This window comes from Beta vulgaris, chromosome 7, assembly GCF_026745355.1.
Source record: "Beta vulgaris subsp. vulgaris cultivar EL10 chromosome 7, EL10.2, whole genome shotgun sequence".
NCBI classification, from domain to species: Eukaryota; Viridiplantae; Streptophyta; class Magnoliopsida; order Caryophyllales; family Amaranthaceae; genus Beta; species Beta vulgaris.
In genome coordinates this window covers 14,231,492-14,303,580 of record NC_079208.1, presented here as the reverse complement: position 1 = coordinate 14,303,580, position 72,089 = coordinate 14,231,492, and the positions used below count along the sequence as shown (strand labels likewise).

Sequence of the window (72,089 nt, the reverse complement as noted above, 5' to 3'; positions counted from 1 at the left end):
AGGCAGAACACAGTATATTGCTGAAAATTCACCATAGTAGTGACAGTGGTGGAATCCAAAGAAGCCACAAAACAAACTATAAGTGAAGACAAACGCAAGTCAGCAACATCAAGAATAACTTCACACTGCAATTACGCCTTGTTAGTTGAAGTACTTCATCATGTGTTAGGAAATCGGGTGAACTTTCCCACAAAGTTATCGGTGACATGTGAACTCTTGTGGCATATCATTTTGTGGTTGTATATTTCTTGTCTCTCCTTGCTTTTTAGTGTTCTTGTACACAAGCTTCTCAAACCCCCATTTCCTAAAAATGTTGGAAATATGGAACAAAATCAAATAAAAAGGGTAATGCAATAATGTTAGGTACATCTATATACATAAAATACATTTCATAAATTACAAAGATTAATACTTTAAATAAAGCCAATGGATATTTAATTTTGTTAAATAGCTCACCTTTCCAAATCCCACCCCTTGTGCCGTTTGATGAATGTAATGTTTCTCAAATGACACAATCTCATCATAAATCTTATTATTTGTGTTATTTATAACTTGAAATCTTGTGAATGACATAAGGCTGACTTTGAATGCACATATCTCTCAATCTATAAATGGTTTTGATGTGATTCAAATTGGAGGTGAAAGCTGTTCAAAGAGCTTTCCAACGATAGGTTATATGCCCAATTCCGCTGAGAAACGAAAAAGTTATGACTGTTTTACGAAGAACTGACGAAACTGTTTCATCTCGGGACCGATCGGGCGGATTTTGCCCGACCCGGTCGGGCGGATTTTGCCCGACCCGGTCGGGCGGTGCTGGTTTGTGCGCTACACGCGTCTTTTGGTATTTTTTTTTTCTTTTTTGAGTTATCTTTTAGGGTTTGTACGAGGTTCCTTATGATTATAAAAGGGCTTCCTGGTGTTCATTATTATTAACACAACTTATGAAACACTTTTAGCCTCTAGAATTTAGGACTCCTTGTATTATTCTCTCTGATTTTCTCCATTATAGTGAAGAAGCTCTAATCCCCCACCTGTGGACGTAGGTCAAATTTGACTGAACCACGTAAATCCTTGTGTTCTTTGTTTGTTCATCTTTATTGTTTTCTCACCACGTAAATTTGGCTGAACCACGTAAATCCCTGTGGACGTAGGTCAAACTACAACACCTTGTTTCCTAACAATTTGTTTTTATTTTTATTTAGGACGTCTTATTCTTTCATAGCTAGTTCTTTTTGTTGAAAAGTCCTCAACCTTATGTTAAACTTTCATGATCATACCATTCGGTAAAGTAATTCCTTGTATTCCCTATATCAAGACATACCCATTGTTATTATTAGGATTTGATCTACTTACTAATCTTATTCAATTTGACCTATCTAACTTTGATGTAATATTCGGGATGGCTCGTCTTGCTATGTATAACGCTAAAATAAAGTATCATACCCAGAAAGCATACATCTATTATGGGCCAAAGAAAAATAGTATAACCTACCAAGGAATTGTTTCTAAACCTAGAGTCATCATTGTGCCAACCATGTCATTGTAAACCTATGTTAGGAAGGGCTACCTCATTTACCTGTGCCATGTTAAATATGTGAGTATAGAGGATGAAGAAATATCTCATATACTTGTGGTGAAAGAGTTCAAAGATGTTTTCCTGGAAGAAATTTCTTTTGGAACATTTATAGTCAAATGTGTCAGTTTATTATATGTGATAATGTTATATTGTGGAGTTGCGGAGTTTAACATAACATGGAAAACTGGACAAAGGGAAACGATTTGTTACATGGCGTTGGATGCTCCCGCACCTAGTAATATGGTGCGCCCACACAAATGCTTCTAGAAAATGAATTGGGTTGTAGGAAGCCTAGTGCGCCCGCAACTACTTATATGGTGAGCCCGCACCAAACTGTCCGGACGTGACTAGTACTAGAATCGGTGATTTGCGTCGGAATAGGGACCCTCATTTGCATTGGACCCAAGTTCGACGCTATAGGTCTCGACACAAATTGTCAAAAGTGATCTGCGTCGGTTTGATGTTCAACGCAAAATATGGGTCATTTGCGTCGGTTCACGACCATCCTCTGATGCAAAACGTATTTTTTTTACGTATCAAAATGATAATTTGCTTCATATGTTACCCAATATTCGACGCAAATGACATTTTTTTTATTACGTAAAAACAGTTATTTGCTTTGGTTGTTAGGCAACAACTGCAGCAAATGATTCTTTTTACATAATAAAAAAAGTCATTTTCGTCAAATGTTGGGTAACATCCGACGCAGAGCATTTTATTAATTTTTTTTTGCAGATGCCATGAACTGATCCTCACAACCATACTATAAAATTGACCCTTATGGATCCTGATACAATACTAAAAGTTAATCACATACATGACAATTAACACATAAATGAATGTAGAAAACCAATTTTTTTGACTTTATAACAATCATATTCTCCTAGACCTGAATAAGTGAGCTAGTTGAGAAAAAAAGAAAAGAAGCAAAAAGACTAAAGCTAAACACATTTGAAGTCATCCAAAATGTAGTTAGTGCTTATACATTTGCAAATTGCAAATACTAATTGCAGGACTTTAAGAGAATAGCCCACCAACTGGCCAAACAACTACGTACAAATTAGTATCACATCGTGTGTCAATTTTCAAAGTGACATTGAACTCATAAAGTGCACATTTCAAAAGAGTTTACACTAGGGCTGACAATGATGCGAGTCGAGCTCGAGTTTGACTAAATTCGACTTGAACTCGAAAACTCATACTCAAACTCGTCTCGACTCGAAAACTTGCGAGTTTCAAATTGTCAAGCTCGAACTCGAACTCGAAACCTAAACTCGAACACGAACTCGTTTCAGGCTCGAACTCGTTTCAAGATTTTTGGTCATTTGATATAGTTCTATTTTTTATAGAATAAATTCTTTACTTTGCTTTTTGGTCATTCTATACACTTTTTTTTTCATTTTTTAAAAAAAGAAAAGTACAAGTATTTCTATAGGAAAAATATAAAGTTCAAATTTCTTAAAAAATTAAAAGAATATATATGACATACAACTAATTAATGTCATGTTTGGAACAACTAATTAATGTCATAGTTCAAATCACAAGGAAAGTATTTTCCTGAAAAAATAAACATACAACTAATTAATGTCATGTTTGGAACAACTAGAGAACTTTTAACAACCTTCTTAGGAGAAAACTTTGTTTACCCACTGGGTTGCTTAACCAGCTGAGGTGGCAACATACATGGCAGCTTACTTGGCATTGACTAGCTACTAAGGATTATACAATTATTAACCTTAGATAACAGAGCAGGATAAGCTCAGATAACATAGCTTATTAATTCATGGGTAACGTGCTTTGAGATGTGGCTTGGGAAATGATTTCTTTCAATCTATTCTTATTTTCCTTTAAAAATAATTCTGATTTTTTTAAGATTATTATTATTATTATTATTATTATTATTATTATTATTATTATTATTTGGAAAGAATCAGTATTATTGAATAAATCTATGGTGATGTAAAGCAGATTAGTTGAGATGATTATTTGCTGTTTGTAAAAATGTAAAAAGAAGTTAATATTTGTGGACCGTGGTGAAGATTTTGATTGATTTGTTTACAAGGAAATTATAATATACTGGAAGATGTATGGAAAAAATTAATCACATTCAATCTAACCTGCAAAATTCAACCTACCTATTAGAATCAGAATTATTCATTGGAATATCAAGGTTGAAGAAACGATTGAAGACCTATAGATCACTAATTCATGATTTATTTAGAAACACTACATACCTCGCTCTAATGTCTTTGATATCACAACGATCAAGTCTAGACCTTGATTATTTGATTTTGGCCACTAAAATTTTAGATCTAAAACTTTAAGGAACAAAATCAACAAGATAAGGTCAAAATTGATGAAAAAGAGTTCATTTAGTTTAAGGAGAGAGAGAATTGAAGAGAATATACATGAGAGAAATATCTTCCACGAAGTATAAGAAAAACTCTAATGGAGTTCATTTAGTCTGAGAAAGAAGACTTTTTTTTGACAATTTTTTGAGGAAGAACGGTAGAACGGCTGTTTTTTGGGCAGTTGCAGAGAATGGGGTTGACAAATCCTATAAAATCTTTACACAAAAATAAAATAAAAATGAGAATTTTTTTTCATTTTTATATAATACACCATATTATTTGACAAATCCATATCTTCAAAGGCTTGGATTTTGGGTGGATAGTTTAGCAAATTACGGCTAACAATTGACATCATTGAGATTTATTTATTTATTTATTTATTATTATTATATTTTATTTTTATGCCACAAAAATAGGTTTCATTATACATGCTTAATAATTTATATTGTTAATATCTCTCGACAATGAGTCTAACTAAATATGTAATATATATATATATATATATATATATATATATAATATATATATATATATATATATATAATATATATGCACATAAAGCTTTCAAAGAGTACTTTTATATGAGTGTAATATTGAATATGTTTATTAAAATATATATATTTATTCATTTAATTAAGTTAAATAATTGGCATCATGTTATTTAAAAGTTCACATCTTATTTCATAATTTTTTATTATTTTACTTGTTGATAGAAGCCACAAGTAACATCAAGTTTTATGTTGTATTGATTTCTAAAAAATACAAACAAGAACAATAATCGGTTTTTTGTTCTTTAAAAACAAAAACTAGAAAACAATAATTTGGTTGATGAAACTTGTTGAACTCCTTTAGCGTGAATCATATGATCACTTGAAGTTGATGATCATGAGATCAAGTCTCGTTTTGAAACTAACTAATTGATCAAACTTCATATATCTACTCATGTTGAGGTTCATATTGTTATAAATTATTTTTTTACCATATATCACCTTAGTTATTTGATCATATATATGATCCTTTTTAACCATATGATCATGTCATTAACATTGTGATTTGAAACAATAATCGATCTAGTCGACGAGGCTTGTTGAACTTCCTTGTGATTTGTGAACCATATATGATCATTTGGAGTTTATGATCATAGGGTCAAGCCTGCACTTTGAAACTAACAGATTGATCAAACTTCATATCACAACAAGAATCCGCGCTTTTGCCGACGGATTTTACCGACGGCCAAAATTTTCGTCGTTAAAGACTGAATTCTTGTTGTGTATATCAATGTTATCAATCATATTGCTATAAACCATTTTTTAAGAGCTAGGAAATGTGTTATGTCGTATCGAGTTCGTATCGACATACACGGGCTCAAACCCAACCCTAACATAACCCGTCAAGTCTGCATTTTGAAACCAACTGATTGATCAAAGTTCATGTACCAATGTTATCATCTGTTTTGTTTAACCATATGATCATGTGATTAAGATTGTGATTTGAATCAACGATGAAGTTTGTTAAAATTTCTTGCGAACCATATGATCGTTTGAAGTTTATGATCATAGGATTAAGGGTGCGCTCTTTTCGTCTGGATTTTTTCTTATAGTAGTTGTTTTTATAGTTATTATTTTTCTGATCTGATCTGAAGTTGTCTTATCTTATATGATTTTTTTCTTATTTGATTTGAATTTTTTTGATCTTATCTTATCTAATCTGATCATATTTTTAATAAGCATTATAGTGCTTAAATAAGTTGAAAAGAACACACCCTAAGTATTATTATTATTATTATTATTATTATTATTATTATTATTATTATTATTAATATTATCATCATCATTATTATTATTATTATTATTATTATTATTATTATTATTATTATTATTATTATTATTATTATTATTATTATTATCCATACCACTTAAATGAAAATTCAACCAAGAAAGAGTAAGACTCTCTTTTAAAATAAAAAAGGCACTCAAAAAAAACTTTTAGATTAGAATCTGTGAACATTTTACGGGAAGAGACAGAGCATTTAATGCTCACTTTTCATTTTTATCGGCATGCTCTCCCATGAAAAACTCTTTGGAAACCACCATGTTCAATTACTACTGTATAATGAAAAAATTCAAATTTTTTGATTCTCTCTCTGATTTTTCATCTTCTGTTCCTCTATATAAATGATTGAAGCAAGTATGTCTAATTTCAATTATCAAACAAAAATTTAATTCTGGTGTGTAGAGTGAAAAATTTGAAAATGGATAAAAAGAATCGGCTTCTCCAAAAACTCCTAAGAGTGTTCCCATCTCACCAAATGGTCTCCAAACCTTGTATGAAGGAACAATGGCGGATTATACCAAACTGAATGTTGAAACTAAGCAATTGGTTAAGCGTTTGATGGAAATAGGAGAGGGTTCAAAGTTGAAGGCAACTATTGTAATGGACCCTCCACTTTCTATGCTGATGAGAATTTTTGAAGAAGAGGTTTATGTGGCTCCGATATGTGTTTCACCACCACCTACATCAAAAAATCAAAAGCTGAACAAGAAGTTGTTTGGGGGTACCCCTCCATCAGCAAGGAAGAAAGTCAAGGTTCAAGTTGAGAAGACTAATACTCTAGAGATTTTTGCTATTGATTCTAAGTCTGAGTAGTATGGCTATGATATTTATCTTATTATTATTGTTGAAGGAAGTACCAAGTATTGATTAGTATTGTATTATCATGTTTTTTTTTCTTATGTTTAAGCTATTAGCTACCCTAAGTTAGACATTTTATATTGTAATAGCTCTTTTAATTGCTCTCTTTTTCTGGACGTTTTATAGTCTAGATCTTGAGGGTAATGGAGTTCTCATTATTATAATATATGTTGTTTTCAAATTTCATTGGTTTGATATTTTAATTTTCTGGGTTCTATATGATTTTATTAATCAGCTTAATGAAAATTAATTTTGTTATTATTTTAATATGTTTACGTCAGATGTGTGGTTTGATATTAAGGGTATCTGTTTTTTGGGTGGGTCCAAAGATGGAAAAAGGTTGAGGTACTCCATATCATAAAATATTACTAAAGAAAATTTGGTAAAGTTGTCGGCAGAGGAAACACAAGTAAAATCTTTGAATTGGGGTTTCCTACTTTCTCTACTTCCCCACAATTTCAATCTTTTTTGCAGATAAGGGGAATGAATTGAGCTTAGTTTTCAACCATGTCATGCGTTTGGAACTGAGGATGCTCTTCAACAAGTATTTTTCATAGAAATTATGTGCAGCTTTCAATTTCTGAAATTGCGTTTCAGGTTAACGTTCTATATATAGATAGTTTTTATAAATTTCTTTGATAGTTATTCAAGATTTTGATTTTCCCTTTATTTGTTCTTTATTGGATGGGTAAATAGAAGGATGCTGGAATTGATTTTTGAATGAAAGATTGGTAGATTTGAATTCTTCTGTTTTTCATTGTTCTATTCTTTTTTAATAATGGTTGATGCTCTTTTATTTGTAAATGGACTGGGATAACATATGTATAAAAGTCAACCGAATGAATTCAGCAGGTTTGTTCAATTTGTTTTGATGATTTGTTTTCTTGTGAAGTGATCTTGTTTATGAATCATGTTCTACAATTCTACCTAATGAACAGATTGTTTAATCAATTTATTTTTATGGACAGAACTGTGACACTAGTGTTCTTGCGAGGTTACGACCTGCTTGGGAAGATTTGAGAAGTTATCTGAAAGCAAAGGGGTTGAAATAAGAGATTATGCTCTGGAGATCTGGAGGCTTCTTGCCCCGGAGGCGCACTTAATAAATCCAAAGCAGCTTTTAAATCGGGTTGTTTGCGTGAAGTCAGGTAAGATGAACTGACTTTGTTTTTTTTGGAATTTGCCCCTTGTCAAGTTCTATAAAATGTTAAGCCCCATTATGTGGAATTGGAGATTGTTAAGCTTAGCATTGCGAGCTTTGTGCATTTCTTTAGTTAGCTTTGGTTTTTCGCTACGACAACCCACCATTTCTCGTTGGAAAAGGGGATGAAATTCTCATCTCTCTTCGTGGTGTTCATTTTTTTCCTTTTCTCATACCCTAATAAATTCCCCTTCTTCTTTGTTTAATGTTTCCTAATTTTACAAAAAGTGGCTAAAAATATCATAAGTCTTAGTTTAATTTTCCATAGCATTCATTAATGTCTTGTAATTATGTAAAGGAAATACAAGGAGTTCCTCTACAATGTAAATGTCAATTACCCCCTTTACAATTTTGCTGAGGAAATACAAGGAGTTCCTCTACATGAGACTTAAAAGTTACCATTCGCCCTTTTAGTCACCACATTGTACACTACTAATCTGCCATCATCTTCAATCTTTTTTGCACTAGTATAAGTTACCATTCGCACTTGTTCTTAATTGAAATTTCTCAAACTTCTTTGAAGTATATAGTCTTTGAAATACACTCTCACTCACATACTCAGTGAGGCATAAAGTAGGCTTGTTATTTGACCGAAAAGTTACATTATCATCATCATTTGCTCGTTTACCCAAAGCAAGAGTATATTGTTGGAAAAATTCTTTTAAAGTGGTGTTGAGGTGCACAAAAGCTTTAAAAAAATTGTTCATACTCTCACTACGTTGTGTGCTAGACATTCCAGCCCAAAAGTGATCCTTGAAATATATCAGAACCCATCTATTCCTTAAGTTAAACATCTCATTAAACCAATTGTTATCCTTCAACCCATATTTTTCAGCAATGTCTTCCCATTTTCTCTCAAATTCTGCAACGCTTAGTGAATCATGTAGAGCACGTCACATTTTCTTTCTAATTCTATCACTCTCAGGATTGAAATTTAAGTGCTTCTTCGCATTTTTCATAATATGCCAAATGCACCACCTATGTTTTGTGTCGGGAAATACCTCCTTGATTGCATTTCCTACATAAAAAAAAACTCATAAATAGACTTATCTTTGCATGGTAATAAACTAAATTCTAAAGATATAAATACTAATCTATATTGCTAGTAGAGGAAAGATAAAACACACAAAATTTTATAGTTAGCAGCAAGGGATATAATATAATGTGTATAAAGGAGAAGATGTTTTACCTATGGCCATGCATTGATCCGTAAGAATACATTTTGGACCCTTTCCTAACATACATGCTAGCCACGTCTTGAACAACTACACATAGTTACTTGTATCCTCCCCCGAAATTAGAGCACATCCTAGCAAAATTGATTGGCCATGGTGATTCACTCCAATGAAAAGGCAAAAAGGTATTCGATACCTATTTTTCAAGTATGTGGTATCAAATGAAACTACATCCCTAAAATCCCGAAATGCTGCTCTACATCTTCCGTCAGCCCAGAAAACATTAATAAGTGAACCATCATTACTTGTGTCATACATATAAATGAAGTTTGGGTCTTTTATAAACATCTCCATGAAATGCTTCTCCATAGCTGCAAAATCTCCTTCTTGAAGATACAAGCGCCTATATTTTGTCACTAAATTTCTACAATCTTTTTCGGAGAATAGAACCTCACCATATCCTCCATATCTTACTGCAAATGTTGCAAAGTTTCGACCAATTGGTATCCCTGCCTTTTTCATTATTCATTATCAACTCCTTGTTATGTTCACTAATGAATCTATAATTAGACATGAGTTTTGAACTTGAGGGGTCTAAGGTGTGGTTATGCTCCAAAACCACAGTGGTAAGTTTCCATACCCCACTTTTCTAGTCAAATGTGGCAGTTACTTTAGCTTTACATCCAGTGACTTGAGAGCGTGAAGACTTTGTTGGATCCTTATCTTTTGAAACAAACTTTCCTTCTTTAGTATATGCTAGCCTTAGCCTTGTGCATCCACTGTTATTAACACTTTCTCGACTTCTAATTTTCATTTGAAATCCACTTTGTCGTCCAAAATTATGATAAAAATCAATTACCTCACTATAAGATGTAAATGTCATTCCCATTCTCGGAGAAACAACTAGTTGTGTCATTGGTTGCTGCACATCATCATCTTCTTTTTCAGTTGCATCATTATTGCCTTCTACATTGTTATCAACTTCTTCAATCTGTTGTGTACTAGAATCTGAATCGCTATTATTGATTGTATCCGAACTTCCAGTAATGTCGCCATCAACATGGTACTAAATATCTAAATCAATCATCGTTTATTCTGCTTTATGATTGTATTAATCCTTTGCTCATTATACCTACATTCAATATACATTTTGAATAAGATATTTCTAGTAGTAAAACTTTCTAAAGATACATTTGAAATAAGATATTGCTAGCAGTAAAACCATAGATACAGAGCATTTTAAATTTATAATATTAGAGGAATACTGTTGAATGTAATAAATAACAGAGTTTTATATATCGTCAGTAGATGGTAACCTTATATTGCAATGTCAATATACAGTAATATAATAATCGTTATGCTTGTTCAAGGGACTAATATGTTGAATTAAAAGAACAAAGGACTAAATACTATATCTGAAATGAAATAACATGGGACTTCCCAATCCCTTCAAACCCAGCTTCTTTTTTCTTTTATTTATTTGTAAACATGATTTTTAATTTCCTTTTATCTTACCCCTTAACTTCTAATGAAGAGAAGACCACTTTCGCCAATCTATATTTATATTTCTTATTGTTCTTTAAGAATTATCACTTAAACTGTATTGCATCCTTCCTCCCTTCTGGATAAACAGTTAGCTTTCTGAGAAATTAAGTTTTTTCATATATTACACACCACACCTGCAACATTTATACACTCATGTAGTAGGACCTGTATTGGGTAAATTCGTTCAAGGGTCTACTAACACGTACAAGGTATCAAATTTAGTCATAAGCTGATGTTATAATCAAGCACCTCAGGTGCAGACTTGAATTTAGTCATACCTTAAATGGAAATAACATGAGACTAATATGTTGTTCAATTGATTAAAGGATAGAATTTGACTTCGATCATTATTATATAAATGATATAATTTAACTTTAATCATTATTTTATAAAGGATAGAATTTAACTTTTAAAATTAACTTTTAGTTGTAGATTATAACCTTATAATGCAATATCAGTATACACTAAAATAACAATCGTAAAGCTTGAGAAAAGAAACAACGAAGAATTAGAATTCATGTGTTACCTTACTCATGGTGTTGATGATTTTTACCCACAGGTTGAATTCCAACTGCAATTTCCACTAGTGGAAAAAAGAAGAAGGGTTGCGCTGAAAATGGCATGTAGGGCTGCGCTTTTTGACAGCAGCGCTTTCCATAGCAGCCCTTCACTATTCAAGTAGGGCTGCGCTAGTCAAGCACAGCCCTTCACAAGGAAGGGCTGCGCTTTTTTGTAAAAAGCGCAACCCTTCTACCTTAGAAGGGCTGCGCTTTTAAGTCAAAAGCGCAGCCCTTCTAAGCTAGAAGGGCTGCACTTTTTTCACTAGCGCAACCCTTCTAAGCTTAGAAGGGCTGCGCTTGTTGAAAAGCGCAGCCCTTCTTAGTTTAGAAGGGTTGCGCTAGTTGGAACTAGCGCACCCCTTCACTTTTTTTTTTTTTTTTTTTTTTTGCGTGCACACAGCCTGCACACACACAGCAGCACAGCAGCCTGCCCCCTCCCCACTGCCCCCACCCACCACTGCCCCCCTCCCAGCCCTCACCCACCACTGCCCCCCTCCCACCCCCACACTGCCCCCTCCCAGCCCCACCCCACCCCACTGCCTCCTCCCCACTGCCACCCACTACCCCCCTCCCAGCCCCACCCCCACTGCCCCACCCCAGCAGCCCCCACCACTCCACCACCACCCCACCACCCCACCACACCCCACCCCCACCCCACCCAACCTCTCTTGGACAAAAAAAAATGCAAATTGCAATACGATAATATATGACAAGCGGAGAAAGGTAATAATTAACTTCAAATATATTTAATAATGTAAAAAGTGTACATAAGATTGATAGAATAGTACATTTGAGCTAAATCTCATCCTATGCAATCATCGGTAATGTGGGACGCCAACTTATCCCAAACTTCATCAATCTCTTCTTTGGTGAAGTTCCTCAAACGTGGTGTGGAATTCGCATAAACCTAGCAAAACAACCAAGGAATAAACACATATAAGAATTCATCATTTTACCGTAGTTAATACTTCTAAAAATGACATATACCTTCCCGAAATTCAATCAAAATCAAATGCAAGCCTAAAAGTCTACACACTAGTTATAAAATATCTCATATAATCATGTTCCAAGAAAATTTGGGGTTAAATGACTTAATAAGTACATTTTGGGAGCGAAAAGGCCAAAATAGGCCGGAAATGACCTTTTCGTTCCCGAAATGCAACCAACAACAAATGCAAGCCTAAGAATCTACATACTAGTTATATTATGCCTCATATAATCATATTCAAAGAGAATTTGGGGTTAAATCACTTCATAAGTACATTTTGGGAGCGAAAAGGCAGCAGGAAATGGCCTTTTCCTTCCCGAAATGCAACCAACAACAAATGCAAGCCTAAGAATCCACATACTAGTTATATAATGCCTCATATAATCATGTTCAAAGAGAATTTGGGGTTAAATCACTTCATAAGTACATTTTCGGAGCGAAAAGGCCAAAATAGGCCAAAATAGGCCGGAAAGTAACTTAAAAACAAAATTAATTCATACCTAATTAACCACTCAAATGGTGGAGAAGAAATGAGAAGAGAAGAGAAGGGTAGTGGTGATGGTGGAGAAGAGAAGAGAAGAGAAAGAAGAGAAGGGTTGCGTCGCGCAAAGTGGGTGGCGCACAAGGTAGTGGCGGACCCACAATGTGGTGGAGAAGAAATGAGAAGAGAAGGGTACTCGAAATTGTGGTGGGCGGCAGTGGTGCACTCCGATTTCGACGCAATGTTGTGGTGGTGGTGGTAGTGTCGCGCAAAGTGGTGGAGCAATGTGGGTGGTGGTGGTGTGTTGAATTAGGGCTCGCAAGGTGGTGGTGGTGCACTCGGTTTTTCGCACTAAAACTATTGGGTGAAAGAAAGAGGGAAAGTGGGAAGGAGTACTGTAGGGCGCGCATAAAACTCATCGAAAAAAAAAATCAGTTAGTAGTGCTGCGCTAGTAGTAAAAAGCGCAACCCTACCAAGCAAGAAGGGCTGTGCTTTTAAAAAAAAGCAGCCCTTCACTTAGTAGGGCTGCGCTTTTTAAAAAGCGCAGCCCTTTTCAAAGTGAAGGGCTGCGCTTTTTTAAAAGTGCAGCCCTTCCAATTGAAGGGCTGCGCTTTTTTTAAAAAGCGCAGCCCTTCTGTTTTGTAGGGCTGCGCCTTTTTATTACAAAAGCGCAACCCTTCAACAATAGGGCTGCGCTTTTATTAAAAGCGCAGCCCTTCTTGAGCAGAGCGCAGCCCTTCTTGCGCAGCCCTTCTGCTTTTTTCCCCTAGTGTTCCTTTTTTTTCTGCAATGAAGAGATTATATTCCACAAAGAGGAGCAACATGTGCTAAAGAGATTATGAGAAACTGATGCTTTGATTACAAATGTATTTTCTTTTCTAATTACTTGTGTGTTTAAGTTCTCTTGAAACTATAATGTACAGAAAGTTTTTTAGCTAAAGTGCAAACTTTTAACTTGAGTTTAGGTTGTATATTATTACTCCAAAGTAGCAAGCTTAAGGTCAGTGAATGGAAAGAAAATGTCAGTGAATGCAAAGAGTTTCACATAAATAGCGTTGTTGTAAATTATATTTTCAATGTTTTAATATTTTCTAAGCTAAAACCAACCACCCAATCCCCTAATGAAATAAAATTAAACATAAAGAAAATAGAGCTTACATAAACCCTTAGTTTTCTATAGGCTATTATTAGGTTGAGGAGTATAATTTGCTTTAAATTTTATGAAGTATGGAGATTATGGATGAGTCCCCAACCTAGTTAAAGAAGCTAGTTTTTTTTTTTTTTTGATAAATTACGAGCCTCATTTTATTAACCAAATCATAATGGAGAGAGCCTCTACTCAAAATCGGATATTCCCCCACTAGGTGGACGAAGTTTTAATAGCGCATTAGCACACCCAATAGAGAGGATTCTCCCTTCATATAACTATTACATCCACGTCTCAAATACAAGGGATTTTTCTCATAATGTGAACATACAAAAAAACCTACTGGATACAACAATGAAAGTGAAATAATGAAACTGAATTCAACGACCCATATAGGGCGATGGTTTAGAGCCACGCAATGAATTCCGATCGATGATGAAGACCTTGTTTAGCTAATGAGTCTGCCACAAAATACGCTTGTGAATAATTAAGATCTTCAAGCCCTTCTTTCTAGCGTTTCTTATGAAGTTAAGATGGAAGTTCATATTCCATGGACCTCCAATCTCACTATTACACCATAGTACCGCATTTGATGAGTCTGATTCAAGAATTATCTTCCGATTTTTCATGGCATTGGTGGCTAGGGAAATTGCAATTGCTCTATGAATGGCAAGGACCTCCGCACTATTTATTTCTATGAACGGTATTGGTGAGGAAAATAAACACATGAATCTCCCTTGATGATCCCGCAAAACGCCTCTAATGGCAGAACATGAGTTTGAAGTATTTACTAACGCGTCAACATTCCACTTGACTTGGTTAACTTATGGTGGCATCCATATTATTTCAGTGGGAGTGATGTTTGGAGTGTTCAACAAAGCTGCCTTCCCATTCCATACCAAGCACGAAGGATTTCTTTGTATGTCAAGAGGTGAATACGGGAACTCATCACTCCAGCCCGTGATCCACCATCCTAGTCTAAGGAGGATGAGTTCTTGGAGATTGCTTGCTAAGGTACTGGAATTTCCAAATATACGAAGATTTCTTTCCTTCCACACAGACCATAGAATAATGAAAAAAATTGCAACCAATACCTTTTTGAAGAAGGGCGTTTTTTGGGCTTTGCCATTGATCGAAAGCCTCGTGTAGGGTGCTTGGGAAGACCCATTTGACACGCCACAAATCGAGACACCAATTCCATAATGAATGGGCATATGAACAGTGAAGCAGAAGGTGAGCACTTGATTTTGGGCTTGAAGCACATAGAGGGCATATATCTTCTTCAATGGGAATGATGCTCAAAGCAGCCAATTTGCTTCGAGTGTTTATTTTTTCAAGGATGGTTGTCCATACAAAGACTTCAATTCAATGTGGGACTAGGCCTCGCCATAGGTCTTTGATGGCGTCATGCTGAGGGAGTGGCCCAAGTTTGTCAAGTTCTAACGTCACTGATTTCGTAGAGAAAGCGCCCGATTTATTGAAGGCCCATATCCACCCGTCTTTTGATTCTTGGGCTGGGCAGACTTGCTTTAAGAGAAGGTCCAGACTTGCTTTTTCCATTTTATCTTGTGGTTGTAACTTCCTTTGCCATTCAAAGCTCTATACCCAACTAAAACCTTCCCAGAAGCCTTGTGATTCCACCGTGGCCTTTTAGTTTACAGCAATGGAGTAGAGTCTTGGGAATTATTTTTTTAGAGGTGTGTCACTGAGCCATGGATCAAACCAGAAGAAAGTACTCGAACCTCTCCCTATGTTTTTCCGAATTCCATTTATCACGATGGATTTGGCATGAGGGTTATTGAAAATTGCAGCACATATATGTCTCCAAGGACCTCCTGTGGAAGGAACGGATAGGTCCGAGACCGGGTATGATGATGGATATTTATATTTGTCACGAATTACTTGGCTATAAAGAGAGGATGAATCGCAAAAAAATCTCCTGATCCACTTACACAGCAATGCAAGGTTTTTGTGTATTATATTACCAATGTTTAGGCCGCCAAGCGATTTTGGTAATTGAATGATTTTCCATGATACAAGAGGGAGACTCCTTTTTTCCATGCTTCCACTCCATAAGAAGAGACGAGTGATTTTGTTGATTTTTTTCCACAACTCCTTTCAGAATTCGAAAAAGAGACATGTAGTATAGCGGGAGGTTTGCTAGTGAAGACTTGATAAGTGTGATTCTTCCTCCAATTGACAACATCTTCCTTTTCCATGTTGCAAGTTTTTTTCGTCAATTTTTCTATAATGGGATCCCATGCTTGAATTCGAGCTAGATTACCACCAATTGGCATGCCAAGATACGTGAATGGTATGTTGCCAATCTTGCATAATAAGGAATTTGCCACACCTTGAAGCCATAATTGTGATGTATTGATTCCCATTAGAGAGCTCTTGTGGAAGTTTACTTGAAGCCCCGAGGCTAGATAGAATAAGATGAGGGCTAGTTTGACATTTTTGAGTGACTCAAAGTTTGCATCACAAAATATAAGAGTGTTATCCGCATATTGCAAATGAGTGATTGCTAAGCCATTTTTGCTAATTTCCACGCCCTTCCACAAGTTTAGACTAGTCGCTTTTTTGATCAATTGATTCAAAGCTTCCACTACTAGCAGAAAAGAAAGGGGGATAGAGGATCACCTTGATGAAGTTCTCTTTGGAGTTTAAAAGGTTCACTAGGGGAGCCATTGATTAGGATTGATGCCGACACCGTAGTCACACATGCCATGATCCATTCACACCATTGAGGAAGGAAGTTCATTTTTTCAAGTATCCACTGTAGAAAATTCCACGATACGCTATCATAGGCTTTGTGGAAATCTAGTTTTAAGAGAGTGGCATCCTTTCCTTTTCGCTTGCATGATTCAATTAACTCACTTGCAACTAGTGCTCCATCAAGGATTTGACGCCCTTTTATGTATGAAGATTGAAGGGGGCCAATGAGATCGCTCATTACCTTTTGAATTCTCCTTGCCATGAGTTTTGCAATTATTTTGTAAATGGATCCCACCATGCTAATTGGACGATAGTCCTTAAAGCTGGATGGGTTTGTAAGTTTTGGAATCAATGCAATATATGCTGTATTGCATCCTCGAGGAAGTTGTGCCGTAGCCCAAAAATCATGTACAATCTGATACATATCTGCTTTGATACATTCCACGCACTTTTGACAAATTTGAAGTTAAAACCATCAGGCTCCGGTGCTTTATCTGAGTCACACGAAGCCACCGCTTCGTCAATTTCTTGATTGGAAAATGGTATGATGAGAGAGTTTGCCTGTTCTTGTGAGAGTGTGTTGAATTGAAGGTCATCAAATACAGGCCTGCATGAAAATTCTTCTTGGAAAATTTTCTTGAAGAAATAAACTGCTTCTGTTTTTATCCGGCTGGGATTGTCAATTTTTTCTCCTTCAACTTCAATATTATCAATTGCATTTTTTCGCCTTTTGTTTGAAGCCAATGTGTGGAAAAACTTCGTATTGCGGTCTCCTTCTTTCAGCCAACGAATTCGTGAGTGTTGCGCCCAATACACTTCTCTTCTCTTCATCTACTCCCAAAGGTCAGTTTGTGCCTTTTTTCGAAGTTCTAATTCATGATTGTCAAGGTCTCTTAAGTTGCATAATTCATCAAAGGATTGAATCGATTTTCCAAGGCTTTATGTTCGAGTTTATATTGCCAAACTCGTTGTGGTTCCAGGTTTTGAGGCTTTCTTTCACCATCTTCAACTTGACTGATGCAGGCTGATTTGTAGTGCTTTTCACAATGTTCATGCACATAGGATCAGAGAGCCAACAATTGAGAAATCGAAACGGCTTCGGACCCCAATTTCTAGACTGAGAGTGGACATAAAGTGGACAGTGTTCTGAGAGACCCCTCTGCAAAAGAGACAATTTCAGTGATGGGAATGCAGAGATCCATTCCGGATTTACCATCAGTCTGTCAAGGATGCTTTTTGAATTGCCACGAAACCATGTGAAGCCTCAATTTGTGGATGGTATTTCAAGTAAGTGAAGTTCCTGCATAAAATTTTTTAGGTTAGCAATTCCAGTTTGTGAAGAAGAATGGCTACCTCTATCGGATGCGCGAAGAAATTCGTTATAGTCTCTAATTATGAGGCAAGGTCGTTGATTAGTTTTCTGGTACTCAGTTATCTCTTTCCATACTTCTTCCCTCTGTGATACATCGCATGAGTTGTATATGTTTATCAGTGTGCATTCAAAGTTGAGTGTAGAGAAGAAACCACGGATTGCAATCCAATGCCTAGTCACCATGTTTGATTCACTAGAGAATCTGGATTTGACCCATATTGATAATATACCACCCGAGTTCCCTATTGCTGGGCTAAACAACCATTCAATGTCATCTTCCTTCCAACATGTTCTAACAATTTTTTTTTTTGATTTCTTCCATTTTCGTCTCTTGAATAAAAACGAAGCATGGATCATGAGATGCGATTAGTTTTCAAAGTGAGCTTCTCTTCACACTGGCATTGAATCCACGCATATTCCATGAAATGATTGACATCATTTTAGATTTTGATATGAATGTGATTCGGATAGGCTTTAGGAATGGTTAGCTTCCCAGTTCTGCCTTTGGTTCCATAGAACATTCTCAATTCAGATTTCGGACCATCAAAGGAGAGACCCAATTTTTCTGCCATGTTGATGACGTCATCGACTCTAATGATGAATGAGTTGGTTTGGTGAGGATAGGTAAGTGGGTTGTTATGGTTTGCAAACTGGGAGTTTTGTTTCAGTCTTTTTCTTTTTCTCCATTTTCCTCCTTCTTTTTTGTTCCTTTTCTAGCTTGGTCTAGGTAGGGATGGTATCTTCAAATCCTGGTGGGAAGAGGGGCCCATAGCAGGATGATGACTCCAGGGATGAGGTGGACGAAGATTTGATCTTATTTGGCCTTAGTAATGGCCCAAACTTGTTGGAGGTTTGAATTAGCGAAGTTGGGGGTTTGGGGTTAACATTTTTGGGTTTTGGGCTTTTTGGCTTTGGGCTGGTTTCATTATGGGGTGGAAGATTTCTGGCATTTGGTTTTGATTGGTGGGTCAGAGGTCCTATGTTTTATCGGACTGTTGCATCAAAAACAGTTGCAATTGTTTTTTTATTTTTTTCTTTTACTGACTTGCAATGATTGCTTTGAGGAGTATTGCATTGGGACTCGGCACCATAAGTGGTTTTGGCTGTTGGTGATGTGATATTTGGACATTTTTCTATCGGGTTTGGCTCAATAAAATAATGAACACATTTTTTCATTGTCAATAATGTGAGAATGATTTGAAAGTAGACTTTTCGTCTTATCATTCTCTGATGACAGAGTAACATCATGATTTGACTTACCTGGAGACGATGATTTTTGTTGGCTAGATTTCTCTTTTTCCTTTTCGGGCTGGACTTCTTTGCTGCAATTTGATGATTGCTGCCAATACTGCCTTTTTTCATATATGTAAACAGGGTAGTTAATCCCTTCTATGCTCATGGATATTATTGTGTTAATGTCAAACAGGCAGTTAGTTATGATCATCACATTTGCACATTCAAGATCTTTGTATGTTACTGACATGACTTTGTCCAGAATACTGCCTATATTGTAGAAGTTTTCATGTCCCCATCCTACAAGAAGCACCCCATAAATAGTTATCCATGTCTCTCTCCATAGAGTTGCACTGTGACTATTGACGTCTTTTAGCACCATGTGCCACCTCTCCAGCCACTTACTTTCAATCATCGACTTCTTATCTTCTTGGGTATGGAAGGTGATGAGGTGTTGCATTCCTCCCATTGATTTAATGGTAAGGCAGTTTACGCCCTCTGAGAGTATGTGTTCGTGGATTATTTCGGCTGGTTGGGATGATAGTGCAATGCCAATGACGCTTCTTGACATTTCTTCTTTATCTTCACATTTTTTTACTTCTATCGCAGCAGCAAAGTCTCCTTTAATTTCGATTTCAGTGAGAGAATTTCTCACTCTCTCTGTGTCCTCTCCCAGGACCCTTGAACTCATGATTCTATGGGCTGTTGGGTTCGGCTTGGATAGGTTTTGGATTGGGATGGATTCATCAAAGGGGATTTTTGGTTGTTTGGATTTACTTGGGTCAAAGTGTTGGGATTTTCTTTGTGTTAGCTTTTTTTGGTTATTGGGTTCCGTGTTTGGTTTAGTGGCTTGGGTGGGATTCATCACTTCTTTGTATGATCTATTGTCTCTAATGCTGCCATGATATCCTTTGAGATGCATTTGGCTGGGTTTTTTGTATGTGGTTGGCTGGGTTTTTTTGGGTGCGTTTGTTTGATTGGGTAGTGCTTGTGATTTATCATATTTTGCAGGATGCAATGTTATTCTAGCATCTCCTACTTTTGTCCCATTTTCATCTCTAATTGCAGTGACAAGGGATGCGAAAAGTAATATTGAACAAAGGCAAAAAAATGATTTGGATGTTTCTGGGTTGTGGGTATTGTTATGGCTTCTATCGCTCCATGTTTTCTAAAAATCTAGGCCAGTTCAGGAACATTGATGGTTATGGATAGATGATTAACAAACCATGTTCTTATGGCTTGGGAAGGTGAGGGTTTTGATTTCTTTCTGGTGACTACGTTCCATTGGTTTCCATGGCTTCTTTCCTTGGTTTCTCTCTCTCTCTCATCCTTTCTCTCTCTTCTAGTTAGTTAAAGAAGCTAGCTGATTCTTTCCACGTGCTTTGATTAATTAGAAATTCATTTGGATCCTAATGCACGTTGGAGACAGTTCTAAATGCCCATCCTCTCGGGTATATCACTCAGAAATTCAACTTAAAAATAATATATTCATTTTTTTACTTCAGTTCCTAAAGTAGAAATATCCATCACTATAAGATTTTAATTTCATAAACTCTAAAGATTAAACAATAAGATGCAAATAATGTATTATAATAAAGAAGCATATGCATTGTTTCTTCTTATATGTACAACACCCAACATAAAAGTTCTCAAGGCACAATTTAGGAGCTTGATTACATGTATCAAATAGCAGTAGGAAAACACACCCCTGTATAGTGCTGACTAAATTCCATACCGGTCTGCCTAGACCGATAAGTATCGTCATGGTCAACATGCTTGCTACAGAACCGTTGACTTCGTCATACCGATTTCACTACGATGCCAAGACGGTATCCCTGGCTAGGCCATTCCCCAAGGGACTAGGTTTGATCCAACTTCTATATACATGTGCCTACGAGCCTAAAGATAGAAATTCAGCATAGGATAAAAGTATATCCTAAAGGGATATACCTGTGAATATTCCAATATGAGCAGAGTCCTACTTGAACATGGGCTTTGACGGCCTCCTTATAAATATCCCGTTGATCTGAGTCATAAGGTACGTTGACAAATCACAATCATACTCTACTTGAGAGTTATTGGTTTTACCCATTACTAACTTAGGCATCGGAGGGGAGTTCCTCGGATCAACCCCCGAGGTTAGCTTACGTCAAACGACCTCTAAGCAGATGCCACATCCCAGTGAGAAAACTTCGCTCACTAGGGACGGGGCGCCGGGGGGAAGGAGGCCGGAACGACCAGGATCAGGTGGCCAACTCCAAGACCCCCACGGAGCAGGTCGCGGAGGAGGAGAAAGAGGAAGCTCAGGAAATGGAGGTCCAGCTGTCTTCCCATCCCAGAAAGGGAAGTGAGTACAGACGAAGAGCGCCGGTATCCTTACGGAACTCCCCCGTTTCCACGGCCATTATCCTTCAAGAGCCCATGGAGAAGATCAAGATGCCGACATGTAAGTATGACGACAAGACTAACCTGGAGGATCACATATCGGCTTATGAGGGACATAAAATGTTGAATCTTAATTGAACATCATACAAGACAAAATGATACAAGATCCAAATAACAATCGGTTGCACGGGTCTCAAGACAGATTATTAGTTAAACTATATAGATTATTTTCTTTCCCGTCCATGTATTGGAAGCAAAATCTCGTGATAAGTTTTGCATTCAGGGGTCTCAATACATCTTACTATCATGCCCCGGCTTCAATTAAACATAAACAAATTTGATTAAACTTTTTAAGTCAAGTTCCGGGTCTATTCATACTCATCCGGACGAGATTTGAGTTGCGATCTCTAAAGATTTAAGGAAAGATTTATCAAAAATTCTAGTTGTGGCTTTGCAAGTAAGTTTTGCTTGAAAGTGTTATTTCCCCTCAGGATAACGAATATCTCATTGGGGATGTTTCTAGTGCTGAGATAAAAGAGGCGATTTCTGATCTGGCACCAGTTAATGTCCCAAACTCGGATGACTTTCTCCCTTTTTTCTTTCAAAAGTATTGGTCCTTAGTAGGAAACTCAGTTACTAAGGCAGCTAAAGCTTTTTTCCATTCTAGTCAATTGTTTTCTGAGATAAACCACACCTTTATCACGTTAATTCCAAAAATTGACAACCCAAAAAGTGGTAACCATTTTATTAGGCCTATCAATTTGTGCTCTACTATTTTAAAATTATTTCGAAAGTTCACAGTAATAGATTAAAATTTTGTTTAGATAATTCCCCCTCTTCAAGAAGCTTTTATCCTTGAAAGAGTTATCGAGGATAATATTCTTTTAGCTCATGAGGTTTTTCATTCATTTAAGAATATGGGTGGGAAGAAGGGTTCAATTGCTATCAAACTGGACATGGAAAAGGCGTATGAGAGACTAAAATGAGACTTTATCCTAATGACTTTGGAAAAAAAACTTGGTTTCCATTCAAAATGGATTGGTTAGGTGAGTAGGTGTATTTCCTCAGTTTCTTTCTCTGTATTAGTTAATGGTATTCCAGAGGAGAAATTTAGTCCGTCTAGAGGTATAAGACAAGGTGATCCTCTTTCGCCCTACTTGTTTATTTTATGTGCATAATTGCTTGCTCATCAACTTCATCATAAACATGGTTTTTCGGGGGATAAATATTGGGTGTTAAAGTTGGGAGGTCAGGGATTAAAATTCCCTTCTATACCTTTGTGGATGATACTATGATTTTTGCGAAATCAAATGAAGAGAGTTGTCACATTATTAAACATATACTGAATAAGTACTGTCAAATGTCAGGACAGTTGGTTAACTTTCATAAATCAGCTTCCCAATGCACCAAGAATGTCCTGGGCAATTTTTGTCTCCGATTTCAGGAAATTCTTCAGATGGAGAATGGCTTCTCCGTAGGTAAGTATCTTGGGTGTTCCAATACTAATGAAAGGGTCCCTAAAGGGACCTTGGTGATGTTGTTGGTAAGTCCCAGAAACAACTAACAAAGTAGAAGGCTAATTTTTTATCTCAGGCCAGTAGAGCCGTTTTCATACAATCAAATCTCTCTGCTAAGCCTAGCTTCCAAATGCAGAGCTTCTCGCCGCCTTCCTCTATTCTCCAAGAGTTAGATAAAACTAATAGGAACTTTTTTTCGGAATAAAAATCAGGAGAGTGGTAGTTCAAATTTGATTGGTTGGGATAAAATTTGTAAGCCTAAATGCTACTGGGGTCTTGCTTTCCGTAAAGCCCAGGTGGCAAACATGGCTCTCCAGATGAAGCTTTTGTGGAGGATTATTACCGATCCCACTAATCTATGGGTTACTATGATCCATTAAAAATATCTAAAAAATGAGTCCATTTGGTGGTATTCCCCAACTTCTAATTGTTTCTAGCAATTGAGAAAGCTTTGAGGCCTCAGAGACATTTTCAGGAAAGGTCTGAGATGGTAGGTGGGTAATGGCTTACTTGTCTCGTTTTGGAATGATAATTGGTTGTATCCTTTCCCAATTAGTAGTATAGCCTCAATTAATGTTTCTTTTCAAAACATTATACATAGTGAGTGAGGTGATCTTGCCTAGTAGAGAAACAGATTTTGTTAGATTAAAGGATTTAGTGCTTGATCATATTATTCATGATATTGCCTCAATGTTTCTTCCTAAGTATGATATGCCGGATAAACTAATTTGGTCTTACTTCCGACAGAATCTATTCGGTTAAATCTGGGGTGAATCTTATCCAAGGTTTTGGTATTAAGCTAGTGGATAAAGTTAGATTTTTCTGGATTTGGGGTCTTCAAATCCCCCCTAAGTTTAAGTTCTTTCTGTGGAAAATTTGTATGGATGGCCTTCCTACGAAGGCCCGTTTAGAAAAGATCCATGTGTTTGTCCCTCAATAGTGTGTCTTGTGCAATTATCACTCAGAAGATGCAAAACACCTCTTTTTTGACTGCCTGTTTACAAAGGATGTTACTTTTTCAATGAATCAATCATTTGGTTGTCCCCTTATTCCGACTATGGACCTTATCTAACCTTTATCTTCTATTGTTGCTAACCTAAGAACATCTTGTAGTTTAGATCATATTTGTAAGCTCTTCTTTATTTAGTGGCATGTGTGGTTTACTAGAAATAGGGTGTGTTTTCATGAGGAAGGTTGTTCCATTTTTAAGGTAGTGGCGCTTATTAAAAAACTTTATAATAGGTTGGGGCATGCTTTAGAGGTTGATTCCTGCTTAGATAATCTGCCTCCCGCTAAGTCAAATAAGACAACTTCTATTAGGGCCGGAAAAGAGGTGTGGTGGTGTCCTCGAGAAAATTGATTTAAACTGAACTTTGATGGGTCGAAACTAAATTCTAAGGGCATTTCCCTTGGTTATGTAATTCAAGACCATGTTGCGAGAGTCATTATGGTAGGTGCTAAAGCTTTATCTCCCTCTAGCTCTGTTTTGGTCGCTAAAGCTTGGGGTATGCGAGAGGGTATCAATGGCGCTCTATCTCTAGGAATTAAAAATCTTTGTATTGAGGGGGATAATCTGGTTGTTATTAACTCTCTCAAACAAACCTGGAAGGTCCCTTTGGAAATTACTAACTTTGTTCATGATGCAGGTACCGATTTAAGTCATTTCACGGAGTTTTCTTTTAACCACTGCTTTAGGGAGGCTAACCAAGCAACGAATTTTATGGCGTACAAAGGTCACTCGCACCATACTCTCCATTGATGGTTCGAGCTTGACGACCTTGTATTCCTTTCGGTCATCCGTAAGGACGAGTTAGGTTGTTTTATCTAGGGATATTCAATGTCGGATTTCGGATCCGAAAATCCGGATATTCGAACTTTTCGGATTGGAGGAACTGTAATCCGAACCCGATCCGAAATTTTCGGATATCCGAACTTTTTTCGGATACCCGAACTTTTTCGGATCGGGTCACGGGTTTTCGGATCTAATCACCAGATTTTCGGATCGGACCGTTGACTTTTTTGAAATTTGATCCGTATCCGATCCGAAAACCCGATTTTTTTCTGGATATCCGATCCGAATTATCCGAAATCTTAAAATCGGATCGGATATCTGAAAATTTCGGATCGGATCGACGGATTTTCGGATCGATATTTTTGAACAATCCTAATCTTATCATAGGAACTAACCTAGTTTTTTCTTTCCGAATAAAAAAAATTATATTTAATATTATCGTATTAAAGAAAAATATTAACAAATAAAAGAGAAATTTGTCAGAAACAACCTTTTAAAAGGAAGATTTTGTCAAAAACAACCTTTTAATTTTTTATTTTTTTTTGCCAAGAACAACCTTTAACTAATTTTTATTTTGTCAAAAGCAACCACATGATGTCATTCCGGTGTTAACTCATGATTTCCGGCGTTGACTTCTTACTTAACCCATTTTACTCCCATTTCCCTCCAATTTTATTGACTTGGAAACCCTTTTCCCTCCTTCATCTTTTATAAACTGATTCCATCTATTTCTCTCTCTCTCTCTCTCTCTCTCTCTCTCTCTCTCTCTCTCAGAAATTCTTGTAAATTCGAGAAATTTTGCAGAGAAATTCTTCAAGGTTTGGTTCCATCTATTTTATTTCTCTGTCAATTGTGCAATTCATATGTGTAAGTTAGGGTTTTTTGCAATTTTTTTACCTCTCCAATAATGGACTAATTTTGCAGCAACAATGGTGAATTGTGGGTGCGGAATACCGATTGCGAGAAGGACTTCATGGACACATGAAAATCCTAGAAGAAAGTTCATTGCTTGCAAGTTCTACAACCACGAAACTGGACAAAGGGGCTGCAATACCTTTGAATGGGTTGACAAGGAGATACTGGATTGGCAAAGAGATGTCACTAATATTCTTATAGCCGAAAAACACAGGCTTGCTACTAACAATCATATCCTGACAATGAAGCTGAATTATGTTGCACATGAGAAGTGCAGGCTAGCTGAGGAGGTGCAGATATTGAAGAAAAAATTAGTTAGGATCCCTAAGACTTCTACAGTGGTTGTGAAGGAACAAGCAAGATGTAGTGTGGGAGTGTGTGTTGTGTTCTGTTGTCGTGAGTTTCATTTTTGTGAAACTCTTTGGATAGGTAAATTGTAGGACTATGAATTAGGTGGTGGTAGATGTTTGTTGTTGTTATTTTGGATTGTTGGCATGTAAGTTGTAATGTTGAAGCCACCTTATATTATGAAGTATGTTTTATGGCCTACAATTGATTCTTCACTAGATAAATCAATTTGCAAGAAAGTTTGATATTATCATTATTGACAACCACAAAACATACATAAACTTAAGTTCCAAAAAATACAAAACTAATGTCCTTCCATAAGGACCATCAGTACTAGCATCCAAAATAGGCTGACAAAAGACACAAAAAAGGGAAACACACACCTTACACATTTTGGACACTCTAAGCCTGTCTCATTGGCTGGGGAGCAGAAGATGTTGTGGACACTTGTGAAGCTTGGACCTGTTGACTCAGTGTGTCACTGTTGGTTCTCTTGCTCTTTGTAGTTTTTTGTCTTCTTCTTAGTGGCAACCTGAGTCTTTCCTTTGCTCTTTGTTGCAGCTGCTTTTTTTTTGTTTCCATCAGTGGCAGCAGAAATACTAACACCATGGCCACCATTACCTCAAACAACACTCTTAGGTCTCCTACCTTATGAGCTTTCAGATGGTTGAAGTGGAGGGTTTGAACATTTAGTCTTGTAATGGCCAAGTCCACCACACCTGTTGCACCTATTCTGCTTTTTGGCTCTTTTACATGCTGCAGCTCCTCACGTTCCCCAAGTTCCTTCTTCCTCTTGTGCTTGCTAGGCCTACCAAGCATGTTTCTGTGAGGTGGTGGTAGTGGCCTATGGTGTGGTGTCACCTCCCATTGAGTCTGACCTGGCATAGCTATAAAAGAGGGGGTATATGCTTTGCTATATGTACCGACATGATATGCAGGGTGGATGAAGTCCCCATAGTCAAGTCTTCTCTTTTGAATACAAGCCAAAGCATGCCAACAAGGTATTCCCATAAGTGACCACCAGGGACGGGGCAAACATAGCGGGGGCCCTATACGCTCTTTTAAAATTGGACCCTTCATATTTAATTTATAAAAGATATTAGATTCTCAATTTTAAAAAATACTTTTATATTGAAAATAATATCTAATTACATCATATTAAAATAATCTAAACAAAATCAGCAACCACACATTGTACATCAATTTAAAACCGCCCATCTCTTGAACTTCTCTGGCAAAATTTGTTGAATTGAAATTTAAGAGTAAATTTATTGGAAAATTGCAAAAAAAATAAAAATATGGGAGTATGAGTAGAAATTAATGAGAGAGTTAGGAAGAGAGAGAAAAGAGTAGCTATTAATAGGGAATAAGCAGCCAAAGATTGATGGTTAGTATTAATGTGAATAAGTGATGAGTCAACAGTCATAATTGAAAGAGCAAAAACTAAAAAAAAAAATTGCTCCTACCAAGAATCGAACCCACGCCCCTGTTGCCAATCCCTTACCACTTTACCACTAATCCAAATGCTTTCCTTTTGTTTTAATTTCAAACATTTAATACATATAATATATTTCGGGGCCCCTTTATTTTTGGGGCCCTATTCCGTCGCCTATACAACATGGGCCAAGAACCGCCCCTGGTGACCACCTATTGCAACTGCATTCCCTTTTGTCTAAGTTCACTACATAAGTATCATCCTCATGATCAACCTCAAATTCATGTAAATTAGCTTGACTTAACCTCATATTGGTTACTTGTTCTAGCCCCTTATTAACCATTTTAACAACAGAGGGCATAATCAGACCAGTGAATTTCTTCAACCCCTCCCTCTTTGCACAACTCCTAGACATGACATACCTTCTAATCCACTCCATTGATTGAAGGATGGGTTTAGACCTAGCCTCTCTAAGTACATAGTTAAAACTTTCACAACAATTGTTTAAAAACATACCAGACTTAGATGAGGTGCTAAAGGCATGTTTAGACCAATGACACGTGGGGATTTTCTCCAGATAATTGAATGCTTCAACATTTATGGCTTTGATTTTTTCCATGTGCATATTGAAATGGTGCTGCAAAATAAAAAAAAATCCCATTAGTGTCAGAATAGTTAAAAGTATCATAGCAGTTTAATGAATGAGGTGAGTCTTATACCATTGTTGAAGATCTAACAGCCATCCAAAAATGCTCCCTGTAAACAATTCCTGGAAACTTATTTTTGAAATTGCTCCAAATGTGTCTACGGTAATACCTAGTATAAGCATTAGGCATTACTATACTGAATGCATCCAATAATCCCTAGTACATGTGAAGCAAACAAAATAAGAGATTCACCTGACATATTTAGAGTTTAATTTGAAGTGACAAAACCAAGCTAATAAAAATAATACTTTTGTCTATCAGACATGTATGTTAGTTCATCCTTCTCATGCACCCAGGTCACAGCATCAGCAACAGATGCAATATCTTGTCTCACCAGCTCCAAGAACCAACACCATGTCTCTGAGCTTTCAGTCTCCACAACAGCCCAAGCCACAGGGAAGATGTTATTGTTCCCATCTTCCCTACAGCTGTGAGTAAAATACCAGGGTATGCTCCTTTCAAGTGAGCCCCATCAACACCCAAGATTGGCCTACATCCTGCCATGAATCCCTCCTTGCAAGCTTGGAGGCATATGTATAACCTCTGGAACAAAGGAGGAGGAGTGTTAATACCTTCAACTTTCACAATTGCTTGCTCCCTGGATTGTATTTTCTAATGGCTGCAGCATAATCCCACACCTTCCCATACTCTAAATCTGAATCACCAAATATCATCTTCATTGCCCTTGACCTTGCATAATAAGCTTTGTAGTATTTAATCTCCACCTTCAACTCCCTTCTAGCTCTTTTCCTAAAAGCTTACAGCTTCCATGTTCGATCATCTATCCAATCTTCTAAGTATCGTTCTGCAAGATATTGAGATGTCACTTTGGTGTTCTCATGTTGGTGACTACAAATATGCTCTGGCATTATGCTTTTAATTTGCCAACTGTCCTCACTTTTCAATTTCTTGCAATGAACCTTAAATCTGCACTTCTTCTTTTGTTTGCATGTGCATTTCAATATTCTTGCTTTCTTCCATTGGCACCCACACCTTCTTGCACACTATACAGAAACCCTTGTCTTATTATTGTGGAGAAAGTAGTAGTCATAGCCATTCTCAATGGCATGATGCTGCAAGGCCTTCCTGAAAACTTTGTTGGAAGGGAATTTCAGGCCTTTGTTTAGTTGAATAGCCCCTTTGAAGTCAGTTTGGGGGTTGAACTCTGGGTAATGAGGCCCTTCATCATCTGACCTAATAGCACTCAAAACCTCATCATCATTATCATTTAAATATATATCATTTGGAACCTCAACCATATCATTTCCTCCATCCAATTCATCTTCTAATTAATTCCTCCTCGGTTGTTCTGTTTGGCTGAACAAGGGCACCTAAACTCTTGGTGACCTTTTCAGTGATACCTTGGTCAACATTGTCACCAAAAATATCATCAACACCCACATCTTCAATATCATCCTTACTCAAGCAAGCATCATCTTCACTAGCATCCTTTTCTTGCTCATCATTCTCACTAAGATCTGGTGGATCTACCACAGTTTCAGGGATCTGAACTAGCTTTTTTTTTTGGGCTGAGAAAGTGTGCGGCTTCTGTGGTTTACTCTGATTAGGTTTGGGTGGAATGTATGATGCATTCAAGTGTGAGGGTTCTTTGTTTTTAATATTTAAAGAAGGGAAAAGCATGGTGTTTTGGTTGCTATTATTAGATGTAGGGTTTCCTTTCTCAGTCAAAGTGTTGACTGTGCTCCCCCCTGTGGGTCCCCTTGTGATTGTGGTCCAATGTGACCCCCTAGTGGGTCCCTTAGTGAATTGATGTTTGATTCCCCACTCTCACTTGTGTTCTCATTGTCACTATAAAACCTCATAGATGGTCCATAAGCAAGCTTATTAAATTCCACCTCCTTATCTAGATGAACCACATATAGGTGGTACCATCCATCCTTTTCAGGTGGCTCCAAAAAACCTGGAATCTCCACATCACTCTTAATCTACAACCTACCAGTATGTAGTGTGCACCCCTTTCTCCTATACCAAATCTCACCAACATCAGCATACCCTAACTCCTTTGTTATCCAATACACGAACTCAAAATAGCAACTCATCAACATTAGGATGTAATGCAATCCCATAATTATTACCCCTTTCTCATAAATAGTTTTGTTGTTTTTGGTCAAAAAGTAACCACCATGGTACAACCTTATGTGTATAGGTTCCATGAAACTAAACCAAGGCTCCTACATTGTGTTGTCTACCAGTGAACCTGACAAATATCATTGCAAAATAAACAAACACTCATCTAATAGACATTTAAGTAGTATTTAACAAACATGAACAATGTATTGCAAATTTTTTACAGTTCCTTCACATACATCTAATTAATCAGACAACAACAATATTATCACCTTTAGCTTAAGCCAATTTCCTTTAACCATAAATTATTAATTCAAATAAACACCAATTGAATTGACATATTTTGTGAACATACCTTGATTTTTCAACAATCTCGTAATTCAACCTTGTTTTCTTCGAAGAAACCCTAGCCTTCCTTTTCACCATTGAAGACAGTTTAAAAAAAAGCAAAACAAGAAGCAGAATATCATTAGAGAAAGAGGAAGTTGGGCATTCAATGCTAATTCACGTACCTCATTTACTGAACCACCTTCATAAATTTTTCTGACAATTCCAAGAGAATTCAATGCAAAGGAGACTAATGAGAGCTCAAGAAGTAAATGACAGAGATGAGATGAGGGAGGGAAAAGGGTTTCCAAGTGAATAAAATTGGAGGGAAATGGGAGTAAATTGGGTTAAGTAAGAAGTCAACGCCGGAAATCATGAGTCAACACCGGAATGACATCATGTGGTTGCTTTTGACAAAAACATTTTGTTTAAGATTGTTTTTGGCAAAAAAAAAAATTAAAAGGTTATTTCGAACAAAATCTTCCTTTCAAAAGGTTGTTTCTGGCAAATTTCTCTAAATAAAAACTATAACTAGTTATTAGGCCCGGACTATGCCCCGGGTAAGAAAAATTTTATTTATTAATATTGTACTTTGATATGATATCACTAAATACAACTTGGTATAGTGGTTAAAACGCCTTTTAATATATTAGTATAGATTACATGCGATATAACTCAAAACATAAACTAGTTTATGTTAATAAGTTTGGGTGAACAAATTTTTTTTTTTTTTTTTTTTTTGAGGGGAGGGTGAATAAAACCTAAATTAGCTTAATGTTAAACCCCCGCGTTGTAGAAATCTAGAAGTATATCAGAGGAGGTCGTGGAGAGGGGTCTCATCATATTCATCCCTGTTAAACCCACCCACGTCTACTTGTGTAATCTCTGCTACCTTCTCTCAACTTTTCACACCCTCAAAAATGGCGGACGTTAAAGAAGAAGAGCAACAAATCCCAGCAGAGAACCTCCAATCTCTCTCCATCAACGACCCTTCTCACTCTTCTCCCTCCGCCGCCGCCGCCGTCAGGTAAAACGCCATCTTCTCTCTCTTCGCACCTTTTCTCTTTTCTTTTTTTCATTGCATTTAAATGGAGTTGATTTGTTGTTTCATGTATGATTAGGATGTCATTGGAGCAAAGATTTGAGATTATAAAAAGTGTGGGGGAGGAGTGCATACAAGAAGGGGAGTTGATGGAACTCCTCAAGAAAAAGGATGAACCTATTTGCTATGATGGGTTTGAACCATCTGGTCGTATGCATATTGCCCAGGTAATCTCTTTTTATTCCCAAACTTATTTCATTCCTTGTTTTTGTTGATAATTTTAGTTGCTCGTTTTGTTGATAAGTTTATGTTTCGTGGATGAAGTGAATGCAAGTTGTGTAAGTATCGCTTCTGATTGCATATTAATCATGGCTCAGCTTAGGATCTTGCAGAATTATGATATAGCCTGATAAGCTAATTGATCGGTGGTGATCTGTTGTTATACAATTTGGATCTTAGTGTCAATTACGCTTGTATGTTTGAGTGCTTTCTGAATGAGTTTAAGGATATGACGGCAGAAAGGCGAATTATTTTGGGATAGGCTTGTTGAGAGAGCTTTATCATTGTGCCTATATATTGTTTTGCGGTGCGGCCCTTGAGTCGTTGGTTGATTTAACCATCTTGTGGTAGTCTAGAATCAGCTGCATTTGTTGCGGTGTACTTAACTAATGTAAGTTGTTAGCTTGAACTGAAAGTGAAGAAGATATTTCACATTTGGGTGAGTAAGTGTTGATGATGAAAATTCAATTGTGATGGTTATGATATTCATTTTATATTACCTTCTTTTTAGAGAAACGCCTAATAGGGGTTCTATCTGGCCTTTTAAGTACATTATATACTGTTAGCTGTACTCAATGCTCTGTATGATGATTTCATTGTAGTTTATCATGGTGTTGATCATTCTATAGCTGGATTTCTGGCTTTTCTGAATCTTGGTATAAGGCGCTCACTGCAATAATTTCCTAGTGCAGTACTAGTATCACTAAAATAGCCAAAGAAAATATTTTACTCTTAATACAAATAAGAGCAGAAAAAGGATTCCTAATTTCACCAGTATGAATATTATCAATTAAAAATGATAAGTCGCTGCTATTCGAAAATCATGATCTCAGAAGAGAAAAGTTCAGATTAGTTCCATACTTCCATTAGGCTCTAGTAAGCTCACATCAGTTTTTAAGTGTTATTTTAAGTTCGACTTACAATTACTACTATATTAAGTCCAAATAAGTTAAATGAAGAGGACCCACCCTTAGACCTTGCAAGTATTGAAGGTATTTAGAAGGTATGTCTTGATAACAATTTGATGTGTGTAGTGCACAAATTGGATCAGTTACGAACCTTTGAGTTTTGACCATAGCAAAATTTTAATAAATATTGGATCCTTTTGTGCTCTTTGCGTAAGTTCCTCACCTCAATATGCATCCTAAGGTTAATTAGTCTACAGAGAATTTGATTGACAAGAACATTGCAAATTACTGTGACAATATTTAAATATTAACTCAGGAAGGGAAATAATTTGAGATGTAACCTCAAGGTTATTTACTAATCTAAAATTTTGACTGAGTACTAGAAATGCTTACATAGTCCTACTTCAGCTAGAATACTTAAAAAACTTCTCCTTTTCAAAATGAAAGAAGAGCTATCCTTGGCAAATAGTATGTTAAATTAGGGTAAAAGTTCTTGCATTAGTTGCATGTACCAATTCCATGTTTTGGATCGCGGCTTGTGGCCCAGGGAGGGGTGGGTGAATTAGGTAACAACCTGTTCTATCATATTCCTCTAAAAGCAATCAAATACCTTATCTTGGTTGATTAAAGTGTTACCTCACTCTTCATTACAATAACATAATTTGCTAATAGTATGTTAAATTAGTGTAAAAGTTCTTGCAAGTACCAATTCCATGTTTTGGATCGCAGCTTGTGGCCCAAGGAGGGGTGGGTGAATTAGGTAATCGATCTGTATACTGTGTAGTGGTAAAAGAAGATGATGAAGAAAACAAATGATAATAAAAACAAACAAAGCAACACATACTTTCCTTGTCGAATCACATGTTGTGCACCCACCCAAGCCCTCCATAAGGTTCACTTATTTTAGGCACAGCAAAGAAAAGGGAGAATCAGTGAAACACTGCTGGAGGTTAGTTATGCAGACTGATAATGTGGTGGAAAGTTTGTTAGAAGATCAGAGCAGAGAATCATGTCTAGGGAGGTCGTAAATAATAGAAAGGGGGAAGATTGAGGTGCTCAGAAACCTTGTGATTATTCCTATCATTGGGTGAGTGACCGAGCCACTCAGAAGCTGTTGAAATTGTTGCTTAGGGATCAATACAATATGATCACATTATCTCCCTCTCTCTTAATTTTCACTTTTTTCTCCTTGTTCTACTGTTCTTTCATTTTTTCGAGTTTCTTATTCTGCAACTCTCTCTATCAATCTGAGCAAGCTAATCCAGTTTCTTACACTACATATTCAAAACTAATTGTAATGCATATCAATGTCATGCTCATCATCAGCACATGCATCTCAAATTTGTTTGCCCACTTGATTGATTTGATCATCTGCTGACAATCTGTCCAAGTGTCAATGAAAAACCAACCCAGATCCTTCACTTAGAAAGTGTTAAGCCCCAACTTGCACCCAAATGCATCCTCTTCTTTTTCTTCTTATTATTATTGTATTGCATCATTTTGCCTTTTACACTGTTTATATACTAGCTTTAGCCGGATTATATTGACTAATATATAAAAATGAATATTAATAATTAAGGTGCTGGATTCATCTCAATATATATATTCAATTTATAAGCTTCTTATAGATTTTGCTAAGAGTTAAATTAAGATTTCAATTGTCAAAGTTGTACATTGGCGAGCATGATATCTCATATGATTCGATGGAATATAAAATGAGGCAAATTGAGTAGGCTCAACATTTCTTCATCAGCTTTGAAGGGTTAAAATGACAATGAATGTGAACATACTAATAGACATTGGTTATAGAGCAAGGATGTGATTGTAATGAGGTTCGTATGTTCAGCTTGTGTTCTGTAATGGTGTTGTTTAGTCTTTGAATGTAGAACAGGGGCCCAAATCATTTTTAGCTGCTCCCCTTGGTTGGTGATAGTCAAACAAGTAGGAGAAATATTTCTTTTTGTATAGCTTGTTTGTTTATGCTATAGGAAAGTCTTGGCCTCTGGCTCGTATGGAAGTAATAATGTAGCTTGTGTGCAGTTACAATTTCTGCTGGTTTTGTGTATAGTAACTGAAATGTTTGCTACTACTGCTTTCTGCTTTAGGTATTGCAGACTGATTTTTTTTTTTTTGTTTTTTTCGTAATGAGTAGGCTATTTTAACTAACCCCTTTGGGCTTGCAAACTATTAAGATCTTTATATTATGCTGATGTTGGATATATGGTACTACTACATTTTCAGGGGGCTATGAAGACAATCAATGTGAACAAGTTGGTATCTTCTGGTTGTAGAGTAAGGATGTGGATTGGAGATTGGTTCGCTTTCTTAAATAACAAAATGGGTGGTGATTTGAAGAAAATTGAAGTTGTTGGGAAGTATTTTATTGAAATCTGGAAGGCTGCTGGAATGGATATTGATTCAGGAAAAGTTGAGTTTTTATGGTCCTCCAAAGAAATCAATGCACGTTCAGATGAGTACTGGCCTCTTGTGATGGATATAGCTCGAAAAAACAAGCTGCCAAGGCTCCAGAGGTGAGTTTGGTTCCAGAAGTTTTCAGTCTTATTATGATCTCTTTGTCAACTAAGCTTACTGAACCGCCCATGCCTTTTTTGCTTGCAGGTGCTGTCAAATTATGGGCCGTGAAGACCCAGAAGATCTATCTGGTGCTCAGATCTTGTATCCCTGCATGCAATGTGCTGATATCTTTTTTCTGAAGGTGGATCATTAACTCACTGTCTTACCATTCTACAGAATTGACTAATTGATACTTCTCATTTCAGTGATTATACGATTTATAAGAGTTGAGTTAATGTATACTGCTTGTAATATGGACAAATTGACAACTGTGTACAGCTCTTGATATTGTACGTATTAATTTTACTGTATAGTCCTCAAAAGGGAGTGAGTAAAGAAAGTATTTGAGTTATTGCACATGTGCCCACAAACACACATACACATTAACAATATAAAAAATATTGTATGCTTTGACTTGTGAGAAGTTGTGAATTGTGATGGACAATGCTTGTGGGGTTTGTGTCATGCATATATGTGTTAAATGAAACAATATTTTTCTTAAATATTCCATTCAAATTCAGGAAGGTCAATAAGTTTATTTACTATTCTATTGGAGCTACCTTTCTCGTCAACTGTCATATGTTCAGCTCATGCAGTGATCATTTATATATGGGTCAGCTGCATCTTGGTTTATGCATTTTCTGCTATTGATTATATCCATTGCGTTTTATCCTCTTGAGTACTATGTGAGTAGAAGTTTTGTAGATCTATTATTTATAAGCCCGGGGTATTTTTTTAGAGTTGAATTTGGGTATTGAATTGTTCATTTTCCTGACAATCTAAGTGATGGTTGAATTATTTTTTCTATTTTCAAGTTGAGTTTTACATTGAATATCTTACCTCATTCGCACAGCACATTCTTTTGCTTTGATAAACATTGCATTAATGCATGTAGTTGAAATGAGTGGCTTTGTTCATTGCTTTAGATATTTATCTGTTGTGACACGTGAGTACCTTTTGTGAACAGGCAGACATTTGCCAGCTTGGTATGGATCAGCGCAAGGTCAACATGCTTGCTCGGGAGTATTGTGACGATATCAAAAGAAAGCATAAGCCCATTATATTATCACACCGTATGCATTCGTGCTTTCGTTTCTTACAGTTTGTATTAGTGTGTTATTGTAATTGATTGTTTTTGTTTGATGATTCATAAGCTTTAGCTTGTTTATTGGTGTCTCACAGATATGCTTCCAGGCTTGCTCCAAGGGCAAGAAAAGATGTCGAAGTCTGACACATCATCTTCGATCTTCATGGAGGATGAGGAGGTGAGATACGAAAGAGCTCTTTGATTCACTAATTAAGATTTCATTTTTCACTGGTAGATGCATGTCCTGCTACCTAGATCTGTCATAGGTAGAGTGTGTTCAGCTACCCAGATTGAATAATATATCTCACTAATTAAAATATCCTTTTTTCATATAGATGCATGTTTTGCTACCCTGAACTACAATAGTTCAATGACAAAAGACTAATCAGCTAACTGTGTAGCAATTGAATGTTGACATACTGAAGAAAAAAATATGAGTGTGAGAAGTCAATAGCATAAGGATAGAGAACAAAAGTGAAACTTGTTCTTCACAGTTCACTTTCCTTAGATCCTTTCTCCAAAGGAAAAAGCTACTCTATTCTACTGAAGAAGCTCGCAGACAACCTGTGAGTTTCATCTCACGGCTAGTTGTTTGCAGGCTTCACCACCAGTCAAGCCTATATTCAGGTGGCCGTCCCTCGATTTTAAGAGTTCCGTTTTGGGTGTGCTTCTTGATTTGGGAAACCTCTTGGAATCTTGCACCAAGTTTTCAATTTCCACTACTGGTGATCTTCAACCAACCATGGCATCACCATATCCCACTGAGCAATTCCTCCTCCGTTCACTTCTTCGGTCAGAGGAAATTAGAGCTACTAACAATGTTATAGCTTTTTGTTTCATGCCTTTGTTTCGTGTTTGTGTTTATTCTTTAGATCTGAAATCGTGCTGTGCTGTTAGATATCTTAGGCTGTTTGTCCAGGCCTAGGTTTACTAGTTTCCTGTTTGCTTAACCATTAGCTTAATTTTCATATTTGCCTCTGGCTCTATATACTAGCTTTTGCTTGCTCAAGAATTTTAAGGTTATGATGGTTTATGTGCTTGTATGGATTCTGGTTTGTTGGGCTTACATGAGGTATTGCATTGGTTGATGGTTTCGGTCATGGTAGTACAAGGGTATACAAGGATTGTCCTCCAATGATCCTTTCTTATCTGTCAGATGAGGGGAAGTGGAGGTCAGTTTTGCAGTATAGCCTGCTTACATTTTTAGTCTAGGGAAGTAGAGATATTGCTTGGGGTGTGCAGGGAACGTTCCACTCTTGGCAAGAAAATTGAGTATGCTGACCATCAAATACTTCAAGTTAGGACTTTCTACTGGTCATAGTTTTAAGTGTATGTGATTGGAGATTAGTATCTTTGTAAAGGAACCACAATAGAGTTGTATTGATGGAGGAGGTAGGTTAATGTTGACCGTGCTGATAGCCAATACAGTAATTGATCTTAGGAGTAGCTAGTCCTTTGTTTAATAAGGTCGACTGTAGAAGTATCTTCCCCAGTTGTCTGTGATGACCGTATGTGGCTTTGTACTTATGTTAGTTGGCTTCTTTACTTCAGGCCGAAGTTAATTTGAAGATCAAGAAAGCTTACTGCCCACCAAAGATAGTTGAAGGAAATCCATGTCTTGAATATGTGAAATACATTGTCTTGCCATGGTTCAAGGAATTTACCGTGGAACGCAAAGCTGAATATGGTGGTCCTAAGTAAGTCTTGGCCATTTGAGGATCTCTACTGCATATACTTGGTTTGATTTGCCTTCGTTAATCTACTTTCGTTGTTTCAGAACTTACCTGACCTTTGAAGATCTGATAGCTGATTATGAAGCAGAGGCGCTGCATCCTGGAGATGTCAAACCTGCCTTAGCTAAGGCACTGAATAAAATCCTTCAGGTAACTTTTGGATGGCCATATTTACATTCTTTCATGTCTATTGATTTTTCTGTTTTTTAGATGATTTATATTCATTTTGGCAGCCTGTCCGAGATCATTTTGCCAACAATGCCGATGCCAAAGATTTACTTAAGAGGGTCAAGGTTTGTACTATTTTGGCTGGTCTAATTTGGCTTTTCTGTTGGGGGTCAATAAAATTTGTTATTTGGGTTCTTGACTTTTTTTTTTCTTCTTCTTCTTCAGTCCTACAGGGTCACCAGGTGAAGGGAAACAAATGTTTATAGAACTTGATCATGTTCACTCCCCACGTAAGACGCTAATTAAAACAAGTGGGAAGTTGGCTAGATCATGCCAAGTTTTGCATTATTGCAACGTGCAAGGAAATTGAGTTATTGAATTTGAATATAGCTATGTTGGATTTGATTATAACGTGGTACTAAGGTACAAGATTTTATTCCAAAATTTTGGGTAGACATCGTGGAGTTTCTAATTATGTAACTTCTTTATCCTATGCAACGCTCACATGTTTGATGTATCAATGATATAGGGAAAATTTGGACTCGGTAAGAAAAAAGTACTTTTTGGATAAAAAAATTTACGTCTTTACAGTGATAGTTAGGGTAGAAAGGAAATGAGAATAGTTATTGTGGCAGTAATTTTCTGATCTGAAATTGGATATACTTGACTCAAACAGCTTTCCCTGAAAGAGAGAAGTCTTTCACTGAGTCCACTCATGGTACACCCGGGTGTATCATGCTCATGGTACACCCGGGTGTACCATGCTCATGGTATATCTAGGGACATTTCTGTAATTAATTGCAAGTTAAGGGGCACGCTGGTAATTTCGGGGTAATAAATGACAAAAAGCAAAAAGCAAAAATCTGAATCTAATTCTTGTTTCTTGCTCATTTCTCTCAATTCTTGCTCACCAAAAAAATTTGATTTTCAATTCTTCTCTTTCTCTCCTCCTTTCAAACCTTCCAAACACAACAATGGGGATCTGAAATTTGCGAAAAAAAAATTCCAAATCTAAAATTCGCGAGATGAACGATGAGATGATGATGACGTGGACTCGAGATAATGATGATGAGGCAACTGAAGAGACCCACAACCCATCCACGACGATGATGAAGACCCACGACCCATATCTGATTATGTTTTTGCTCATTGGTTTTGTTGTTGTTTTTCTCATTTCCCCTCAGTTGTTCGTATTGCATAAACCAGATGTTTTTAGTTGTTTTACATGGTTAGGACATGAACAAAATTATGGGTGCTGATTTTGAATTATCATTGTAGGAATGAGCAAATGTATTCTGCAATACTTTTGAATTCTAATGTTCAAATGAGTCAAGCATCTATGCTTATTTAGAATGATTGAAGATTATGTGCTCATTTGCATAATTTGTGTTGGATGATTATTGCTGCTTAGTCAACTCTTATACTTGCTCTAGTCTTTTTTTTTTCTATTCATTTCATCTCTTTTTTCATTTTTTTTTTTTGCTCACCTGTAATTAGTTCGTTTTCGTAACTGCTCATTTGCACCAATTTTGCTCATTTTCTTAAATGAGTAGAAATACTTGCTCATATGCTCATTTTACTCATTTGCTCATTTGATCATTTGCTTAATTTGCTCATTTTGCTCATTTACCCATTTTGCTCATTTGGCGAAAATAACCCTCATGGTACACCCAGGTTTACTATAAAGATTCTCGTCTTTCACTTATATCATAATGGTGTAGAGCTTGTTTTGTAAGAGATCGTTTATTTTTAAATTAAAATTAGGCAGTGATAAGTCCAATATTAAAAAGAGAATTAGTCAAATAGTTACTAGTTTAATTGCTTTTGGTGATTAATTTAATTTATTTAGTAAATAGGTCTATTTTTATATTAAAATTAGATCATTTCTTTTAATAATTTTTGAATGGGGTATATATAACCTTACATCTTGGTCGGTTTTAATACGAATTGTCAATTTCAATCTAAAGGCCTAAATAATGGGAGTATGAGATTCGAGTTTATAGCAACTCCTGCAGATTGTAAGGAAAAGTTTGATTTATCAATATGTTTAAATTCTAATACTTCCTCCGTTTTAAAGTGAAACACTTCCCTTATTTGGAACTAGTTGCATATGCACGCGATGCGTGCGACGACAATCTTATGTAGTTACATACAAATTGACATTTTTTTTATCTAAAATTATTTTGATAGTGATCTAAATTATTGAGGTTCTTTTGTAGATGTTATTATCTTTTTAAATTAAAGATGAATGATTTTTAACCTAGTTCAATATCGTCACTGTAAAATTTGGTCGATGATTTAATAATTTTCTTTTCAGCGACTTTAGTATAGTTCTTTAACAATTATAGATGTTAATAAAACATATTGTTTGAACTTTATAAATATGAAATATTATGTTACCACGATATGTTGCTAACTTTTTTTGGTTGAAGATTCAAATTGATTTCGTGAATTGATTGTGTCAATCTAGTTTGTCAAGTTATTAATGGTATTGCATATTCCATTTTTTACCTACTCATATGACAAGTTTCATTGATTCTCATTTTTTAATTTTTTATAAAAAGAAAAATATTATTTTAAATTATTAAAGGGTATTTTAGTCACTTCAAAAGAGGACATCACACTTCCTCCATTGGCTTATATAATATAGATAATCACAATAAGTAAAATCAAGCTAAAAATAGTATTAAAAAAAAAGTTCACTTTTATTACAAATATATGACTAAAAAGTAAGAGGGGACTACAACTTTAATACTTCTTCACTCTATTTTATTGTGGTCCTAACTTTCTCTCTTTAAATTTCTTGGTAACTCCCCACTTTCTTTATGTTTCACTTATTGTGTAACAGAGGAAGTATATTGTATGTAGGCTTATATTGAATGGTTACGTTTCATAAGAAAAAAATGTTTGTGTTAAAAGTTGAGATTTTGTAGGATAAGTAAATTTAAGATTATGATATTTTTTTGCGATATCATGGAGTCGAAATTTATATATGGTTAATGAAATAGGTTATTCACTCTAGTAATAAAATCTTGAGTTTTTTTTTTTTTTTTTTTTTTTTAGAAATAACCTTTTAAATACAACTTTTTGTGAAAGACAACCTTTTAAAATTTTTTGGGCAACTTCAGACCTTAATGAATTTTTTTTTTTGTCAAAAACAACCTTGACCAGAAATCCTGCATTGACTCACCGGAATCCGGCATTGACTCACCGGACATACCTTTTTCATCCCAAATTCTCCCATTTTTCTCCTTTTACCCCCCTTTAATCATCTCACCACCACTCACCTCACAACTCTCCATTTTCAATTCTTCCTTCCTCAATAGATCGTCGGCTATTAGCCCTTGAATCCACCGGAATTTTGATCGGGGTGCAATGACAAAGACAAAGAGGGATGGTGTTTTTCAGCACTCACTTCGAGGAGAGAGAGATTGCAGTGTTTGAGAGTGCGTGAGTGCCAACGAAAGAGAAGATATGAGTTGCGGGAGAGAGGGAGGACAGGCGAGGCTTGCGGAAGGGTGGCGGATAGGTGGGTTAGTGGCTGGGGAACGACGTTAGAAGTGGGGCATGGTGTTGCAGGTGGTTCGCATTACTTTGCAAGGTGGCAGGCGGTGGTGGTGTTGTGGGCAGTAGCACAAAACAGATGAGAGAGAGAAAGGATCATTGAGGCTTGTTTGGGCTATGTTTTTTCGGTGGATTCAAGGGCTAATTCCGGCGATCTATTAAGGAAGGAAGAACTGAAAATGGAGAGTAGTGAGGTGAGTGGTGGTGAGATGACTAAAGGGGGGGGGGGGTAAAAGGAGGAAAATGGGGGAAATTTGGGATGAACAAGGTTTGTCCGGTGAGTCAATGCCGGATTTCTGGTCAAGGTTGTTTTGGACAAAAAAAAAATTCATTAAGGTCTGAAGTTGCCCAAAAAATTTTAAAAGATTGTCTTTCGCAAAAAGTTGTATTTAAAAGGTTGTCTTTGACAAAAAAACTCTAAAATCTTTTAGCTAAGTAAATAGACCATATGTTTCATTTATATCTTACGTTCAACAACTCCTTAAAAAATTTAGATCGAGATTTTGAAAGCCAAATCAGATGCTTAAAAATTTTAGATCGAGATTTTGAAAGCCAAATCAGATGCTTTTAGAGCAACTCCAATGGTTCTCTTGGAGGACTTGCTAGCAAATAAAAATAAATATGGAGCAAGTAGCTGAACCATTGGAGTGGTTGGCTTAACTTCTCCTTGCTGAACAACTTGGCTTAACTCAGCTACTTTGCCCAAAAAATTGATGTGGGACCATGCTGAATTTCTGGTGAGAAAATAAAGAGGTGGAGTACTATGCGTGAAGTTCACTGCAATGGAAATGCTCAACTCCTTGAGTCCTTGTAGTACACGCACAAAAAAAATGGGTGAAATGCTTTGGCCAACCAAAAAGTGGGATGGCCCACATGTTTGGAATTGAATTTCCATTGCATGTATGCTTCCAACGGCTACCAAGTACCAACAGTATTGCTATGGTTTTATTTTCCAAAATTTCAATGTTATTCCAAATTGCAATAGTTTAACGGATAGTTTTGTAATTTTTTTTAAAAATAAATTTAAAAAGTAAATATTTTGTGTATATATAGTAGGAAAACTGAGTATAAATTTATCTCCAATTCTAAATTCTTCTTTATTTTCTACAAAAAAAAATCTTTTACTTCATTTCATTAGTAAAGTTCCATATTCTATAATATGGACAATTCACAAGATTATTATGCTCAATACTACTACTTGGAAAATTCTCCCAATTTAGATAATCAAAACACTCAAAATCCAACCCAAAATGTTTCACCAAATCTCCAAACTTCTCCAATTCGTCCAACTCCTCTACATTATAATAATCAACATCACTCTTTTCTCTTGACTCGCAAATTTATTACCACCCGGATACTATCAGCCACAAAATATTATGTCGGTTAATCCTCCAATGAGGCCAAACTACTACTCCCGTGCTCCGTATCCCCATGAACCATATACAGTTCATGATAATTCAAGAAGGGAAAACTTTGGAGGTAGTAGCGTACACCAAGATTTCGAAACTCCAGGTTCGGGTAGTGAGCCTCAAACTCCTCAACATGAAATTAGTGAAGAGGACAACATCGAAGTGGTCGAAAAAAATAATATGAAAGGGATGGGCAAAGGTGAAAAAAGACTTAAGTGGAGTCCAATACAAGATACAGATTTGTGCTTTGCTTGGTTAACAACTTCGAATTATGGTGTAAAGGGAACTGATCAATCGTTCAATAATTACTGGGAAAATATTGTGGCTTACTACAACCAATATAAGAAGGAGGGTCCAGTAATGACCCTAAATCAAGCCTCCAATCATTGGTACAAAATGAGTGCCGATGTTTCCAAATTTAATGGTTGTTACATACAAGTGGCAGATAGCCACCCAAGTGGCCATGATGATGATCAAATCATGGCTATGGCTTGGATCTTTGGAGAAGTCGTTACGACAGGAAATTTGGTTATTTACATTCTTGGAAAATTCTTAAAGAGCAACCGAAATGGCAACAATTTGCAAAAAAGGAAGATCGTTCTTCAAAGAGGACAAAGAATTCTGTCTCTGGTACGTACACTTCATCATCCTCAAACCCGGATGCTAGCGAAAATGATAATGTTGTTGAGGTTATGGATGTTAGACCACCAGGTCAAAAGGCAGCTAAAGCAGCAGCAAGAGGTAAGGGAAATGCAAAGAACAAAAAGACTAATCCAGAAGCTATGGAAACCTGGAGCAAGTTTGAAGAGCTACAAGCTAAAAAAATGTCATTGTATGAAGAACGCATTCGTGTGCAAGATTTTGAGCTTCTGTGTAAGGACACTTCAAACTTGGACGAAAACGCTCGAAAAAATCATGAATCAGTGTGCCAGTACATTAGAACTAAGTACGGAATTTAGTTTAAACTAATCTTTAAGTAATTGACTTTATGCTATGCTTGATTAATATATAAGTATTTGTATGGATATTTATGTAATAGGCCTATTAGTTATGTTTACTTAGTATCTAATTGAAAGTCTTTATGTAATGGAAATTAGTAGTTTGGATGTAGTGGCTGGAATCTAGCCGTTTGGATTTAGTGATTGGAAACTAGTCGTTTGGATGTAATGGTTGGAAACTAGCCGTTTGAATTTAGTTGTTGGCAACTAGCTCTTTGGATTTAGTGGTTGGAAACTAGCCGTTTGAATTTAGTTGTTGGCAACTAGCCGTTTGGAATCAATTTTCTCTCTCTATATATATGTCATATCTATTGTAAAGATTCACAACTCATAGTTCATCTTCTCAATTTTCTCTCTTTATACCTACATTATTAATCTCCTCAAAATGTCTGATAATCCAAGCTCATCAAATAATACTGATTGGATGAAGGAGATGGATGATGAATTTTGGGACGACACTGACGAGCTCAAATGGGGCTTTACTTATATCAACAAATTTCAAATCCGCCTAGATCAATCGTTCCCCGGGATCGTGAAGGTGGTGCAGCACGCCTTTATCGAGACTACTTTTCTCCTGAACCTTGTATATCCTGCGTCAACGTTTCGAAGACGGTTTAGGAAGAGGAGGGAACTGTTCATGCGTATAGTAGATGCACTTGAAAGTAAGTCAGCATTTTTCACGCAAAGGAGTGATGCAGCTAATAAAGTAGGTTTGTCTCCACTTCAAAAATGCACCGCAACTATTCGCATACTTGCTTATGCAACCCCTGCTGATGCTCTTGATGAGTATATTAAAATTAGTGAGAGCACTGCTATTGAATGTTTATTTAAATTTTGTCGTAATATTATTGAAGTTTTTGGAGGGGTTTACATGAGAAAACCACTTATATGATGTTCAGCGACTGCTAAAGTTGCATGAAGAGTGTCATGGTTTTCCTAGCATGCTTGGTAGTCTTGATTGCATGCATTGGGCTTGGAAAAATTGTCCGGTCGCATGGAAAGGTTAGTACACACGAGGTGACCACGGACATCCTACAATAATGCTTGAAGCAGTCGCCTCGGTGGACCTTTGGATATTGCATGCATTTTTTGGTGTGGCTGGTTCGAACAACGACCTTAATGTCTTGAGTAGATCAAACTTGTTTCAGGAGAGTTTACAAGGAGTTTCTCCTGAAGTTCATTTCACTATTAATGGTAGTGACTACAATATGGGGTACTATCTTACAGATGGTATATATCCTGAATGGGCTGCATTCGTTAAAAGCTTCCCACACCCTCAAGATCCCAAGAGAATATGCTTCAAACGTAAACATGAAAGTGCAAGAAAAGATGTGGAGAGAGCATTTGGAGTACTTCAAGCCCAGCACGGTGTTGGCATAAAAGTAAGCTCCACGATATTATGGAAGCGTGTATTATATTGCATAATATGATTGTTGAAGATGAGAGACACACATACTCGCGAAACTTTCCGGACTATGATTTTTCACCACATGCTGTTGAGGACGTTCAACATGGACATGCTCAAGATTTTCAAGCATATCTCGCAAGGGATGTAGCCATCCGGGATAGACAAATGCATCATCAACTCAAAGCGGATCTTGTCGAACACATTTGGACACGTTTTGGAAGCCAAGATGATAATTAATGTGTTGTTTATTTAAATTCCTAATTATTGTTGTTTAAATTCCTAAATATGCCATGTTGTTCTTTTCCTTCAAAAAAGTTTATGGGTTTGTAATTCAAGCATATTTTCAGATTTTATATTTATCTTTAATCGACTTTTTTTTTTTCACAAGACGTATAATTTTTTTTTTTCCAATTTGTGCTTTTATTTACTCTTTTATAAATTTTATATGTACAAAAATTTATCTACAATTTGTTCCAATTAATAATAAGTGAGTATTGTGTCAAAAATAAAATACAAAAGATGAATGACAAGTGGGACCTACTCAAGCTAAATGGAGTTTGGCTAAACCATTGGAGGTGTTTTGGCTTAAAGTATACTTTAGCTAGATAAATCTAGGTGGCATTTTAAGCCAAACTCCATTTTGCTTACCATTGGAGTTGCTCTTACATTGCTGTAAATTGTAGTCTATATAAGGTAATACTAGTATGACTTAATATTTTATCATCATGTTGCGTTTTATTCATGAAATTTTTGTTTTCTAAGTTTTACTGTCAAACTATATATTTTGGTTTTAATAAATAAAATTCCATTTCTAAGTTTTGCTAAAGTCCAAAAGAAGTCGTAAAAAATCTCTCTTTGTGGTTGTTCAAGAGCCAAGTTCGCTTATTTCCTTCCCACTTTTCTTTACTCCATGATTCTAGATTATCAATTACATTTGATATATCAATTTCCTTGATTTTAATATGGAGAAGTGATAAACTATCCATCCCCCCTCCTGTAACCAATTGTGCAGACCCCCAAATTTTATTTGAAAAAAATTTCCGCCACGAATCGGATCTCATACTTAGTATATGTATATAGAAACTTATTTTAACAAAAAAAATACTCCGAAAATGAATGCAATACTAGTGGTGGGTAAATTTATAATAAAAACTTTGGGTTCACAAAATGTAAGAGTTTGTTGTCCTCAAGTTACTAAAATAATATTATGTAAAATAAGTTAAATTCAACAATAATAAGTTAAGTTCAGCAAAATAAGTTAAGTTCAGAAGAAAAAAAATTAAATTTGGCAAAAATAAGTCAAGTAAATGTGAAAAATGAAATTCAAATTGATCCTTTGTTTCTTGTGGCCTGTCTTTCTTTGGAATCAGGGTGATGAAAGTCCTGTTTTGTTCTTTGAGCAAGAACCCTGAAGAAAGGAAAGAGTTGACGCTATTAATAACATCCGTACCCACTATGTTCCAGTTTTGATGGAAGAAAGCTGGGGGCGTGCCATCAGGCCCCGGGGACTTCAGAATCTTAGAGCTAAAGCATGCTTCTTTGATTTCCTTACTAGAGAACGACATACTTAGAAGATCAATATGGTGCTGTGAAAGGGTTGAAACCGGAGCGAAAAAGAGGTCCTTATGTTGAATTCCTATTCCATTGCCCCTTCCACATTGATAGATTTCTTTGAAGCTCTCCAAAAATAATCTTTTAATCTGCAACTGGCCTGTTGTCCAAATCCCCTCCGCATTTTTGATTGCTTTGATCTCGTTTCTGGAAGATCTTCCCATTAGCTTGTGCAACACCTCATACAAGATCATTGCGAAAACTCTAGCCAACAGGTTAAAATTGGTGATGGGTGATATTGTGGATAAGTATCAAAATGCCTTTGTCCTGGGAAGACAAATGTTTGACAACTGTTTTATCTCTCATGAAATAATCAATTGGGTGAGAAGAAGGAAGAAAGGAAATAACTTTGCAGGGATTATCAAGGTGGATCCAAGCAAAGCATACGATAGGATTAGATGGGATTTTGTCGAAGCTATGCTTAGGAGGATGAAATTCCCAGATCGTTGGGTGATTTGGATCATGCAGTGTATTTCAAAAGTTTCTTATTCAGTTCTGGTTAATGGTGAACCTTCCAAAGTATTCTCTCTCTCTGTGGGCCTTCGCCAGGGAGATCCCCTCTCCTCCTACATCTTCATTCTCTGCATGGAAGTCCTTTCGAAGAATCTCTCGAAGCTTCAAGCTTCAAAGGATTTGGAAGGCCTAAAGATTGCCAGAAGCGCTCCTTAAATCTCTCATCTCTTCTTTGCAGATGACGCTTTATTTTTCTTCAAAGCTAACCACAAAAATTGTTGGGCAATCAAGAATGTTCTCTCTACTTTTTGTGAAAAATCGGGGGAAATGATCAATTTCGACAAATCTCATGTTATTTTCAGCCCTAATACGCCTCAAAAATTCAGAAAGATCATGAGGAAACCTCTGGGGGTTTCGGATAAGGTCAAAATCGGGACCTACTTAGGCTGCCCAATGGAGGTAGATGGTAGATCTTCGGCAGTCTTCAATAGCATAATCTCTAAAACAGCAGATAAGATTCTATCGTGGAAATTCACCAATCTCTCTCAAACTGGCAAGCTTATTTTCATCAACACCATCTTATCTTCCTTGGCTTCAAACATCATTTATGTTTACTTGCTTCCCCATAAATCACAAGGAAGATAACTTCAATGCTGCTGAAGTTCTGGTGGTCGTTGTCAATGGACAAAACTCCAATCTACTAGCGAAAAAGAGAACTTCTGGAAAAACATAAGTCTCATGGAGGTCTAAGCTTTAGAAATATCTCTCATACGAACAAGTATATGCTCTTTAATCAAGCTTGGAGGAATTCACAAGAGTAAGGATTCCCTCATCCATGAATTGTATGTTGCTAAATACAAAAAGGACCCAATTCAAATGGTAATGGATAACGAGACTCCGAAAAATAGCTCTTTCGCTTTCCGCATCCTTTTTGGTGCTTGTCGAGCTTTTAAGGAGGGTCTTTTCAAGAGGTTCGGAAACGGGAGGTCAATTAACATTGATTCGGATAGGTGGCACCCTAATATTCATCTTAAACCAAACTTCCCGGAAAATCATGCTTCGAGAGCTCAAGTTGCAAGGGTTTCAGATCTGATTGATCATAATAAAAGGTGGAGGCCTTCCATCATCTGGAACTTATTCCCAGCAGCTGAAGCAAGAGAGATTTTCGCCACCCATATTCCTCAACATGAGACTGAGGATGAGATTGGGTGGAGTCATACTAAGTCTGGAAACTTCATAGTTAAATCTGGTTATTGGTTTCTAAATGGAGAAGCCACAAACCTTGTTTCAAACTCATCTTTCTGGAACCAGTTCTGGAAATCAAACATTTTCCCGAAGTGGAAACACTTCCTATGGAAAATTTTCAACAATGCCCTGCCAACAACTGATAATCTCACTAGAAGGAAAATTAAGGGGATCAATGTCACTTGTCGCTTGTGCAACAAGAAAAGCGAGTCACTAGAACATCTGTTTCGAGATTGTCACATTGTTCAAAGAATTTGGAGTTGCTCCTTAGGAATTGTGGCTTCGAATGGCATAAACCTTCCGATTCAGGAATGGATTAAGAACTTTTTTGAACTTGTTCAAAAAAAAAAAAAGAAAGAAGAGGGAATGTCGATGGAAATAGACTTTGTTTCTACCTTGTGGGGAATCTGGATCCACAGAAATGAAGTAACCTTCAAGGGGATGTCTACTAACCCGGAGAGAATAATGAGTATAATCAAAGAGCATTCTTTAAGAGCCGGAAAAGAGAGAAGAAACCGGAAAGAGATAACAGGTCTGCGGGATCAGTGCTTGGAAGTTGAAGATCCGCGCCACCTCGAATGGTCTATAGGGAAGGAGGCTGTAGACAACGTGAAAACAATTGTTGTAGATGGTGCGTGGAAGAAGAATGTACGCACTAACCAGTGCCAAGCGGCAATAGCATGGAAGAACCTAAACAATGATCCTAGAGAAGAATCAGCGACGAAGATTTTTGCGAATTCTGCCGTTCAAACGGAAGCTTATGCGGTCTTGAAAGCAATCTCGGATATGGAATGGAGAAGCGCGGGTCTCATAATAAAATCAGATAATAGTGAAGTTATCATGGCACTAAAAAACAAGCTCGGTACAAATCAAAACATTGACAACATCATACGGGACATTAGGAGAAAAGCTAATAGTTTCTTGTATATTTCTTGCATTAAGGTAAGTAGGGAGGAGGTGAAATTAGCCCATAATCTTGCTATTTCGGCAAGAATGAGCTAGCCTCCTTTTCTATCCTTTCTTTACCCTTTGTCAAAAAAAAAAAGAAATTCAAATTGATGTGACAAGTTAAGATCTTGAAAAGGTCACTAGTGAGATGCTACATTTAGAAGCTCATTTACTCCGTAATTTAGGCAAATATGGAATTGTGGGGCTAGGATCAAAATAAGTTAAGTTAATCAAAAATAAGTTAAATTCAACAAGATAGATTCAGCAAAAATAACTTCAGTTAGGCAAAATTAAGTTAAGTTTACAAATATAAATTAAGTTTAAACAAGAATAAGTTGAAGAGCACCTACCATAAAATTTCAAAAAACATATAGAAATACTTCATCCTTTTTTAACAAGTGATACGTTGTTCTTTTAGGGAAATTTAACAATAGTAAGTGACACATAGTTTAAAGTAGTAAAAAATATCTCATTTATTACATATTTGCCATAATTGATTTTTCACCTTTTTACTTAATCTAATACTCAAATTTGATTGGTTAATCGACTGGTTTCAATTTTCTCTCTCTAGGCTCCTTGTACAACCAATATTAATGGAGCTGAGTAATAACTCTAGATTTTCTCGAAAATGATTGGATGACCCTGAGGGTTGGCAACCCTCGTGAAAGAGATAGAGGTAAAATAATGTTGAATTCAATATTTTTGAAGAGAGAAAATATCTCTATCGCTATTGCATTTATTATACTTTCTTTCTATCTCTCTCATAAGGGTTTTCAGTTTGATTTGATTCCCCAATTTCCCGTAGATGTGAGAATTGAAGATGCTCAGATATCACATCTAGGAGCACTTAATGTGAAAAAGAATGACAATACAAATTGGGTGGTTACGTTTACTAATTGTCCGAGGTGTAATAAAATTGTGGAAACTCCCGGAAGTGTTTTCCTAGGAGTTATTTTTTAATACTTCCTCTGTTCTGTTTTAAATGAATTAAATATTGGGTGAAATGATACTATTCATTGATCAATTTTGACTCCAATTTATCGCTATTATATAAAGAAAAACATAGTCAAGTGGGATCTTGTTAGATTTGTCTCGATGCATATTATCAAATTATAACTTTTTTATATTTTTTATGTGCACAACTAATGATATTAATGATTAAAAAGTGTGTTTGGTTGCGTGAAAAAGCAAACGTTTCATTTAAAACAGAACGAAGAAAGTATTCACTTTTTTTATAAGGTAAAACGAAGTCCCTTGCAAGGAAAGGAGGAAATTGGGGATCTCTCCTTGCAAGGGGTGAGACTCGATCTCTTGACCTCTGGAATCGGAGGTGATGTGAATACCACTAAGCTATCACCTGCTGCTCGGAAGTATTCACTTAATCACTTGCTACTAAGTGAAAATATATTGTGCCATAAGATAATGGTAAAGTTTGAGGCTACTAGCTGAATATGCAACTTATTATTCTTTGACTCTTAAGCACCAGAAAAATATGGTTAATTGAGATAATAGTAAAGCCATTCATACTTTCCAAAGCTCCCTCCACCGGAGAAGGAGAAAGAAATAAACTGGAATCTGCAACAGAGCCCTTTAAGTAGCTAGAATACTATTTACATTTTACATTATAAATATTATTGGATATAAAAATCTGCAGAACATTATGGGCCCAGAGCAAAAAAAAAATATGGGCCTTAACTCATCAGAGTTTTAAAGAACTATGCATATAAAAATTCTAATAAAAATATTGCACTTATAGTGCTATAATCAAGTTTAAACCAACCACAATAATATACGAAATTCAGATTAGAAATTCGAATTTATATACTTCCTCCATTTTTTTTTACTTGCAACACTTTTCTTCATCAACTCCAATGCAAAATTTGGGTAGGAGAGAGGTAGAAGGGAAAAAAAGAGAGGGCCCCATGTGATTGGAGATAGATAAAGAGAAAAGAAAAGCAAAAGTAGAAAAAGAAATTAATTATTCCATTTTAGGAAAATGTTACACGTAGTTAAGTCCAATTTCAAATACCAATTATCAAGCTATCATTTTTCTCACAAGATTAGTGCTTGGCTAAATTCCATCATCAAGACTAATTGTTACAAATTTTTCCTCTCAGTTTGAGCATCCATAATATAGGTGAAAAATCTCATTTAAGCATCTATACATAATGACGTTATCAATCAAAATTTAAAAGCTTAATATTTTTATCACCTAACACCTAAAATAAAAGCTTAATATGTTTTATCACCTAACAACAAAAATGAATAAAAAAGTCAGGAATAAAATTACTGGTATCGATCCAAATTATAATATGATATAAAACTAAAATCGTTAATCAATGACTAAAAGTAGTAACCTATCTCATATTATTAGCAAACAAAAATTCAGTGATCGAGTATCGTTGGTCAAATAGTTATCAGGCTCAAGATCAAAGGAGGTACTAGAAGAAATTTTGATTTGGTTCTTCTTGAGAATAACAGAATTGAGGTTGGCATACTCAACCTCAGTATTGTGGGAAAGACATTAAGAAAGATGAGAGATCATTAAAGCAAGGAAGTTAATTTTTATATTCTTAGCAAGGCAAAACATCAAACAAAGATTCATGAGGCTTGCTTGAGTCCTCTTGGAGGTTCTTGGTAAAATAAAACATCAAACTATGTGAAAGAGAAATATGTGGAAAGGAGATAACTCTTTTTTAGGGACAACTTAGCATCCTTACCCCCCCAAAGTAGCCCAGAATGGTTGCATTAGAGGCACCATTAACATTCAATTTTGCCCTACCCTTAACATAGTCTTTGTACCCTTCAGTTGGTACCTCAAACCACTCACACAATAATTTTTCAGTAAGCTTGATTATCTTGCCATTCACAACACCATTGCACAAACCCTCATTGTTTTCGAAACTCGCAATAAACTCGCTCTCATAAAGACCCTCATCAAAACTTAACACTTTAACCCATTTTTGAAATTTGACAAGATCAAGAAATTGACTCCATGTAACTTTCTTGCACCACGAAAAGTCAACACAGAACCCTATATTGTATTTTGAAGACTTAGATTTCTTACCCCCATTGTGTGGGAACCAATTTCCTTCTTTGGAGAAATTTCTTCATGTTTTGTCGAATTTTCTTGAGAGCCCATAGAATTTGCATTTGAATTGGAAGATTCAGTCTCACTTCAATTATAATCCACCAGGGGTGAAGATTTTTCGGTCGGAAAATTCTGGGTGTCATCAGAGGTGTTTCTTTTGGGAGCCATTTGAGAGTTTTGGTGAAGAAGATGAGGTTGAGAGGTTTTGAGGATAGAGAAAGAAGTGGTTTTGCAGAGTTAATGGTTTTGGAGTAAAAGAGGTGAATTTGCCGTGTAAATATGGATTGACGTGATGGGGTTTTATACTTTTAATTGGGTAGATTTTTGAGAGATGGAAAAAGAAAATAAATACAACTTTTCCCTTTCCTTTTTTAAATCCGTTGAATTTTTTTTTAAGGTTTGTACATGAACGCCGGTGAAGCATTGTAAAAAAAATTCTGGGGGATGAATGAGTAAGGATAATGAATTTATTGACAAAGAGAATGGAATAAAAAAAAGTGAAAGTATTGGGTCAGACCGTCTGACCCAATATTCTCGTCAGACGGACTGAGCCCAGTAAATTCACCAACAATAATAACGCGTCCTTCTTCATCATTATCATTGAAGATTCACAGTGACCCCGACAACATCAAGAACCCTCCATTGCCCCCCATCACATACCTCCGGCAACGTAGTCGGCCAACCAAGGCCTCATCCTTGGTTTTATTCGAGTACTGCTATAAATTAAAACCTTGGCTATGCCAAAATCATCTCAACTTCTCATCCTTGGTTTTATTCGAGTAAGGAAGAAAAAGAATAAGATCATAAATACACAATGAGAACGTATTGACCAACAAATGAAGGAATCTAAGACTTTTTTTGGGACGACGTCGTTGTTGAAGACAATAACCTTCTACCCTCTAATGAAGGTTTGTTCATCTTATGTATCTCTATACATATAGAAGGAAAAACCAGCCATCTCGACATTGTTGACAAATTCAAGCTTGTTTCTGTACGTGAAAGTAACTTTTAACTGGCAGAAGAAGAAGGAGAAAGTGAGAGAAAGCAGAGGTTAGTGTTTTGTGTTTCAGTTGGACTTTGTTTTGTTTCAGTTGGACTTTGTTTTCTTTCAGTTGGACATTGTTTTCTTTCAGTTGGACTTTGTTTTCTTTCAGTTGGACTTTGTTTTCATTCAGTTGGACTTTGTTTTCTTTCAGTTGGACTTTGTGTTTCTTTCAGTTGGACTTTGTTTTGTTTCAGTTGGACTTTGTTTTCTTTCAGTTGGACTACCTGAAAAAAAAATGAAGACTACCTAAAAAAGAATGAAGACTACCTGAAAAAAAATGAAGACTACCTGAAAAAGAATAAAGACTAACTGAAACCCAAAGTAAGTCTAACTGAAGTACAAAAACCAACTGGAAAAAAAAGAAGACTAACTGAAAACAAAATGAAGACTACCTGAAAACAAATGAAGACTACCTGAAAAAGAATAAAGACCAACTGAAACCCAAAGTAAGTCTACCTGAAGTACAAAAACCAACTGAAAAAAAAAGAAGACTAACTGAAAACAAAATGAAGACTACCTGAAAACAAATGAAGACTACCTGAAAAAAAATTAAGACTACCTGAAAAAAAATTAAGACTAACTGAAAAAAAATTGGAACCACCTGAAAGTCGTCCGACCAAAGATTATGGTCGGACGAGTCCGACACAATACGTTCTCTAAAAAAAAAAAAAAAAAAAAATAGAAAGAATATGTATATAAAAAAAGGAGAAGGTGTGAATTCATGCATGTTACAAATTTAAGCTATATGTACATAGCTCTTACTATTTTTTGTTCAAGTATATGCGAGGAAAATAAAGGGAGTATTATGAAGACGAGATACGAGTCCTTTACCATGACTGTGTAATGTATGAATAAATTCACAACATCTTACTGGCCACTTATTGTAATTTTTGTAACTAAGGGTTTTATTTGAAGTAGCACACTTAATAAATTCTAATCATTCCTAGCTCTAAGCGAATTTTCTCAAACTTTTCTCTAGGAAGTGGTTTAGTCAATATGTCAGCTATTTGATTTTCAGTAGGACAAAATTCAACTTTTACTAGACCTTTTTCTACATTGTCCTTAAGAAAATGATGCCTAATGTGTATATACTTGACTCTTGAATGATGAACTGGATCCTTGGAAATGCAAATAGCAGTTGTATTAACACAGTAGATAGGAACACACTTAAACTTAATACCAAAGTCTCTTATCTGTTGCTTGATCCAGAGGACCTCAGAACAACATCACTAGTAGAAAAAGGACGATTTGCGTCCCCTCAATTGCGTCGCACAGAAACGGAAACGACGCACAATTGGGATTTGCGTCGCATGTGGGTGGAGTGCGACGCACAACATGGGCACATAAGCACCAGATATGTCCCATTTGCGTCGCACATGCTTTACATGCATTGCAAAAGCCAAATGTGCATCGGATACCCTGACTCATGCGACACAAATCGTCTCTACATTAAAAAAAAATTCAAACTATATGCGTCGCACGTCTTTTAGGTGCGTTGCAAAATACCCATTTGCATCGCACCTATTCAATGTGCGACGCATATTGAGGCCACTATACCCATTTTATTTCACGAGGCCCACTATACATTTTTCATTTCAGAAACCCTAGCCTCACACGCCTCTCCCTCCCTCTCAATTCTCAGTGCCTCTCTCTCTCTCTCTCTCTCTCTCTCTCTCTCTCTCTCTCTCTCTTCAAACACCAACTATGGCGTAGTAGTAGTAGCAGCTCAACGACGTCGTGAAGATGAATAAAAACAAGATTATCTCCCTCCCTCTTTCTCTCTCTTCGTTGTTTCCTGAGGAATCTCCGTCGAACACCGCCGCTTCAAACACCAACGACGACATCACATTCGTTATTTTTTAAACTCCGCCGCTTCAAACACCAACAACAACATCACATTCAAAGAAGAGCAGCGATGAAAATTGAAAAAACACCAAACCTTTCTCAGATCTAACGTTCGAAGAAGAGCAGCAAATTTCGTTCGTTCCATTTCGCGATTCTCAGGAATTTTTAGTTCAAATTTTATTCTGAATTTCTTTGTTTTGCCATATTTATGTTTATTTTTTAAATTTGAAGAACGAGTTTTGAGAAGAACGAGATTTCTTTCTATTAGATCTGGGTTTTGGCGATTTGAAGAAAGAGATTTGAAGAACGAGATTGAAAAACGAGATTGAAGAACAGGATCTGGTTTTTGGCGAATTTTGTTCGTTCCATTTCGCGATTTGTATTTAATATATTTAGTGAAATTTCTGTCTGTTACATCTGGTTATTTTTTTAGGTTTAGTTTTTTAATTTCGTTTTTTTGTTGTATGTTAGATCTGAATATTTTTTTTTGATATTTGTTAGATTTTTTTTGTTTCTTAATCGACGCAAGACAATTTGTATGTTATCTCATTTAATTTCGTTTCTGTTACATCTCGTTTTTTGTTACTGCGTTTAATTTATGATTTCGTTTCTTTTGTTACTGCGTTTTTGTTCTGATTTCGTTTAATTTATGTCTCGTTTTTTTTTTCCTCGAATGCAGTACTAAAGCATTCATGCTTTGGTACTACATTTTTTTTATTTTTTACACGAGGTCATTTGCGTTGCACATGGCGCAAGGTGCGACGTAGATGACAGATTTGCGTCACACCCCCTGCTATGTGCGACGCAAATTCCACTTATATCCCTTTATAACCCGCCTGTAGTATACAACGTGCGACGCCAATAGCTAAAACATCTGCGTCGTTTCCACATACGACGCAGATCAGTTCTAGGTCATCTGCATCGAGACCTGTGCCGTCGGACCCAAGTCCGACGCAAATAGGGTCCTAGGTCCGACACAAATCAACCTTTTTCTACTAGTGCATGCAGCAGCTGCCAGATGCTCTGCCTCTGCCTCTGCAGTGGACAAAGCAAATGTATTTTGCTTCTTTGAACTCCATGATACCAAGCTTGTTCCTAGATACTAAACAATGCCTGATGTGCTTTTTCAATTAACCAAGTCCCAACATAATTCACATCCGAATAACTTACAAGGTGAAAAATATCAATTTGAGGATAGACCAAACATAAGTCATTGCTTCCTTTCAAATAAATATTTGAGAATTCTCTTAATGGCAGTTAAGTGAGATTCTTTTGGATTTGACTGGAATCGTGCACATAAACCAACACTAAAAGCAATATCAGGTCTACTTGTATTTAAGTGGAGTAAAGAACCAATCATACCTCTGTTGTTTCTCATTCACACACTTACCATTTGTATCTTTATCTAACCTTGTTCCTGTTCCTATGGGAGTGTTGGTGTTTTTTATTATTCGAATCCATATTTATTCAGTAGTTCCTTAACATATTTTTGTTGATGGATCATGGTTCCTCTTTCAGTTTGCTTGATCTGTAATCCCAAAAAGAAGTTTAATTCTCCCATCAGACTCATTTCAAACTCACTACTCATAAGATCAGCAAACTCCTTACAAAGACGATCATTAGTAGCACCAAATATTATATCATCAACATAAATCTTAACTACTAATATGTCTGTTACTTTCGATTGAAGGAACAGGGTTCTATCAACTTTACCTCTTATGAAATCATGTAAAAGCAAGAATTTTGACAACCTTTCGTACCAAGATCTAGGAGCTTGTTTCAACCCATAAAGAGCTTTTTCAAGCTTATAGACCAGATTTGGAAGATCGGGATTCTCGAATCCAGGAGGTTGTTCCACATAGATGTCTTCAAGTAAAAATCCATTTAAAAACGCACATTTTACGTCCATTTGGTACAACTCGAATCCCATGAATGCAACAAATGCAATCGAGATTCTAATTATTTCTATCCTTGCAACAGGAGTAAAAGTTTCATCGAAATCAATACCTTCTTGTTGATTGGACCCTTTGGCTACAAGTCTAGTCTTGTTCCTCACCATTATTCCATGTTCATCCAGCTTGTTCCTAAAGACCCATTTAAGACCAATAACTTTCTAGTTCTTTGGCTTAGTCTCCAGGTGCCAGACCTTGTTCCTCTTGAATTCATTCAGTTCTTCTTGCATTGCATTTATCCAATCAGCCTCTTTGAGTGCTTCGAAATGATCCTTATAGATAAGAAGGCATGAAAAGCATAAAAATTCTTTATTTGGGATCTCGTTTGAGTTCCCTTTTCAATATCACTTATAATTAGTTCTAAGGGATGAGAATTTTGGTGTTTCCAAGGCTTTGGATCAAAAATATCTTGGTTGCTTCTTGAGTTTCTTGAGGTGGTTAATTCATTTTATCTTCTTCAGGTTTAGGAGTAACTATATCTTCCTGAGTTTCTCCTATTGCTTGTTCCTTAGGAGGATCAGGCACAAGGTTCTCTGGATCAGGAACTTGCTTCTTCTCTTTTCCTGCAGGGGTTAGTTCATCATCAGAATGATTAGACTCTTCAGAGCAAGTTAAACCAATTTCAAAGTTATCATCATGATTTTGTTCCTGCAAGGATTTAGTTTCATCAAATATTAAATGGACACTTTGCTCGACACACATTGTTCGGTTATTGTAAACACAATAAGCTTTATTACTTGAGGCATATCCTAGAAACATATCCTCATCACTTCTAGCACCAAACTTCCCTAAGTTGTCCTTTCCGTTATTATGGACAAAACATTTACATCCAAAGACTCGTGTAATCCCCCACAATTTTAAAGAATTTTCATAAATATATTAAAGTATTTATGTAGTTATATTTAAATCCAAATGAGTTTGGAAAACGATTTGACTTTTAAAAAGGGTTGACTATTTTAAAAGTCAACTAAAAATATTTTTCATAGCTTAATAAAAATTGTAATGTTTTAATTAAGCATGTTTTAATAAGACTTTTAATTACTAAAAGTATATTTGAAAAGGAAGCTTAATGGAATCGAAAGCCCAAAAGTGATAAAAAGGGAAAGGGTTATTTGATGACTAAAGTCCTAATTAGCCCATCTTATTAGTCATCAAAGTTTCATTTATTAAAATCTCTTTTCCTAAGCCCAAAAGGAAAAACCTCTATTTAAATATCCTAAAAACCCAAATTTTACCCTGCACACTTTATTTCTCTCTCCTCTTTCCACGTGATTCTCTCCTCTCTCTCACTCGGCGCTTCTTTCCTTCTCTCTCCTCCTTGTGCGCCATTCTTGATTTTCTCTCAAAAGTTGTTTCTTCTTCTTCAAGTAACGTTTCTTGTCGAACAAGAAACGTCACAAATCTTTGATTCAGCCGAAATTTCCTGCTGCTGCTGTGCTGTCTGGCCTTCCTTCCTCCATTGTTGTGGTTGTTTTTCTTTTCTTCCTCTTCAAGATTCCATTAAAGTACTAGTTTTTATATTATTTTATTATTAATTAGCATGTTTATGATTTAAATTACTGTTTTATATGCCTAAAAATATTTCGGCCATTATGTTTATTAGTATAATAAATTCCAGATTTTATATGTTAAGTTTATTTCAGTTTTTATCATGAAATTTATAGTTTTTAGGATTTTTAATCACTAGAAACTATATTTATAAAGTATAAATCATGAGATTTGGTTAGTATATAATTTTATATTTATTAAAATAATTTTCAGAAGATTTATTAAATTTTATAAATGCTGTAATTTCTAGAAAATAAGTATTTTAAGGTTTTAAATGATTTTTAATCACTAGAATAGTTGTACTATACTAGCGATTAAAAATAACGAAAGTTTGGTACGTAAAAACGATTTTAAAACACGTTTAAGGGGGTTTTGCTCGTTTTAAAGTTGCTGTAAATTTTTAGTACGAGATATTTATTTCATTACTTTATTTTTTAGGCGGAGATTTCGTAGTAGGAGACTTTTAGCGAGTAAAAGTGGCCTACAGATTTGTTTATACAAGGTACGTACATTGTCTACGTGCTATATGATTTAGAAGCATGCTCTAGTAATGTTTTATTTATTAGTATCATGTATAGGACTCTATTTGTTCATATATATGATTACTGGAATTGTTTTACATGTTATTTGCCTGTGTGCTACATGTAAACTAGAAGTATTTATGATTATAAATGTTTGTATGGAGGTTTGATGCAAGCAGAATAATTCAAGTTCATTTATTAATTCGTGAGTGAATTAATGTAAGTTAGATTGAATCATGTTTTACATGGATTCTTGAGTATTATTATTATTATCTTATAAGAACCGTGGATCTTATTTGGTAAGCACAAGTTATACCTATATAAAGGTAAAGTTTACTGTTGGCTGGGTTCAACAAGTAAGGTGGTAAAGTATAAAAAGAAGTTAAAGGACTCTTGATTGATAAGTTGTGAACACTTGTTAATCCAAAGATAAAAAGGAATTCTGTTATGATTGTGTGATTATTAGTTATGTGTTATTTGCTTGGTTGGTGTCAACACAAGTAATAAAATATATTCAACGTAAAGTGAAACTAGAATAGGTTATAGACTTTAGACTGGTGCACGTCTAGAGTTGGACACTAAGGGTTGGAGTACATGGTGGTAGCCCATGGCTTTTCTAGGATTGGATTGATCACCATTCCTCATTAGTTCAAAGGTTCCTCGATATCGCAGGTCATTTTGGAATATGTGGTAGCTCCCGTATTTCCTATTTTCAGGTTGAGACAACTCGTCCAATAACTATTCCATTTAAAGAAAGAAATAAAGTTTAGAGTCTAGTTCGGTAAGAGTTGTCTGCAGATTATTATATGTTTTATTTTTGTTTATTCCTGCATGTTATTTTGTAGTATCATGTTTAGGATTATGTATGTCCGATATGTAGTACTCAGCTTTGCTGATTACGTGCTTGTTGTGTTTGTGATCATGGCTTTGCCTATTGATCCTGTGGTGATCCTTCGAGGGAGCAGAGCTGAGACGACATTGACATTACATGTTCGAAGATGCATCTCATTGGGAACCTGGAATGGGGAGACTCTTGTATTATTAGTTTCATTTAAGTTGTTTTCATAGGAGCTTATGTTTCAGACATTAGTTCATTTAAATTGGTGTGTTTAGTTTCTGACAATTGTTATTGGTTTCATAAGTTTTAATAAAGTTGTTTTCCGCTGCAAAATTCTGAGTAAGCCGAAACGTTATCACACGGGCGATAATGTCTGGGTAATTCTCTAAGGTTTATTATAAAAGTATTTTCTAGAAAAGAGAATTATCGGGGTGTTACAACTCGAAAGTAAGAAATATTGGCTTTTCTTCCTCTAAGTAGCTCATATCGTGTCTTCAATGTAAGTGGCCTTAGCATGACTCTATTGATGATATAGCATGATGTATTTACTGCTTCCGCCCAAAAATTTCGGAAGACTTCTTGCTATTAACATCGTTCTTGCCATATCCTCCAGGGTCTGATTCTTCTTCTCTACCATAACATTTGTTGTGGTATTCTAGGAGATGAGAAATTATGATCTAACCCTTCATTGCTGCAAAATTCATCAAACTTGGAGTTCTCAAACTCCTTATGGTCAGATCTTAGTTGTTTTAATTTAAAACCACTAGTTCGTTGAATCTTTTTAGCAAATGTTAGAAATTCATTAGAAGTCTCATCTTTGCTATGAAGAAAGATAACTCATGTATATTATGAAAAATTATCCACAATAACTAACACATATATATCTCTTACCGGATCGACTAAATTTGGATGTGTACATGGCCTCATAGGTCCATATGAATGAGTTCTAATGGACTTTGTGTGCTTACCATTTTCTTCGATTTAAAAGAGGATCTCACTTGCTTCCCTTTTACACATGGATCACAAACACCATGTTTCAAGAACTCAATCGTTGGTAAACCAACTACTAAGTCTTTCCCATTTAGTTTATTTAGTAGGGACAAGCTAGCATGACCGCAACGCTTGTGCCATAATAAGATCTTCTTCGATTACGCTTAAGCATGTGAGACTGTTCCTAGGAACAAGGTTAAGATCGACCATGTAGGTGTTTCCTTTCCTTGTCCCTTCAAGAATATTGGTTCATGTACTTTCATTGCTAACTCATTAGTAAACTTCACTATATTGCCTTTATCACAAAACTAAGAAATACTGAGTAAAATATGCTTTGAGCCCTCGACCAAAAACACATTATCTATGGAGTGTGATAGATACTTATCAATTTTTCCTACAACTACTATATTACATGTTAGGTTGTCTCTGAAGGTCACTGTAATCCTCCGTAAATTTATGAATTTTATAAATATATTTTAGTATATATATATTTATATTTAAACATAATTTAGTTTAAAATGATTTATTTATTTAAAAAGGTTGACTATTTTGAAAGTCAAAGGAATTATTTTAAGGATTTAAGGAAGTTAAAATATTTTATTAAGGCACACTTTGAAAAAAAATTGAAATACTCTTTGGATTTGAAAAAAAAAAGAAGTTTAAATGGGCTTGAGGAATCCAAACACTAAGTGGACTAGGAAAAGGACTTCTAGTGATGTTATGAGCTAGTTTTAATCATTAATCCTATTCATCATTAAACTCTATTGAAACCCAATTGCCTTTTCCTAAGCCCAAAAGGAAAACATACATATAAATACCTTGAATCCAAATTTTACCCACAAAAAAACTTTATCTCTCCTCCCTCACACACAACCATGCGGGTTTTTCTCACTCCTCTTCCACATTACTTTTCTTTCTTCTTCTTTCTTTCTTCTCCTTCAAGAAACACCACAGCTCCACAATCACCACCACCACCGCTGATTTGTTGCTGCTGCCGCGCTGCTAGAATGTTATCGGCGCCTTTCTCCCTTTTTCTCTTTATTGTGTTGGTTTATTTCTTTCCTTCCTCCTCAAGTTTTGATTAAAGATTATGTTTTTATGTTCTGTTTTAGTACTAATTAAGATTAGAAGCTTTAATTTACTATTTTAATGATGAATCTATGATTATATAAATTGTGTATTGAAAGAATAAAAATTCAAGTTGATTATTATATTTAGAATGGATTTTTAATTATCAAAGCATGAATTTTTAGGGTGTTAAAGATTGAAAAATCATAGTAGCATGTTAAAAATTATGAATATGATTTAACTTATGAATTTAAACATGTTTAAGTATGTTTAAAGAGAATTTTAATAATTTATAAGTTGCTGGAATTTTAAAAAAGTTATTATTAATGGAGTTTTATGGATTTTAATGACTAGTATAGTAGTACTATGCTAGGTAATATAAGTAATTGAGGTTTTAAGGATAAAAACAACTTTTAAATATTTTTAAAGAGGATTTAAAGTATTTTAAAGTTGCTAGAATTTATTTGGAGTATTGATTTTAAATTCTATTGGATGTTTTAGGCCGAGATTACTATGTAGGCGATTTTTAAGGTGTTAAAGGTGGCCTACCAATTTGTCTACACAAGGTACGTACATACCTATGTGTTGTTTGATGTAGTATCATGATTTTAGGAAGAAAAAGTTATGTAGTATCATGTATAGGAACTTTATGAGTTCATGTATGATATTTATTATGATTGGATATTATATGTTTATGTCTGTGTGCGAACATGTTAAGTATGAGATTTAATTATGAGATGAATATCATGTTTGTGCGGAATATTGATACAAGCATGTTGGCTGGAAACTTTATTTATTAATTCACATGAAGGAATTAATATATTTATTGAGTTGGATCATGATTGAATCATGTGTTTCCTTATATTATCATTTTCACTACTTTATGAGGACTGTGGGCCTTATTTGGTAAGTTAATAATTATGCCTTTGAAAGCTAAGTTGGTTGTTGGCTAGGTTCAACAAATAAGAAGGAATTAATCTTGGGTTGTAAGTTGTATAATCACTTATCTAATCCTAAGATAAAAAGGAGTTAAGTTGAGAATTTTTTATTATATGTTATATGTATTGCTTGTGTATCATAACAAGTAATAATTGGTAAATCATATAAAGTATAACTTGGATAGTAATAAACTTTAGACTGGTGCACGTCTGAAGTTTGACAATGAAGAGTTGGAGTACATGATGAGCGAGCCATGGCTTTTTTTGGAAATTGGATTGATCATTGTTCCTATTATTATTCAAAGGTTCCTATATATCGCAGATCATTATGGTATACGGAGTCGCGCCCCATTTTGTCTTCCTAGGTGAAGGCTGGTTTTTAGTTGGACAACTCAGTCCAATAACTATTCCATTAAAGTAATAAAAAGATGGTTAAAGTTTAGTTCAGTAAAAGTTATCTGCAGATTATTCGATTGTTATCTTATTATTATCTCTGCTTATTATTTATTAGTATGATGTTAGAAATGTTTATCACTGGTGGAAAAAAACGGAAGGACTGCAGTCAAAACAGGCCTAAGGGCTGCGTTTCTGGCCAGCAGCCCTTTCCGTAACAGCCCTTCACAAAGAAGGGATGCGTTTTAGGCCCAAAACCGCAGTCCTTTCATATTAGAAGGGCTGCGGTTTTGGGCCTAAAACGCAGCCCGTCTTTTTACAAAGGGTTGCGTTTTTTACCATAACCACAACCCTTTTGACCCCAAAAAAAAAATTTTGGCAATTTTTTACTCCTAACTATATCAAGAAATTCACAACATGAAAAATCAAAAAATGAATCAACAAACAAACAAAACAAAATTATTTATTAACAATCAACAAGAACATCAAATTACAATTTACAGTAAAAAAAAAAGAACGAAATTATATATCAACAAGAACGAACGAAAATAAAAAAATGAAATTACATATCAAGAACAGTAAAAATTTACCATAAGAAAAATGAAAAAAAAAAACGAAAATGAAAAAAACGAATGAAAATGAAAAAACAAAAGAAAATGAAAAGCAGTAGCATCCACGAAGCACCGCTGTGGTATCATCAGAGTTTCGCGTCCCACTCGCTTTCTCTCTCCTCTATTCGTGGGTGAGTTGCCTTGAATTCCCCTCCCCTGCTCACGTTGTTTCTCTCTCCGTCGCTCCTGTTCTCGCGGCCGCCCGATAAAGTTGTTGTTGGTGCTGTTGGTGGTGCTCCTCGACGAGGTCACTAGTATTCTCTTTCTCTCTCCTCTTTCCGCGTTTGTTGATGTTGTCGTTAGCTGGTGGTGGTGGTGCAACCACCTCTATTGGTGGTTTGCCAAGGTACATGAGAGATGATGTTGTGAGATGATGTTGTCGTTGCTGTTATTGTTTTGAGATGATGACCGGCATGGTGATGACAAGGGAGGAGGGTAAGAGAGAAGGGAGGAGGGTGAGAGAGGCGTATGTGAGAGAGAAGGGAGGAGGGTGAGAGAGGCGTGCGTGAGAGCTAATAACAAACCCTAAAGCCTTGCAATTTCTTTTAAACTAAAGTCATTTTTAAAAAAAAGCCCATAAAGGGCTACGTTTTTAAAAAAACCGCAACCCTTTATTACTTAAAGGGCTGCAGTTTTCGGCTAACCGCAACCCTTCGTTTACGAAGGGCTGCGGATTTTGGGCTAACCGCATCCCTTCCGTTTTTTTCCCCTAGTATTATTTATTATTATGTAGTACCCAGCTTTGCTGATTACGTATGTGTTGATCATGGCTTTGTTTTATTGATCCTGTGATGACCCGTTCTTGGTGAGCAGATTCTTTAGTGCATTGACATCTACAGGTTTGTAGATGTTGCATCATGGGGATTTGGGAATGAAGAGTTGTGTAGCAGATTGAGTTAATTATTGTTTTAGTTGGAACATTTTTTTTAAGTTTGGTTTGAAGTTAACATTGGTAGTGTTGTTTAAATTTTAAGTACTTTATTATTTATTATATTTCAATTCTAAAGTTTAGTTATATTTTTTCCGCTGCGAAATTCTGAATAAGTCGATACATTATCACATGGGCGCTAATGCTTTGATGATTCTCTAAGTTTTATATTTTTTTGAGAATGTATTTTTGGAAAAGAGAGAATTATCGAGGTGTTATAGTCACTGTTCCTCTATGGTAAGCTGAAAGTCAGAAAAACTTTGATTTATCACCGGTCATATGCTTGGAACAACCGCTATTGAGGAACCACATGTTGGTCCCCCTCACTTCAGCCTGTATCCAAAGAAACTAGTCATTGGTAGGAACCCAGTCCTACTTGGGTTCCTATTTTGGACTCAAATCATCCTTCATATTCCATACCTGTTTCACTAGATAAGTATTTGTCTCTATACATTCTTCCCTGGTGGACAGTTAGACATTATATGTCCACTGTTCCCATAGTAAGAACAAATCTTACTACTCGGCAGATCAACATATTTTTTTCTTTTTATTTTTCTTCTTGTGATTGAAACCTAGTCTATCTCTTCCTTTGTTTTGATAAATTTGAATCCAACTTACTAGATCAGGAACTTTGTTCCTAGAGGAACCCAATTCCTTCTTAAGTACCAGATTTTCACTTAAAACATTTTCATAATCAGTATTCAGTTTTTCAAAATATGTCCTGGTACTAGTAGTAGGAACAGTTCCTTAATGAACAAAGACTTTCAACTTTGCCAATTCCATGCTTAAGAAATAGTTCTCGTTTTTAACCTTTTCAAACGCTTCTTAAATGATTCAATTTTTATCAAAAAGGTCAAAGAATCGTTTTTCAGTATCGGTTTTTAAAGAATAAAGCCAATCAGAATGTTACTTAGTAACTTTTAAGGCATAGTTGATCCTTTTTTACACAAATAGCCTTATAGTCATCTATGCTTTCAAGAAGTAATTTCATGAGTTGGATTTTGTTAAGTTCTGTAAGCTCTTCTTCTATAGTGTTAGACATACCTTAATCTATATCCAGATTTGGCCATGAGGCATAGGTGAGCAGTTTCTTCTTTTGTATGTTCCTGCTCCTCATCAGAATCAGATTCTCCCCATCCAGCAACCATGGCTCTCTTCATTTCTGTTTTTAAAAAAGGTTTTGGCTGATCCTTGTTCCTTTACTTGAATTTTCCTTTTCTCTTCTCGGTATCCCATTGAGGACACTCTTTGATAAAGTGATCGGGACTTCCACACTTTTGACATCTTAATTGGGCAGGCTTCCTTGTGACCTTCCCTTTATAGTTCTTATTAAAGAACTTCTTGAATCTTCGCACAATCATTAGATTCTTCGTTGTTTGTCTCTGACTCTTCTTGATCACCTATCTTGAGTGCAAGAGCGTTAGGTCTAGCAGAGTTTGATTTTTAAGTCCCTAAATGCAACTCATGGGTCATCAAGGAACCAACCAATTGCTCTACATTAAATGCAGTGAAGTCTTTATTAGTCTCCAATAAGGTTGTAACTTTAGCCATCCACTTCTCATCCTGGGAAAGACTCCTTATAACTTTTCGAACTTGTTCCTCTAGAGTAATGATTTTTCTAAGAGACTCAAGTTCATTTATGATGTTCGAAAAACGAGTGAGCATGTCTTGAACAGGCTCCTTTTGTTTCATTTGAAACAATTCATACTTATGCATAAGCATATCTATCTTTGATCTTTTCACTTGGCTTGTTCCTTCATGTGTGACTTGAAGGAGTTCCCACATCTGTTTTGCGATCTTGCATACCATGACTCTGTTGTGTTCATGAGGACCAAGGCCACAGTGGAGTAACTTTAAATTTTTAGCCAAATTCTTCATCTCTATTTTATCAAAATCATCTTTATCAAATTTTTCAAGGGGTTTTGGAATTAGCTCCCCTATATCATTTTTCTTTGTAACTTCGAAGTCGTCAAGCTCCATTACCCTCCATACTTGATAGTTTTCTACTTTTATAAAAATCTCCTTGCGGTTCTTCCAGAATGGATAAATAGTGCTTCCCATTAAACATGGGCAGTCGTTGACTAGAATAGCCTTCATCAACTTTTTCTCCTGTAGTGTTCGTGGTGTCAGGTACTAGCTCATCAGGGTTAATTGATTTTTGAAGGTACTAGGCTCTGATACCAATTGTTATTCAAGTATGAACACTAGACCAACTACAAGAGGGGGTGAATTATAGTTGAGAGAAAATTTTTGAATTATATTGCGGAATTAAAATAATCTAAAAATGCGAAAGAGACAAACACATAAGATTTTTACAAAAAAAAAAACTTCTTAGGCCCAATAGGAAGAAAAACCTTGACCACGAGGGATTTTGACTCAAACTCTCTTTATTATAATAGGCCAAAAGACTCTATCTTTTACAACCTATTAACGGACCTTCTCTGTTCCTTTAGAAACTTGTTCCCAGTCATCCAATTCTCCCTGAACTAATGACACACTCTTTGACTTCACTTGAAGTCTTTTCTTTTCTCTCTTTCTTTCTCTCTCTCTTGATTAGAAGGATATTCTCTAATTTTTCTCTCACCTAAATACTATGAATATTATAATAATAAGTTTGTTGAATATGAGAGAAAATTACAAGAAAAGTTTCTAAGTAAATCTCGATTTGTCACTCAAGAAAGTAGTACAGTTTTCTAAAATAAGCTTCCTCTTATATAGATGTTGTTCTTGTTCTTCTTCTTCTACAATTACAAAGCTCCACGTCCTCCATGGTATGCACTTGTAATGGAGTGAAGATCACAGCTCTATTTTCGCTGCACTTGCTCCACATTTTTTGCAACGAATATAAACTAACTCCACGATCCGTTAATGGCCAGATTTTTTGTGACTATTGCAAGGTTGCTGGAGAGCTTCACGTTGTTAGCTCCACTTTTTATGCCACGGGCCTTCAGCTGTTTTTTCAAGCAAAACAACAACAACAACTATCTAATAACTTGGAGAATCTTTAGTTCAAATAAAGATTCTAAGTTACTAGATTATTAAACATACCATATGATAAACATTGAAAGTGTATAAAATAATATCTTGACTTCGATTAAACAATCTTTCCCCACAAGATATATATAATAATAAACATTACATTATTTTTGGATTTTTATATGTTTTTCAAAATAAAAACTATATTAATACCTAAGTTGTAACACCACCGATAATTCTCTCTTTTTCAAAAATACTTTTCAAATATAAAACTAGAGAATCATCAAAGCATTATCGCCTGTGTAATAATGTATCGGCTTATTCAGAATCCTGCAGCGGAAACAAATAACTAACTATTGAATTGAAATTTAATAAATGACTAATTCAACTTGAAAACCAAATAACAATGTTAACGTTAACTCCAAACCAACTTAACTATAAATATATCAACTATAAAACAATAAAAAAATCAATATGCTACACAAGCTCTCCATTCTCGAACCCTTATGATGCATCATCTTCATACCTGCAGATGACAATGCACTAGAGAATCTGCTCACCAAGAATGGATCATCACATGATCAATATAATAAGGCAAAATCATGATCAACACATCCAAACAAAGAACGTAATCACCAAAGGTGAGTACTACATAAGAATAAATAAAGCTTTCTAACATGATACTAATTACTATTAAGCAGAGATTGATGTGAAATTGAAGGCTATACTTAAGTTCTTGAATGAGAAGATTAGTTCTTTAGGTTTTCTTTAATGAATCTTGAATGAAAGAATGTATTTTTTTTTGTGTTCTTGGTTGATTCTTTAACCAAGAAAGTGAATCTTGAATGTTAATTCAAGACTTAGGTTCGAAAATCCTATGCCTCACGCACAAGAAGTTCAAGGATATGAAATTATCAACTCCTAACCAAGGTTTGATAATAACTAGGGTTTGCATTCATTGCTTAAACTTGGATTCACTCCTAAAACTTTAATTCCACAAGGAATAGGTTAAACTCAAAAACTTCTCTCTTTTATTAAGATGGCCGAAAATCCTATTTATAATACAAGATATTCCTAAACCTACTAGAACTAGGAAAGCTTAAAGATAAAAGATATCTTCCTACTAAAGATAACTTACTAAGCACACGCCTAAACCTAATTAATCCGCACGCCTAATTAAGATAAATACTACTTATTAAGACTCCATGATAAGGAATTAGACTCCTACTCATAATAGGATTCCTTTATCATTTAAACACTTACTTAAAATAAAACCCTAAATGACATAGAATTCTAACAGAACTAGAATACTATATAATTATTATCCTATTTCATATCAGGGATAAATAACAACATAACAATTTGTAGATAACTTTTACTGAACTAAACTTTGATAATAATTTTATTATTTTAATGAAATAGTCATTGGACCGAGGTTGTCTAACTAAAAATCAGTCTTCCCTTTGGAAGACGAAATACGAGCGTGACTCCGTATTGTCATGACCTACGATATCGAGGAACCTTTTAAACAAAAATAGGAACAGTGATAATCCGAACCCAGAAAAAGCCATGGCCCACTCGCCATGTACCCCAACTCCTGATTGTCCAACTTCAGACATGCACCAGTCTAAAGTTTATTATTATCCAAGTTTCACTTTACATGATTTACCAATTATTACTTGTTATGACACACAAACAACACAAATGAAATATAATCAATGTAATACTCCGTATTTTGGGAAGTAATTCGTATTAACTAAGAAAATATAAAAAAGTTAATAAAAAAGGATTTTTGTAGTATTTACAGAAAAATAAGAATAAAATATTAATAATACGAGTCGGTTGTGTTAATTTCGGATTTATAAAGGTTAAACCGAGTTCACCCGATCTAGGGTTACCACTTTTGGAAGGGTATAAAAAGGGAAAGTAAGAGGAGAAACTTTGTAAAACCCTAATTTTCCATTTCTCCTCTTCAGCCTTCATATCCCTCCCTTTCTTCTCTCTCTTCTCTCTCGTTGCTATCCTCTCCTCTCTCTCTGTCCTTCCCTGTCCTCGTCTCCCTCGCCGTGCCTTCTCGGATCCTCGTCGCGTTGTGCGACGAGTAGCGCTGCAACATGTGCGAGCGAGAGTTGGGCGGTGCGAGGCTCGTGTGCGAGACAAGCAGGTGCTGGGTTGTGCGAGTCGTGTCGAGGACCGAGCGAGGGAGTCCGCGGGTGTTCGCGGGACGCTGCGAGGTTCAAGTGTTGAGCGACGAGCGAGCAGGACGCGAGCGACGAAGCTTGCGCGAGGCCCGCTGCTGCTGCTGTGCGAATCGTGTCGAGGACCGTGCGAGCAAGCACTGGTGGTCCGAGTGCTGAGCGCGCGACGAGGGTGCGCGAGGCTGTTGCTGTGCGAGTCGAGGGCTGGTTCGAGAGTAGCCGTGCGGCTGCTGCGGTAGTGCGCGAGTGGTGTTGCGCCGTTGCCGGAAATCGGTCGCCGGAAATTGATTGCCGGCGAGCTTAACGGTATAAAACCAATTATATATTGAATATATTATATTAAGTTGAATTATAATTTATGTTTTCATAATTATGTTAAATTATAATTAGTTAATTAATAATTCAAGTTAATGAGGTCATTTTATTATTCTGACCATAATTGCGAATATAACTTTTGGACATAATACTAGATCGGACCTAAGACTTTTGGACATAAGATTTTGGATAATGGTTGGACTTATAATTAAAATTGGTTTGGTAAAGATAGTGGACTAATGACACTAACTAATATTAGTATGCTCATTAGCCTTAATTCCTAAAAGACATTAAACTCATTGTAATAGAAAAGTAACGAAAATTCATAAACAAGGGTTTAGTTATCCTTTACTTTGAATTATTAAACCGTATAGTCTTAGTTACGTAGTAGTTGTTAAAATTACCAACGACGTAGCACTAAAGCTTTTATTTAACGGTTTAGGTCCCAATTTCATAAGCGGAACGTTCGATTAAGACACAAAATTCTCCGTTACAAGGTACGTACGCGTACCAGTTTAATCCCAAGTATTAGTATCATGATTAGGTTGCAATCTATGTTATTGGAACCTAGAAGCATGATAGGGAACGTTTGATTGATTGAGATTGTCTGGTTAGACATTTGTAATTGAAATCGATATGTTGCATTGGAATGCGTAATTCTATCGTAGTATAAACAGAGCATTTTTAATCTATCCATAGTGTAACAAGGTGTTACAAGAGATATGATTCGAGCATTGTAACTAAGAGGACAGGTAAATGATTTATGTATCCATAGTGTAACAAGAGTGTTACAAGAGATACGATTTGAGCATTGTAACTAAGAGAACAGGTAAATGACTTATGTGGTTATGA

At 35.9% G+C, this 72,089-nt stretch overlaps 4 protein-coding genes and 1 pseudogene across 4 annotated transcripts; all 5 read left to right on the top strand.

The window, feature by feature from the left end:
• Window positions 1–31,328: 31,328 nt before the first annotated feature.
• On the top strand, window positions 31,329–38,801 carry LOC104898792 (tyrosine--tRNA ligase 1, cytoplasmic). The gene is made up of 10 exons (XM_010685901.4): window positions 31,329–31,580; window positions 31,675–31,822; window positions 35,024–35,313; window positions 35,402–35,498; window positions 36,324–36,429; window positions 36,539–36,621; window positions 37,995–38,140; window positions 38,221–38,326; window positions 38,410–38,469; window positions 38,570–38,801. The coding sequence occupies exons 1-10, from the start codon at window positions 31,474–31,476 to the stop codon at window positions 38,588–38,590; spliced, it is 1,164 nt and encodes a 387-aa protein (XP_010684203.1). The 5' UTR covers window positions 31,329–31,473; the 3' UTR covers window positions 38,591–38,801.
• A 4,483-nt stretch (window positions 38,802–43,284) lies between these two features.
• Window positions 43,285–44,276, top strand: LOC104898817 (uncharacterized). The gene is made up of 2 exons (XM_010685924.1): window positions 43,285–43,706; window positions 43,838–44,276. Exons 1-2 carry the CDS (start codon window positions 43,285–43,287, stop codon window positions 44,274–44,276), a joined length of 861 nt encoding a protein of 286 aa, XP_010684226.1.
• Window positions 44,277–44,756: 480 nt separating this feature from the next.
• Window positions 44,757–46,173, top strand: LOC125499455 (uncharacterized; annotated as a pseudogene).
• A 1,389-nt stretch (window positions 46,174–47,562) lies between these two features.
• On the top strand, window positions 47,563–48,003 carry LOC125491840 (secreted RxLR effector protein 78-like). Its single transcript, XM_048633911.1, has one exon. It carries the CDS (start codon window positions 47,563–47,565, stop codon window positions 48,001–48,003), a length of 441 nt encoding a protein of 146 aa, XP_048489868.1.
• A 666-nt stretch (window positions 48,004–48,669) lies between these two features.
• On the top strand, window positions 48,670–50,034 carry LOC104898818 (uncharacterized). The gene has a single exon (XM_010685925.1). The coding sequence runs from the start codon at window positions 48,670–48,672 to the stop codon at window positions 50,032–50,034; it is 1,365 nt and encodes a 454-aa protein (XP_010684227.1).
• Window positions 50,035–72,089: the final 22,055 nt, after the last annotated feature.

Bases quoted from the DNA above. Each gene is read 5' to 3' on its own strand.
- LOC104898818 (XM_010685925.1), top strand. From the start codon at position 48,670: ATGGATAACGAGACTCCGAAAAATAGCTCTTTCGCTTTCCGCATCCTT.
- LOC125491840 (XM_048633911.1), top strand. From the start codon at position 47,563: ATGGGTGATATTGTGGATAAGTATCAAAATGCCTTTGTCCTGGGAAGA.
- LOC104898817 (XM_010685924.1), top strand. From the start codon at position 43,285: ATGTCGGTTAATCCTCCAATGAGGCCAAACTACTACTCCCGTGCTCCG. The intron at 43,707-43,837 runs GTACAAAATGAG...TCGTTACGACAG, and splicing joins AATCAAGCCTCCAATCATTG to GAAATTTGGTTATTTACATT.
- LOC104898792 (XM_010685901.4), top strand. From the start codon at position 31,474: ATGGCGGACGTTAAAGAAGAAGAGCAACAAATCCCAGCAGAGAACCTC. The intron at 36,430-36,538 runs GTATGCATTCGT...GGTGTCTCACAG, and splicing joins GCCCATTATATTATCACACC to ATATGCTTCCAGGCTTGCTC. The intron at 38,470-38,569 runs GTTTGTACTATT...CTTCTTCTTCAG, and splicing joins ATTTACTTAAGAGGGTCAAG to TCCTACAGGGTCACCAGGTG.